The sequence below is a fragment of the Pogona vitticeps genome, chromosome 1 (assembly GCF_051106095.1).
Source record: "Pogona vitticeps strain Pit_001003342236 chromosome 1, PviZW2.1, whole genome shotgun sequence".
NCBI classification, from domain to species: domain Eukaryota; kingdom Metazoa; phylum Chordata; class Lepidosauria; order Squamata; family Agamidae; genus Pogona; species Pogona vitticeps.
Genome location: NC_135783.1, coordinates 140,563,940 through 140,636,028, shown reverse-complemented (window position 1 = coordinate 140,636,028; position 72,089 = coordinate 140,563,940). Strand labels below are relative to the sequence as shown.

General features: G+C 42.3%; 1 long non-coding RNA gene across 1 annotated transcript; it reads right to left on the bottom strand.

Moving 5' to 3' along the window:
• Positions 1 to 32,134: 32,134 nt before the first annotated feature.
• LOC144587540 (uncharacterized) lies at positions 32,135 to 62,997 on the bottom strand. Its single transcript, XR_013542680.1, has 2 exons — positions 55,961 to 62,997; positions 32,135 to 55,000 (listed from the first exon to the last, which is right to left on the bottom strand). It is a non-coding gene; the product is annotated as an uncharacterized LOC144587540 (long non-coding RNA).
• Positions 62,998 to 72,089: the final 9,092 nt, after the last annotated feature.

The following is a 72,089-nucleotide window of genomic DNA, read 5'->3' as shown; positions in this document are numbered from 1 at the left end:
ATTAATGTAAAGAAAACACTAGGTTCTGAAAACAAGACATAGTGAAAGGCATTTTCTGGAGCCCCCGTCCACTCTCTCTCTCTCTCTCTCTCTCTCTCTCTCTCTCTGTGTGTGTGTGTGTACACACATTTTATTACAATTAACTGAGAAAACATGACCTCAGCAAAGTTATCAAAGGAGAGCAATTATGGGAGTACGTGCCATATTATTTCAATTAGGTAAGTGCTCACAGTGGTTTTTGCTCAGAAACAGCACAAAAACTACTGTTCAGTCCACGATTCCCACTGTTAACGTTGATAAATTATTCCAGCCTCGCCTTTTCATTCGGCAGGTTTCTTTCTGGATCGAGGCCAGGCACAACAGACCCCAAAGATTTATAAGCACCACAGTGGAAAGGCGAAGAAGAGCTGGAGGCTTGACCTGTCATTTGTTTAAACTCGGAATGGAACAAAGGAGGGGGTAAATGCAATCCTAGCAGGCTAAATTCTAGAGTCTTTTAAAAAACAAAGAAAGAAACTCTACTCAGACAATCTCTTACTGGTGCCCGGAAAACTATTTTGAAGGATGGGGTGTTAAGAACATTTAATTCAGTCCTACTAAAAATCAGGGAACCATATTTGCCAGTAAATGAATCCGTTTACATGGCTGCCTAAGCAATAAAATCTGCCAGCTATACTGTTCTCTGTGTCCCATCACCAGGGGCAAAACATTAAGTGGAGTCACAGAAGAGGGGCTTCCTATGATAATAACCTTAGAGCTGCAGAGCTGAAAGGGAGCCTATGGATCATCTAGTCCAGCCTGTTGTCAAGGAGGCCCAGTGGAGAATCGAACTTCCAAAGCTCCACAGCCAGAGACCTTGGCCACTGAGCTATCCAGCAGGAAGACTCTTGAGAATATCATTCCTTTGGAGGTCTGATGTACATGACATTGGCCTCATTCCAGTATCAAGTTGAAGCATGGCTGTTCAACCAGGTTTTGAGACCCACTGATCATGGTTTGATTTTGGCATACCGGGTGTCGCTTTTGTTGATAGCTCTGTCTGTCTGTTTGTTTCACCAAATACTTTTCAGAAATTATTTCTTTATTATTATTATTATTCAGTCTAGTGCTTTTTAGAAATTGTGTTCATGGTGTTAAAACATTTTAAATGGTTTCAGGATTTCTACCATTTATGACTCTCTTTCTGTCTCTCTTTTCCAGCTGTGAAACAAGAAATTGAAACAAAAATCTCAAGAGTAATGAATGAATGCTTTTGTGTGCATACAGTATTTATCTCTAACATAACTTCAAGACTGTTGAAGTTAGTTCCCTAAAACGTGGCATGAATACTAAGAGGACCCTAAAGGTATTCACTCCAGGGTTACTTTATTATAAAAACGATGTGCAAATTTTAAGTGACTAACGTATGTCTGTAGCTTATTTTACCATGTTGGTGTACTAGGTGGTAGACAAGAGCTTCCTCAAGAGTGAAAGAACTCATCCAGAATAAGAGGGTATCTCAAGAGTAAGGAGTCTCTTGAAAAGCAAATATCCAAGTAAAGGTAAAGATCCCCCTTGACATTTGGTCCAATCATGTCTGACTCTAGGGTGCGGTGCTCATCCCCGCTTCCAAGCCATAGAGCCAGCGTTTTGTCCAAAGACAATTTTCCGTGGTCACATGGCCAGTGTGACTTAGACACGGAACGCTGTTACCTTCCCACCAAGGTGGTCCCTATTTATCTACTCACATTTGCATGCTTTCGAACCGCTAGGTTGGCGGGAGATGGGACAAGCGATGGGCGCTCACTCCGTCGTGTGGATTCGATCTTACGACTTCTGGTCTTCTGACCCTGCAGCACAGAGGTTTCCGCAGTTTAACCCGCAGTGCCACCATGTCCCTCTAAATATCCACACTAGAGGGTCAGCCCAGCAAAATGTTTGCATCCAAGCTGCCACTCTAGTGGAAGAACATGATCTTCTGTGAATTCAGATTCCTGGTGGCCTGGCTTATTCCTTGATTTACTTGAATTCGAGCTATGCTACCAGGTCCTCATGTACAACATTAGTTCACCTGGATTTCCAGCTTTCACTGAAGAAAGAGAACACATCTTTAGCCCCATAAACAATGAGGCAGGAACCAAAATGTGCCATCAGCCCTTTACCTCTAAGTTTAGGATGGGTAAAAGAGCTGTAGAGATGGACGATGTATGCATATGAAGGATGGATGAGTATTCAGTTTCAAGTGGCTTTCTGTAAGACTTTGTCAAACCTAACACACCTTTTCATATTCAGGATGGAAAGGATTTCAGGGCCAGACCCCTGTTGATGATTTATGTTTGTGTAAGTTAAATTGCACAACTCACCACAGCGAAATGTCCAGAACTATTGTACACTGTCTGCATTTGAAGACATGCACTCAATTATGCAACAGACATGAACCTAATAATGTCACCGGCATCACACTGGTTAACAATCATTCATGACTGTGAGTTACACAATTTGACTTATGCAAGCATGAATCATCAGCAAGATTCTGGCTGGTGTGTTAAAAAAAAAATCAGATGCGGGAGAAAGTGAAAGATTTGTCTGCCCAGGCCTTGAGATTTGAATGCTTAACTCAGAATTCTCTGTGTTTGTTTCTGCAATGATCCTTTGAACAAGCTGGTCAACAGTTTCTGGGCTTGCACTTAACAAGCATCCAGTACCTCCCTATTGCAAATACAAGCTTTGTTCTTTCTCATATAAAAATCTCATTTTCTCTTACAGCAAGCTAGAGATCTCACTCTCGTTTCTTAGAATCTTGGAATGATAAAGCTGGAAGTGACCCTGAGGATCGTGAAGTCCAGCTCCTGTCAAGGAGGCCCGGTGGGGGAATCAAACTCCCAACCTCTGGCTCCAGAGCCAGAGACCTAAACCACTGAGCTGTCCAGCAGTTCTCACAGAACCAGGTGAGTGGGCCATATTGTGGCCTAAACGTCTGGGTTTGAACCCCCGTGTTCAAACATAACTGTGCTGATTCAGGATGGCCACCTGTCTCCACCCCCACCCCCTTTTAATAGCTACATAGAGGCAGAAGCAATTTTATTTTTCCCACACTAGGAATAGGCATACTTATTCAATTTAGCTGGAACAGATGGGGGAAAAACTTTGCTTCAACTAGGTTTTGAAGAATACATGAAAATTTGGAAAACTGAGGGTGGATTTTGAGATTTAAAACATGGGGGGGGAGGGCAGAATGCAGATTTTTCCAGCCTGATAGAGGGAGGGGAGTTCCAAGGCAAGTGAGTGCAAGAAACTAAGTTGGTGGGAGAAGCGAAGCAGCGAGATTGTCTGGGTGTGTTTTCCCTTCTTATCTTGTCTAAATCTACCTTTACATTGCTACTCTCACTCATTTCTTCATCATCCTTCCTTTGAGGTCACCTGTGCCCTTCTCCAGGGCAGAGAGAACCAAACTCACCTCACTTCTCGGTAACAGCAGTCTATGTTTATCTAATCCCAAAGTAGCTGGTCCTGTTTGATATCCCACATCTGCATTCATGCAGGCGAGCTCTATGCATGGGCATCGGTACATTCATGAAGCCTTGCTCATACCAAGTGAAGGAAGGCACGGATAGGAGAGAAGCATTTCTGCTGTGAGCAGCACAAAAGTAGAGAGCATGAGCAGAACCGATGGGATTCTTCCATAAGTCATGTTTAGCTCAACAATGTAGGAGGAGTCACTCTTGTTTTTAAGTATGAGGATTGCTACAATGCATGGATTTTGAACCGTCTAGAAGGGTAAAAAAATAGAGTAGCCATTTAGCAGTCCTACATGAAAGGTAAGGAAGGAGGAGCTATTCTGTGGTTATTGCTAACTCGCTTCATAGCCCTGTTGTCATCATGGACTGAAATAAATCCAGTAGTCATTTGGCACTAGAGTCGGCCCATTGACTCAGAGGGAATTTGGTGAGTCAACTCCACTGCATCTTCTGTCAGTTCAGTGGGCCTACTCTAGTGGCAACTTACTGTTGGGTTTCAGCCTTTATATATCTAGAATGTTGGGTCAATAAACAGAAGCCACAGCTAATTAGTCAGAGGCACCACAGTAGATGTGTTACAGTAGCAGCAGCTGGCAGAGGGGGTAGAGATGAGAGAAAAATCAGTATGTGTTTGGGTGAGGGAATTCCCAGATAAATTAAAGATTATATATTTGAGGAATGTATCTGTGATTAAATTACCAGAAACCTAGGTATTCTAAGAAACAAATCTGTGGTAAGGTTTAGGTACTTCATGGTAACAATAACAAGCGATATCGAAGCTCCTGTGGAATAATCATGTTTTATCCCAAATGTCTAAATTTTTTTTCCCTTGACCTCCCTTAAAGGTGTCCCTGAAGGGGTCGTGAGCAACAGCAGAAACCCAGGGGCAGCAAGCAGGTAAAACCTTTCCAAAATCTTATTTATGTCAAATTTCTCAGCCCCCTCTCTTTGGAGGAGCAGGGGCTTACTTGTTCCCCTGAAGATCCAAGTTTCTCTTTAGAAGGTAATCCAAATGTGGTGAATGGAACAATTTGCCATCAAGAGGAATCCAGAATGGTAATGTCTGCCGGCTGACACCCGAAGTAGCATGGCTTCGCTTGTTGATTATCTTTGAAAGAATGCAATTGGAAGGCGGGGAAAAGGAAAGGAAAGGAGAAAAAAAAGAATTGGATAGGAAATTGGTGCTATAATAGAGACATGATCTTACAATTAAAGATATTTACCAGAGAAATGTGAACCCCATTATATTTTGGCTTAGGCTGTGCAAGGAAGAACTGTTTTACATCATCCAAGACAAAAAACAGGTCTATAGGTAAGCTTTAAGAATAATAAACATCCTGCATTCAAAGGGAAAAAAAGCCTGTCAAATGAAGGAATATTGATTTTGGAACAAGGAATATTATGTCAAACAACATTAGTTTAATTGGGCTGAATTTAGTTTAAGTATTAAAAGCATTTATATACAAACAGCCAATGGAAATTAACTACAGCTGAGTCCCGTGGTTCTCTGGGATACAGCTGAGGCAAGTTCTTACGAGTTCTCGTAGGATTCCTAATAGAGCAGTCTGGGTTCTATTCCCATAGCATGACTCAATAGAAAAGCAATATGCTTTCTCTCAGAGAAGAAGGAATTTTTAAGCCATGTTTTGACTTTTCAAAATACACAAAAGTTTTACTTTCTGTTGAAGAATTCATAACCAAAAGGGGAGGAAACGGGGGGTAATGCTAGTACCAGCAGCTCAGCACAGGGCCTTTGTTCAGGTGGCTGCTGAAAAGGGCTGAGCAGGAAGGGTGCACATGTTCACGATGAAGTTGAGGGACCAGCTCCTGTTTCCAATGTTTCTCAGTCCACCACATCACAGGGAACAGGCTCATGCAGAGAAGAGAAGGCCCACCTTGCTGTTAAACAGGCTCAGGCGGCTGCCTCAGGCAGCAGACCCTGGGTGTCATGAAAGGGTGGCAAGTTGTGAGCTATTCGCTTTGTTATTAGTGTATTTATACTGCCAGGGACATGCTTGTGTGATCTATCTGCCTCATGTGACAATATAGCTTGGCTGTTTTTGAGCATAATACACTGTGACTTATGTGAGCAATGTGGGTGCTGCTTGCTGCTCTACACCAGGTAGCAAAATATCTTACACCAGCCCTGTAAACAAGGCATGTAAGATATGAAGCGTCCACTTTGGTAAATATGATTTCTGTATCTGGGTTGTACCACTTCACCAGATCACAGGTGGGACCTCCATGGGACTGAATAATCCTATGTAGCACTGTAAATTAAAATAAAAAACATAATCCCTACGTAAGGGAAAATACTGTATCAAAGAAGAACATTCTGGACCAATGTCCTCCCTCACATGCAGTTTTTGCTAAGCATAGAGATTTGCCCCATGCTGGTAATCTGAATGGAACAGAGGCTACTTTACCACCATAGTTTTGAGTATTTGGAGCTGGTACAGACCCAATGAGCTAGTGAAATTTAAATTCTATAATCTTGCTCCTGGAGAAGGCGGTACGCCAAAATGTGTCTAGCATTTTAACATCAGAAAAAAGACTGTTGCCATTTTCTACATCTTCTTGAGACCTACTTTCCCATTCTGATTTCTGACTCTTTATTTGTGGGCCTATTGCTAAGTGGTGGGATGTGGTGGCACTATGGGTTAAACCGCAGAAGCCTCTGTGCTGCAAGGTCAGAAGACCAGCAGTCGTAAGATTGAATCCACATGATGGAGTGAGCGCCCGTCGCTTTTCCCAGCTCCTGCCAACTTAGCAGTTCAAAAGCATGTAAATGCGAGTAGATAAATAGGTACCACCTCAGTGGGAAGGTAACAGCGTTCTGTGTCTAAGTCGCACTGGCCACATGACTGTGGAAACTGTCTTCAGGCAAACGCTGGCTCTATGACTTGGAAACAGGGATGAGTACCATGCCCTAGAGTGGTACACAACTGTACTAAATGTCAAGGGGAACGTTTACCTTATTGCTAAGCAGGATCCGTCCCTCTCCCTAAGAATAAACACACTGAACATGCAACTGGAAGTAAAAAAGGACACAACTTTATTGATTATAGGTGCAGTTCCCCTGGACAAGCATTGGGGTTGGATTCCGTTCCATAGGGAGACCCGAGCACCACCCGAGGTAGCCGTTGTCTTCCCAGAACTTTCTGGGCAATGGTGCAGGAATGGCAGGTTGTTGTAGGAGACCAGACAGGCAAATGCCACTCTGTGGATCCCTGCCACCCAGGGGCAAGGCCAGGCTCCTGACTCCCCAAGCTAGGGCGCTCCTTGTCCCACTCCTGGGCCCCTCCAGAGGTTTCACATCAACCACAACTGGCAGGTCCTTTCCGGCTGTCTGTTATCCCCCCAGATCCACCCTGATACTCAAAAGTCCTGACAGGGAACAAAAGAGAGACAAACAAACAGTTGCAAAAGCACAACTCTGCTGTAAGGAAACCCATCTTGTACCCTCATTCACAGGAACCTATGCCAAGCCTGAAGGGTGGGAGGGGAACATCGTTCAGTATGATCTGAGGCACCAGCCAGCGTTACCCCTGCTTAAATACTGAGCCAGCAGCCAGTCCTGCCCACTGCTTGCACGTGCTTATCAAGGGCTGCCAGCACAATCCCGGTCTGTTGCCTTGTTCCCAGGCTCCTCTGCAGCACAACCGTTCAGGTGCCACCCTTTTGAAGCTGTGGAGGGGGCAAAGTAGGCCAGGTTGCCATGGTGACCACAACACAAGCCCCAGGTAAGTCTGGGTCTGTCTTGACCGGCAAACAGAGGGCTTTGCTTATGTTACACAACAGGAGTTCAGCTGTTGTGTAGTTTCAAGTTAATATATCTGTTTCAGAAAATAATAAGCCATTATAACAACTATCCTATAATGTCTTTTTGTTCAGCTAATGATTCTGCTGTTCAGCTGAGTACTAAAAAGAATACTGGTATCTGCCATACCCAGTGAGATCACACTGCCTTCCAGGGTGGATATCTCTCCCAGTAACTGAAGATTCATTTAATTGTCCAAGCATTTTCCTGATACCTCAGCCTTAGGAATTATCACCAGTGATTTTAATAAAGGTTTTTTTCCCTCGATCATTGCTTTTATTATTTTATCAATAGAGATTTTTGCATTTGTTTGGTTTTTATCATTGCAAGCTGCTTTCGGATTCTTATTATAAAACTGGAATACAATGACCAAAGCCTAGTAGGCTAAAGCAGTGGTCCCCAACCTTGGGCCTCCAGATATTCTTGGACTACAACTCCCAGAAGCCTTCACCACCACCTCTGCTGGCCAGGATTTCTGGGAGTTGAAGTCCAAGAACATCTGGAGGCCCAAGGTTGGGGACCATTGGACTAGAGTACTTGCACTGAATCCCATTGACTCTGCCAAAACCAGACTCTCTCCCTTCTGGCTGCAGCCCTCATACATTCTACAAACCCTTCTCCCATGTGGGAGGGAGCAGACTCTCTGGAACATTTTGGGGCGGCACCAGAGTAGGCTTCGGCAGAAAGGGCAGCCCCAATTCCAGTAGCACTGGCTGCTAAAGAATGCTGTTGGATCTTGGCCGGTTTAAAAATAGGCAAGTAAATGAAACATCGACTGATATACGGCCCGGTCCTTTTGGGGGGGGGAGGGGGAGGAAGGGCCCTTGGTAGACCAAATCCATGATCCAAGGTGGTTCCTTTTGCTCAGCATTGGGCAACTCTGTTGCAGAGAACAGACTGTGTCAAGTTGCCAGAAAAACAGCCTTTGCATTGTGAAATTTAATTCATGTCCATGAACACCCATAATCTGACAGTCTGAAGAAGGCAAAGCAGTGCCGCGTCTGGAGTTTCTCTGTCTTTCCCAGGTTTTCTCCAACAATACTTGGCTTCAGTACAGCACGCTACAAAGCTCCTGAATCTCCTCCCTAGATAGATCTGTCTTGTCTCCCAGGGTAAGAGAAGCTTATTTCTGGCTTGCTATCAAGCTCCCTACAACATCCTCTTACTGCACAACAACACCGAAGGAAGGAATGCATTCTTTTGCTTTGATTTCCAGAGAGAATAATAACTCTTGCTATTCCCCCCCCCCCCCCCGCGTATTAGGTGACAGACAACTCACAGGCAATCACCCGTCATTTCATGGTGACCTTTTTTTCACCCTCTCTTTCCTTCACCCTTCCACTAATATTCTAGCCTTACCAGGTCTGGGTAATTATTCTGTCTACTAGAGTAGACAGATTTGTTGTTTTTAAACAAATACCCTCTGTAGCTTAAGCTTAAATTAAAAAAAAAAACCCTGATCTTCAGGATTGTATGGTGCTACTCATGGGAACAGAGAAAGGTATCCTTTGCTGAATTTGGCTATTGGCATATCTGGGTTTAATGCACAGGTTTTCCAGGTTTTCAGAATTGAAAGATATTTTGCATATGGTGCTAGACTGCCTTGGAGTTGAGCTTAAATGTTTCTGAAAATGTCTTGCTAATAAGGTATAGCCAAAATGTTTTTTCAGTAGCGAGGCATGTTTACTCTTCCGGGCGGGGGGGGTGTCAGTGGGAGGCCACATGGCATAATTTTTCCAGCCAATGTATGTCTATGTGTTGTATTCATACATACCACAAATGCCATTCTTTGAAACCCGGTTCTCTGAATTCTTCCTTGCCCACATGCAAATGATTGCATGGAATCTATGGAAAATGTCATGTAAATCTAAACAGAAGTTCTATATGTTTAGGCTTCGGGCCTGTTCTGCACGCCATTTGGTCATTCTGTGCCAAGAGGCCTAAATTTTTCCACTGGACTGAACTAGGAAACAGCTTCTTTTGGTCAAAGGCATTTCCCAATTCTGGAACAATGAATTAGCTTGGATGCAAAAAACAAACTTCCAGTGAGATGTACGTAGGTTTTCGACTAGAATCTCATGGCTGAAAGCCAGAAAAGGATTCTCACTTTCTTTTAAAGCTGGGCGGTAGTGGGCCTTTGCTAAATATCGCAAGCCCAAATGTGGCCTTTCACATCAGCTGCAGGAAGTGACACGTGGCATATAGTGAACGCAGTGTGTCGCTGCCACTGGGTTCTCGAGCTGGTCATCAGAACTTTTGTGCAAAGACTGGACATATACAAGGAGCGTTCACACAGGATGTGTTTTCAAATACTTGACAGGGAGTCCTATAGAGAAAAGGCAGGATCTGTTCTCGATCATTCCAGAGTGCAGGACACGCAACAATGGAATCAAGTTACAGGAAGCCAGATTTAGGCTGAATATCAGGAAAAACTTCCTAACTGCTAGAGCAGTAGAGCAATGAAACCAATTAGCTTGAGAGGTGGTGAGTGCGCCAGTGCTGGAGGCATTCAAGAGAAATTTAGTCAACCATCTGCCAGATCTGCTTTGATCTGGATTCCTGCAATGGGCAGGGGGTTGGACTCAATGGCCTTAGAGGCCCCTTTCAACTCCATGATTCCATGGTTCTATGATTCTATTCACATTTCTTGGCCTGTGCAAAATGGCAGGGTAGAGCAGTCTATAAACAGGGCTACATATTTCTCGTATATGGTGGCTGGTTTATTAAATCATAAAGAACATGCTGAGACATAAATATAAGACTGAGTGATGATAACTTTTCTTGGACCATTAAAAAAAAATCAAATGAATTGCAAGCTTTTGTAGACAATCCCACTCCTAACGCACCTCTTTCTACTCAGAACACTGCCTAGATAGGTATACATTCCTTTGGTCTAATTAAAAGGACTCCCACGACCAATTACAAATATCAGTGGTAAGTGATAAGATATTTAATTCTACAGCCAGCTTTTAGAATTAGAAGCTTTGGAAAATGACACGAAGCGAGTACGGAAGGAATAGAAGGAAAGCAAGTCCAGACAGATGCTATGCCTGAGTTGCAGTTCTCATCCTGACTAGCTGTAATGCAAACTGTTTTGGTAGTTTGACGGAAGAGATGGCAGCAGTTATGGGTCAGCCAAAGACATCTCATCTCCCAGGAGAAGGAATGGAATTGCCAGCTTCTCTGCTCTTCAGCCTGATGCCAGCTAGCAGATATCATTAGTAATTTGGGGACAGTTCCTTAACACAGGTTGCATAGAGACAGAAGGTGGAAGGCAGTAAATGTTGTGTGAAGCTAAAGTCTGCTCAAGCAACAAGATTGTCCTCCTGTTTGTTCTCATCCTCCCTACAACCCCCATCCATGAATTGAGTCCAGAAGATTCTTTTAACTGTCCAAAGTAGAGATGGGGAAGGCTCACAATTTCGGCGAGTTGTCCCGCTTCGTGAGTTGTCAAAAGTTGCCCCCATGAAGTGATGAATAACAAAGTTATTCGTCGATTTGTGGGGGGTTATTTAAAAACACACACACACACACACCCTGCCCACTGCCACTGCCGCCACCCCATCGCTGTGCCACTGCCAGGCTAAGGGAATCCGGGCTGCCCTTTACAAAGATGGCAGCTGCAGCTTCCCTACCCTAAATGAAGCCGCCAGCACCATCTTTGCAAAGGGCAGCTAGTTTCCCTTTTTACACACCGTTGCTGCGGAGGTTTGATGGAGACCTCGGTAGCAACAGCAACTATTATGGTAAGGGGATGTCGTTGGGGGGGGCTAAGGCAGGGAGAGGAAGGGGGTAGACTGTGAGGGTGGGTGGCTGCCTATCGGCTCCCTCAACAGATAATCGGCGGCTGGTAGACAGAATGGTTTGGGTTTGTTTTTAAGTTACAAAGGACGGATAAAATGGGGAAATAATCGTGAAGTTATATTTGTCAGGACTTAAAATTTGACGAATATGGATCAATGAATATTTAATGAATCAGCTATTTTCAATGAAAAAAAGATCCGTTTTTATTTTCGTCCCCATCTCTAGCCCAGTGCAGAAGCAAAAAAATAGTAGTTTGAAGATATCAAATGCTCACACGTCATGTCTCTGGATCTATGAGAAATTTTTCAACACAGTCTGCCTGAATCAAAGACTTGATTGTTTTGTTGCAACTCTTGAAGGACCTGATATTATTACCTGTCTGGCTTGTATTGCTAGCAAGATATGGCACTTGTGCAGCTATGGACAGACAAAAGGTCCCCAGACATTGTTCCCTATTCATGGAAGCTATCATTAGTTCAGCTACAGCAATGTTGAGGGACCATCTAGACAATATTAGGTGTTGGCTGGAATCCTGTTGGCTATGCCATCATGAGGCTGGTGACATCATCCACCAGGCTGATGACCACAGATGTTAATCTTTAATTTAATGTTTCCTTCCCACCTCAGGTTCCAAGGTCCTCCAGGGCAGTGGTCCCCAACCGTGGGCCTCCAGATGTTCTTGGACTAAAAGTCCCAGAAGCCTTCACCACCATCTCTGCTAGCCAGGGTTTCTGGGAGTTGAAGTCCAAGAACATCTGGAGGCCCAAGGTTGGGGACCACTGCTCTAGGGAATCCTTTTCAACCTGGGGGATGGTTTAGGAGTCTTTCATACCCAAAAATCATCATTGCTGATCTCATTCCTGGTGGTGGGGCCACAGGAGGAGATTTTCAGATATTAAAGGCTCCCCCACCCTCTATCCTGAGGCTCCCAAAGATCCCTGGGGGCCTTGGAATCTGAGGTTGGGAATAAGACATTTTAAATGAAAGATTAACTTTCACAGTTGATGACATTGTCAGACTTTGCGATTGTGGAATTGGACGATAGGTTTTCGTTCTCTTATTCTCATCAGCTCCATCCCCCATGTCCAAAGATGGGGGGGATGATGGAAGCAGTCTGAAACCTCTAGGGAGCCACAGGTTAAGAATCACAGTTCCGATCCGTGCCTTGTAGAGACGATTTGATTTGATTTATATCCACCTTCTCTATCAGAACTGTAACTCAAGAGAGTTAGCTGTGGGTGAATCTATTTCTTACTCCTACCACTTCTGCATGTCTTTACCTGCAATTCCATTTCCACATTAATCTGCTTTAAACAAAAAGCAAGTCCTCTCCATGTAAAGTGATTTATAAGAAAGTAGGTTTCTTAAGAGCTGTTTCGAGAAGATATTTTAGTGCATTGTGCCTAGTTTGGCTCTTAAGCAAACCAGCAGTGATACCACTTAACAACATCAAAGAAGCAGTTTCCAGTCATCGTCCTCCAACTCCTTAGTGGAAGGAATTAGTTAAGATCGGTTCAAAGAACAATCAGGAGGAGGATGGAATTTTCAGCAGGTGCAATTTACAACATGTGGTAATCGCAAATCCAGGAACAGGGATATCCTGGTTCTAAATGACAAGAGTAATCTGAAGTGAAGGTAGATAAAGGTAGGTTTTTTCAAGAATGTGGAGGAGACGCCTGCATGGAAAACGAGTTGAGTTAATTCATCTTGACGGAGTATGACATGAACTGAACAGAACTCTGGATACTTCAAATGCAAACTAACCCCTTAATCTAAAACCCAAACAGCTCAGAGAACAGATTATGTAGGATAATTTTTGTTATCGGAAGCATGTATAGCTATTATTAAAGGCATCACTTTTAATGTGATTAAAAGCAGAATATACCGAAAACACTTTCGGTAACTAATAATAATAGTGAAAGTGACTGCACTGTAGTAGAAGAGTCAGTGTAGTGTACTAGTCCCAGTATGGGACTGGGACAGATTCTGATACCACCAATATATCAAAACTGATAGAGGTTGGGCTAGTTACTCTTTCTCAGTCTGCCCTACTTCACAGGGTTGGTGTAAGGATAAATTGAAGGAGAACAGCATGCATATTACTTTGAGCTCATTGGAGGAAGAGGAGCTACTAATGTAACTAATACAGTTTTAATTTTAAAATACTGTACAATTATGCACTAACGATAAGTAATCTGTGCAGCATCAAATCAATTCCAATGCATGCCAATGTTTCTCAAGGTCTTCTAAGTATAAAGTATTCAGATGTATTTTCCAAGTATCTTTTTATGGGACCAAGTTGCTTACCCAAGGCCACACAGGCTGGTTCTTTTCCCAGGACGGACAGTGTGGAGTGCATTGAACTCCCAGGGGTTCTGTCTCACTACAATCTATCCATTGTAAGCCAATACAAAACTTAATTATCTGTCACTGAGAATTCATGATTCCCATCCATTCCTTGCAATCTGGATCTGAATACAATTTTCAGGAACACATCTATTTCAAATACACGGCCTCTGTCAACATAATGTATTATGAATCAGAAAGAAATTAGGAATTTGTGTGAGGTATATATGTTAACATAAGCTAACCGTATCTCTCAAAATGATTGTGTTTGGCTTTGGTGTTGGTAAAACAGAGTTGTGTATAACTGAAATAGTGAGATCTTCTGACCACTGAAAGATGGATGGATGAAAGGACCTTTCCACCTTTGAAGCATAAGTCTTTTGGCAACAGTGAGAGCTTGCAAAAGCCATCAGAAGGAACCACCAGTTAAGTTCCAAGCTTTGGGAGCACAGGTACATACTTGGCTACAGGAATAAAGAATTTTCTAATGAAAATTAGTTTACTTTGCTAAAAAGAAAAAAGGACTCTGTTGGACATACTAATGTCATAAGCCTCAAAGAAGGCTATATCATATCTCCAACATTTAGCTGAAGTTACAGATTTCATTTCAAATAAACAAAATGCTGTCCAATATATGAACCAAGCATAACTTTAGGTCTACATTTGAGGCCCTGAAGCAATACTTAGCTTCCTTTTCAATTGAGAAGTCTAATTCTTTATTCCATTCCATTCTCACTTCATTCATATCACATTTTGTGCTTTCTAATAGAAATGTGCAAGCTAGAGTTGTTGTTCTCAAGCCATCTGAAGATGCAACTAATGTTTCCAAAGCAGCAGGGATTTTTGAGGCGTTCCAAGCTAATGGCCCATAGAAGATTTTGCAATTTTAAATGCTGCCATTCTGGTCCAGAAAGTGAAACATACATGGACTGAAATGTTGAAAAAAGGCAATCAATCAATCAATCAATCAATCAATCAATCAATCAATCAATCAATCAATCAATCAGTCAATCAGTCAATCAGTCAATCTTGATCTGGGTTTATCAGTTGGTCTAATATGTATATATATCCCACAGTAAGCCCATTTTCCCCCTTGAAAAGGTTATTTCTCAGTTCTCAGATCTGAACTACCCTATAGAATTAAGCTAGCCCATGCATGTGGGTCGAATTGTAATTAAGGAGAAATCAAATGACAGAACATTTTGTTTGCCAAGCTTCATAAATGGACAGAATTGAAAACAGTCAAATAGGTTAATTCTATAGTTCTGCAAGAAGTTTTGGTTGAATTATGGTGTGTTTGCCAAGTAGTTTGTACATGCCAACAGGTTTTATGCTCTGTGATGCAGAGTCAAATTCGGAAAACTGGCTCCACCTTTTGATATGGCCAGTTCCATCTTCATGAGTGAAAAGTGAGCCAATGAAGGCCTCCCATTTCAATTTTCTAAGTGCACCATGATTAATTTTGTGGAAATAACTTTGGAAATACAGACTGGGATTATATGAGTGACATACAACATCTGTGGTAAGACATCAATTTTAAGTGCATTTCCCTCATCCCAGATAGTGATGCCCCCTTGTCCAAATCAAAAGATATTTCAGAGAACAATGTCAACAGATTAATCTTCATAATTATGTGATAAAATGTCTTCCATTAGCACTTGTCTGCCATCATGAAACAAGATTGTACCCTCCATGCAGTGGGGCACACGCCAACTATCCTATCATGCAGGTAGTATACCCAGAGCAAGAAAGGTTCTAGTTATTACCATACATCCTTAAAAACTGACTGCTAAAAATTAACTGGCTCATTAAATTATGACTTTTTTTTAACCCAGAGCCTAACCTAACACATCAACTGGAGAAAGTTTAGACATACCATGGCAGATATCAGCTGAGAACTAAACAGATGAGCTAGATGTGCTACGGGAACAACCAAGAGACTATGTAAAACAAAGCTGAAATTAGTATATGTTTGAGCCCAGAAAAAGACAGGAGTTTAGGGCAAAACTTTGTATTTTATGTACTCAGTGCTCCCCGGAAACCAGTTGGAGAAATCCGAGATCCAAACGATATTGGAATCTCTGTCCTAAAAGGGGGAAGGGTTTGTTTTAGTTTAGTGGTTTTTCATTCTTTGTTGTAGTTGCTGTTTGTTCCGTGTTTTTTATTTTGTTTGCTTTGTAGTGCTTTTTAAAATAAATAAATAAATAAATAAATAAATAAAAATTTTAAAAAGAGAAAAAAAGAACATTTAAAACATAATAAATTAGCCATTTAAAAAAACATTAAACTATATGCTGATTAAAATACAACTGAATAATTAAAAGTATGTAAACATTAAAAACTACCTTAACTTTAAAAAGGTATTCAGGGACTCAATTATGATTTTTAAAAGTCTGCCTGAAAAGATGGGCCTTCAGCTGAGGGCAGAAGGATAGAAGAGATAGAAGGAAAGGGGCCAGTCTGGTCTCTCAAGGGAAAGCGTTCCCACAATAGGGCCATGGCTAAGATAATCTAACTTCCAATCCTCACTCAAATTGAAGCTCATATATGGGCAACCTTATATAGTGGTGCCCCGCATAGCGAGGTTAATCCGTTCCGGATTAACCTTCGCTATGGGGAAACATCGCTATACGGAACGGAAAAGCCCATTGGGCACAAAACTCATCATTTTGCGATGTTTCCCCCATCCGGCCACCATTTTCGCACCCTCAGTAAGCGAGGACAGGGCGCGAAAACACTGCGTGCGGCCATTTCGGGCGTCCGGCGGGCATTTTGGAACCGCCGAACAGCTGATTGAAAAAAATCGCTAAGCGAAAATCAGTAAGCGAAACGCTTACCGATCGTTGCTAAGCGATTTTCGCCCATTGGAACTGTCAGTATGCCTTCGCATTAGCGATCCAAAAAACGGATCGCTATGCGAATTCATCGTTATACGGTGCGCTCGTTAAGCGAGGCACCACTGTATATGTCACTAGAAGCTCCTCTATCGTTGGTATTTCTTCACTTTTCCATTTTGGAACCCAGAGTATACATTAGACAGTATTTTATTTTCTTATCAATGATTTCTGGCATGATATTCAGTAATGCTATTTCAGGTTTAAAATGTAATTTTTGTTGAATAATTTCTTTTACTATTTCCCACACCTGTGTCCAGTATATTTTCACTTTTTCGCATGTCCACCACTTATGATAATAAGTACCTGTATTTTTTTTTTTTACACTTCCAACAAACATTGCTGTTACCCTCTGATATTTTTGCCAACCTTACAGGTGTATAATGCCATCTATAAAACATTTTGAGGATATTTTCCCTAAGGTTTACTGGCTTAATCATCTTATGATACTCTTTCCACATCTTTGTCCAGTCATCAATATCAATATTAAGTCCAAAGTTATTTGCCCATTTTACGTTATCTCCTTCACCCTCTCATCCTCCAAGTCATACTCCAATAAGTGTATGTACATTTTTTTTCCAGTATATATCTGATCTCCAGCAAGATCCGGAGCCAGCGTCCCAGAGGCGGTTCATGTCGTTCTGTCAACTCCTGCGACGTCGCTGGAACCAGTCGTATTGGCTCTTGCTTTTCCATTAGACTATTTCAGAGACTTGGAGAGGGGGGATTTGCTGCTCGGGTAACAGCCTATTCTCCATATTATTTTACCCAGGCTTTGTGCTCTGGATAGGACACTCCAGCTCCTCCATACAGAGCACGTTACCATAGTCTCTCGAGACCGAAGGATGCCTAATCTAATCTAAACAGATGAATGCTAATACAAAAATGCTGCTGAAGTTTTAAACATGGATATACCAAAAGACATAATGTTCTAACATGAGATGAGTGTCTGCATACACAGAGGAAAATAATATTCATGGCTGGGGGGAAAAGTGTATTAATTATATTAACATTGTGTGACCTGTTTTTTCTAGAGGAAAGAAAATGCGATATTTAGATAAAGTACTGCAAAGACATTTGTATCAAGTTTATATTATATTTTAACTGTCATCAGAAGCCTGGCTGGGGGAGGAATTTGTTTCCACCAAGTCTGTGTTGAAACTTTGAAAGAATAAACTCTTATATCTTAATATTTATGATTCCAATAAACTACCACAATATTAAAAATGTAAGATAAAAACCTGAAAGTCAAAAGTTACAATTTGTTGTCAAGACAAAACAATTTTGAATAATAACCCACAATTGAAATCTAAGATCATTTCTCCCATTTAATAAGTGATCCCCTTGGTGATATATCCCGGATATTAAAGTCAGTTTAAGTCACTTGGGCCAGCTGTTTTAAATTGAGATACAACAACCTGCCAAATGATAGCAGAAAATACACATGAAATAACTTTGTGTTCTGATTTTCAGCTTTAGTTGACCGTCTCCAGCTGATCCTATTATGGATAATACGGAATTAATGAATAAGTGAGGCAATTTCTGCTAACAGCAAATGACAAGAAATACAGGTAATCATGCATTTACTGCAGTGTCTCTGAAACTATGTGGAACACTATGATTTATACAAGAAATAAAGTACCCTTCTTTCAATCCCTGAGGCCTGTGCACTGCCAGTGGGTAGCTGAGGTAGAAAAAAGACAGAAACAGGATATTCTTCCCTTTTTTTGGTGAGGGGGATACACTACACAGTCAGTGTTTCAAAGTGGGGATGTGTATTCTGATGAAGAAGGAATTTGTCTTTGCACAAATGTGTGTGTGTGAGAAAGGGAGAGATTGAGAGAGAGAGAGAGAGAGAGATTGTGTAGATTAGCATTTGGCTTCTGGAATGTTGTTTCTTATCTTTGTCTTTAGTTTAGTTCCCAAAACTTGATTACACTGTCCGGACTCTATATGTGTGTGACTGTGGAAAAATGTTTATATGGCCTTTGAGTGGATAGGTCACAGTCATTAGCATATTTGTGTTCTCTCTTTTTTCCGCCCTTGTAGTGGTGGTGGTACAAATAGCAGTGCCTCTTGGCCTGTGTGTCATAGGGTGCTTAGGAAGCCAGTTGGCAACTTCCTTCGGAGGTGACTAGAGCCCACACATGACAGGGTGGATGTCCCAACACAGCATGCTACACTCAGTATTTAAGGTCTACCATGATTGTGAAATCGGTGGGAGATTCTCCACCCCAGGTCACAGTTGTGGTCCTTGAAATGCAAGAGTTGCTGTCGTTTTTGTTGTTGTTCCTTTTTTGCTTTAAAAAGATCGAGTAATGGACAAATAACGTCTTGGAGTTGGACAGGGAGCTGGTCAGACTGACTCCTGAATATTACAAAACAGGTTGGCCCCAGAATAAAGATGTGTGCTCTTTATTCTGGCACACATCAGGTGAGGAGACTTCTGCTCAAACCTGATTCAAAGCCACACTCCACAAAAAGAGGCCTCTTAAAACCTTAACGGTGAAAGATGTCATGGGCTAGGATCCTCTTCATCAGACGTAGGAACCCAGGTTTAACACACATGGAGTATTTGTGTGTTTGAAATGCTAAAGCTCAGGCAAGTTATCCCTTTTAGACAGAAGTAACTCTGAATGTTTTATTATGCCCCAAAAGTAGAAGGAAAACTCACATTCTGGGTTAATCACTGCTAGAAACTGTCTCAGGGTGCAGCGCAGTCAATTCTCTGCTCACGTCCTGATTTCAGTCCTGACAGATTCAAGTAGCTGACTGAGCCTGCCTTCCTTCTGATGTCAGAAAGAAAAACGAGCTTGCTGGGGCAAAGTATTGTTTTGCATAACTATGTTGTCAACTGACCATCTAAACTAGGGGTAGATTTTTTTGGACTGCAGGTCCTACCACCTCTAGCGAGCATATCCAGTGGCAAGGGAAGACAGGAGTCACAGTCTAGCCACATCTGCAGAAATTATACATTCCTCATTGCCTTTCTAAACCCAGAAGTCATTCTCATAGGTTGGTGTGGCAACCCCAGACCTACTGGAGTATCCCACCCTGTAGTTATGCTGCCACCAACCATTCCCTGTAAGGAGTCACACAGACCAGGAATGGATTTTAATAAATAAAAGAACAAGGTTTATTGAAACAACAAACAGGGTAAATAAAAGAATCAGGTAAATAGGATACTGTAACGTGGCATAGCCCCAAACATACACATATAACAGATTGGTTCCCACAGAACACTTTAAGGTAACGCACAGACCCTGAACCTATCAGTTCTGGCTACCTAGAAAGAAACCTGAACCTATCAGGTATGTACTAACTGACAAACAGTTGTACCCAGTCTGACACACAGACTCCAACTCCTCTTCTCCACACAAGCTCCAAATATATATACAGTACAGCTCCTCCCCCCTGATGTCCCGCCTTCCACTCCCCATAGGATGGAACTTTCCCTCCAAACCCATGACAGACAGGTACCATCAGTGCTGTATGTGACACCTCCCCTCTTTATAAGTTGTTTTGCGGGGGAAAAGCTAAAGTGCTTTTCTCCAAAAAACAACCAGGATCAAAACACAAAACAGTTATACAATATCATACAATCCCATACTTACTCACTCTAGGTCAAACATATCAATTATGCATTTAAACATTAATATTTGCAATACATTAAGTTACCTTTATTAATACAAACCAAGCCTGTTCAATAAACAGGTACATTTAACTTTTGGTCACCAAAATATACATAGTCCATGGTTTCTTCGCCGTCTTCACTCGTCGGGTCTTCTTGACAAGGCGTCAGCAACACAGTTCATTGACCCTCTGACCACCTTCACTTCAAAGTCAAAATCTTGCAGGTTTAAAGCCCACCTCATAAGTTTACTATTATGGGTTTTCATTGTCTTTAACCACTGCAGTGGTGAATGGTCAGTGCACAGAACAAAATGTCTTCCCCAGATGTAAGGTTTGGCCTTCTGAATCGCGTATACTATGGCCAGGCACTCCTTTTCCACGGTTGCCAAATGTCTCTCACCTTTCTGGAGTTTCCTACTCAGGTAGGACACTGGATGCTGGTCACCATTTTCATCCTCCTGGCAAAGAACTGCTCCTACCCCGCTGTTAGACGCATCGGTGTAGATGATGAACTCCCGGTCGAAGTCGGGAGCACGCAGCACTGGATAATGGACGAGCGCCTCCTTCAACCTCTGGAACGCCTCCTCACAGTCGCTGGTCCACGGGATGCGGTCATCAGTCTTCTTCCGCGTCAGATCGGTCAGCGGAGTCGCCATCTCGCTAAACCTCGGGATGAACTTTCTGTAGTAGCCCACCAACCCAAGAAATGATTTGACTTTTTTCTTGGTGTTGGGTCTGGGCCAATCACGAACGGCTTCTATCTTGGCCTCTAGGGGTTTGATCACTCCTCCCCCTACTATGTGACCCAAGTATTTTATTTCTGGGCTACCCAGCTGACACTTGCTTGCCTTTACTGTTAGCCCTGCTGCACTTAACCTCTGCAGCACTATCTCCAGGTGTTTCAGGTGATCTTCCCAGGTATTGCTGAAGATCCCTATATCGTCAATGTAGGCCACAGTAAAGTCACTGAGCCCTGCTAAGGTCTGGTCCATCAGCCTTTGGAATGTGGCTGGTGCATTTCTGAGACCAAAACTAAGGACTCTAAACTCATATAGACCGAAAGGGCTGCAAAATGCGGTCTTTTCCTGATCCCTGGGATCAATCCTTAATTGCCAGTAACCCTTTACTAGATCCAACGATGAAATGAACCGACAACCCCCTATGGTTTCAATCAGGTTGTCTAGCCTGGGCATTGGGTAGGCATCAGGAGTGGTTACGCGGTTTAATTTCCGGTAATCTACACAAAATCTAATGCTCCCATCAGGCTTGTCCACCAGGACTATCGGAGAGGACCAAGGACTAGAAGAGGGGACGATTATGTTCTCCCTAAGCATCTCGTCCAGCTCCTTCCGCACCTTGTCCCTATAGGGTCCCGTCACTCGGTATGGGGATACTGCTTGCGGGGTTGCATCCCCTGTGTGGATCCGATGCATCACTCCCTTCACTATCCCCGGCTTATTTGAAAAAACCTTATGATATTTCGTGAGCAGCACTTTTAGTTCTTGCTGCTGGTCTTGGGTGAGTGCAGGACTGATCTTCACCTCATCTGGGTTGTATTTCACTTCCCCTCTACCCTCCCAGAAAGGTAATTCAGCTTCCTCACTCTCAGCTGCTTTTATCGCAAATAAAACCCTCTGTTCCCCTCTGTAGTAGGGTTTCAGGGCATTCACATGTACCACCCTCCGTGCTTGGTGTTCCTCCTGTTCTATAAGGTAGTTCAGGTCCGACATCTTGGAAATGACCCTGTATGGTCCTGCCCATTTGAGCTGCAGTTTGTTCTCTTTGCAGGGCCTAAGCCAAAGCACTTCCTCCCCTGGGTTAAAGTGCCTCTCCCTGGCTTTCTGGTCATACCAGGTTTTCTGTCTGACCTTCTGAGCTTGCAGGTTTTCTGCTGCTATCTCTAGGTTTCTCTTCAGGTCATTCATTAAAGTGTCTATATACGTCACAACATCTTGTGGGTCATCCTGGGTGATCTGCTCCCAATTTTGTTTGATTAAATCAAGTGGACCTCTTACTTTTCTCCCAAACAAAAGTTCAAACGGACTGAACCCGGTACTGGCTTGGGGCACTGATCGATAAGCAAACAAAAGGGATTGCAGCTTCTGGTCCCAATTGTTTGGATTCTCTGCCAAGTAAGCCCTAATCATGCGCATCAGAGTCCCATTGAACTTCTCCGTTAACCCATTACTTTCGGGGTGATAGGCAGTGGTTTCCTTGTGTTTAATTCCACAGATTTGCCATAACCGTTTCATGAGCTTTGATGTAAACGATGTGCCCAAATCTGTGATTATCTCTGAGGCAAATCCCATCCTGGACATATACCCCACCAAGGCATCTGCCACTGTGTTAGTTTCGATGTTAGTCAAGGGAATGGCTTCGGGGTACCTCGTGGCATGGTCCACAATGGTGAGAATGAACCGGTTCCCCCTCTTTGTGGCCTTGGGCAAAGGTCCCACAATATCCACTCCTATACATTTGAACGGGGTGTCAATCACAGGCAAAGGGCACAACTTCGCTTTGGTCCTGTCACGGTTATTCCCCTGCCTCTGACACACATCACGTTGTTTACAGAACTCCTTGATCTGCTTCCCTATTTCCGGCCAGTAAAAATTTTGTGTGATTCTCTGCTGTGTTTTGTTCACCCCTAAGTGCGCAGCAAACATGTCAGAGTGCCCCCTTTGTAAGATCATGGGGCGATACTTTTCTGGTACCACTAGCTGACTTCTGATCCCATCTCCCCCTTTTGAGATATTCATCAGGGTCTCTCTATATAAAATTCCCTTTTTCTCGCGAAATCTCGCTGGGGTTTCAGGTGTTAGCTGGGTGTCTGTCACCTTTTCCAAACACTTTCGGAGAGTGGCGTCTGCCTTTTGCTCTTGGCCAAATTTGCTGTCCGTGGCTAAGGTTTCTGCCACGGCTTTGGGACTACCCTCATCTGCTTCAACCTCGGGCTCTTCAGTACCCCCCTGAACTGTCCCCGTGGTAGCTTGTGAGCGTGTAATCACTAGCACCCATTTCACATGTTCAGCCAGGTCATTTCCCACGAGCACGGCTGCTGGCAGAGTCGATGAAATCGCTAGCCGCCAAACTCCCCTCCAGCCTTGAAAGCTCACAGGTACCTCAGCTACTGGCAGTGAGATCACCTGCCCCTCAATCCCTGCCACCTTCAGGCTCTCATTTGGGATTATATAATTCCCAGGAATAATATCTGGATGGCACAGGGTCACCTGGGAACAAGTATCCCTTAGCCCCCTATACTGATGGTCAAGTATTCCTACGTCCACCCCTGCGGTCTCAAACAATTGCGAATCTGTCCTCACTAGTAAGCAGCGCTTGACCTCCACAAGAGGACCATTTTCCCCAGCCTGATCAGCAGATGTAACTGGTCCAGAGTGAGTCGCCATGGCAACAGGCTCCCTCAGTGGCAAGGAGCTTTGCTCTGTCTGGACACAGAACACAGCTTTTGGCTTGGTTCCACTCAAATCATGAGGCAAATTTCCCTTTAGCTGCTTTAATTTCTCACACTCTGAGATTAGATGGCCCTTTCCTTGACAGAAATAACATTTTCTGCTGTACTTGGAGTCTTTCTCATCTGGTTTTGGTTTTCCCTCCAAAATCTGAGGTCTTGGTGGTTTCATGTCTGAGGGCTTCCCTTCAACATGGGCCCCTCCCCCTTGCTGGTTTTTCCCTGGTCCCTGAGAGTACCTGCTGTAGGTTTCTTTGGGCTTACCCACAGTTTTCCCCTCAGCACCTAAGGGCTTCCTTATTTGGTAAATAAAATCTGCGATCTCTGCCGCTTCTGTCACCGATTTAGGTTTCCTCTCCCTCACATGGAACTGTAGTTCCCCATGCAGGAATGAATAAAATTGTTCCAGCGCTATCAGGTCTTTGAGCTGCTGGAAGGTCTCTGTCCCCTCCTGAGACAGCCATTTCTCTAGCAACCTCACCAGTTGGGCCCCCACTTGGGTAAAAGTCTGCTCTGGTTTTTTTGTGATTGACCTGAATCTTTGCCTCAGCTGTTCAGCATTTATCCCATGCCGGGCAAACACCAGTTTTTTAAACTCAGCGAAGTCCTTCAGCAGTTCCACTGGCATCTCTGCATAGACTTCTGCCAGGCTGCCACTGATTAAAGATCGCATAATAGTCATCTTCTCAGTTTCCCTTACTGAGAAGTCCACAAACGCTCTTTCCACGAGGGAAAAGAACACCTCAGGGCAATCTCCCTTGTGGTACACAGGGAATTTCTTCAGGTCAGTTTTAGACAGGCTGCCTTCCCCATTCCCTGGGTTCCCCTCATTATTATTGTTATTCCCATTTCTACTTATTATTTCCAGCTTCTTCAGCTCAAACGCCATTTTTTCTAACTCCAACTGTCTCTGTTTCTCTTCCCTTTCAAACGCCATTCTTTCTCTCTCTAATCTTTCTTCTTTTTCCATTACTAATTGTTTCATCCTAAATTCATGCTGTTGGGCTAGGAGCATTTTTCTGAGTTCTGAGGTCAGTTCTCCTGTGCTCTCATCCTGCACTGAGCCAAATTCCTCCTCAGAACCTTGGTCTCCCTGTGGTTCTCTCACTTCCCCCATTTCTGCCATTTGGCTTCTAGTCAAGGGCATAATCCCCCCAGAATAGGCTGCCTTCAAAAGTCACGCCTCAGAATAAAACGACGACTTTTTTCCTTTTGCCTCAGAAACAGCCTTCTATAGACTGCTGCTGTCCCTCCAGCACCAACTTGCAACTGTTGCCAGGCAGAATCCACCCCCTCTGCTAGGCCTCTCAGCAGACAGGCTAGATCACTGTTACTTCACACAGCTTTGCCTCAGCCCTTTCCCGCCAAAACGGGTTGCCTCAGAGCTCCCTAATCTAGTCCCCCAATCTGAGTTTGCACGTTCTTCCACTAGCCTACCTCCCCGTGAGGTAAGCCTAGAAGATTACCTACGCGCCCTCAGATTTTCCCTGACTAGACCCCCCTTGCTCTGGGCACACTTGCCAAGGCTTTGCTGGACCACTGGACAACTGGACCAGTCGTATCCCACACGCTGGACACCAATCAATGTGGCAACCCCAGACCTACTGGAGTATCCCACCCTGTAGTTATGCTGCCACCAACCATTCCCTGTAAGGAGTCACACAGACCAGGAATGGATTTTAATAAATAAAAGAACAAGGTTTATTGAAACAACAAACAGGGTAAATAAAAGAATCAGGTAAATAGGATACTGTAACGTGGCATAGCCCCAAACATACACATATAACAGATTGGTTCCCACAGAACACTTTAAGGTAACGCACAGACCCTGAACCTATCAGTTCTGGCTACCTAGAAAGAAACCTGAACCTATCAGGTATGTACTAACTGACAAACAGTTGTACCCAGTCTGACATACAGACTCCAACTTCTCTTCTCCACACAAGCTCCAAATATATATACAGTACAGCTCCTCCCCCCTGATGTCCCGCCTTCCACTCCCCATAGGATGGAACTTTCCCTCCAAACCCATGACAGACAGGTACCATCAGCGCTGTATGTGACAGTTGGTCATTCTGCCTCTCTCCAACACACCATCCTTTAAGACAGTGGCCCCCAACTTTGGGCCTCCAGATGTTCTTGGACTTCAACTCCCAGAAATCCTGGCCAGCAGAGGTGGTGGTGAAGGCTTCTGGGAGCTGTAGTCCAAGAACATCTGGAGGCCCAAAGTTGGGGAACACTGCTTTAAGAGATGTCAAGGAATCTCTTTCCCTCCCTTTTTTTGGCTGACATCAGCTATTTTCATTTTGACATCATTTTCATCCTTCTAGCCCTGTATCCCTTATTGATGTTAATTACCACTGCCTTACTCATCAGCTTGAATGGAAAAGGAAAATAGCAATAAAAAAGGGTGGAGGGAGAGAGGTTTCTGTAGTGATTTAAAAGCATTTAATAAATACACACAGTGCTGGGAACGAACTTTCTCATTAAATACCAGTTAGGGGACTATATATATATATTGTTTGGAAGCTTTTTGAAAAGGAACCCCTTTCCCCCTAGTTTATATCGCAGTACGCTGATTTAAACATTTAATTCATATGCTCAGTCAGAGAATTAGATACCTAGTAGCAAGCCAAGCAACAGGAAGGTTAATCACGTAGGAAAATTCTCATAAAGAACACAAAGTTTTGAAAGGCAGTTTCCTCAAAAATGGGGAGGGAGGTCAACCAGACTTGTCTGAGACATTTTTGACAGATTGTCAGAAATGAATGGTTAATGTTTATTTTATTTTTATTTTTCCCCTCAACAGGTGAAATCCCGATTAGGGGAAAAAATAGTTGTTTTCAATAGGGCATGTTATCTTTTTTTTTAAAGATACATGATATTTTAATTACTTTTAAAATGCCATCAGAAAATAAATTCTAGGCATTCAGTTATCTATTTCTTCATAGGTAAAATATTAACGACTGGTGGGAAATTTGTTGAATCAGGGCTTTAAAAAAAAAAGACCATATAAGCAATCGCTTTTTTTCCAGTCAAAGTGAAGACTGATTCTGTCTTTCATTTCCTAGGATAACCTTGGCTGGCTGTGAAGCCTCATAAATAGAACATGAATTGTACAGCCATTCTCTGTTGTTTCCCTACCCCTACTCTCTGGGATTCATTGCTTCTAATTGTGGGAGCTACGTTATAATCTCCCATAAATAACAGCAATCAATAGTTCTGTCTTTCACAAATGTGTCCAGTTCTGCTTTGTATCCAAAGTTTGGAGAAGCTACTGCATTTAATGTGTAGGGCATGCTGGCCAGGTTATGCAGATACTATAAAGCCTGTTGGATGTTCTAGATGGAGGATCCTAGGAGCTGTAGCCACCCCCAAAGCCAGTTTTTTTTTCAAGTTCTGCTCAAATCTGTCTAGGAAGTTGGTGATAAACTGCCTCAAGGCCTGTCCATGCAGGTATATGGCTCACTATTTGGATCACTTTGGGTCTGGTTTGGTTCAAATCAAATTACAACATCCACCCATGTTTTGACTTAGAGCACTCCATCCCTTTTTAGAGCTATCCCTCTTCTTTCTGGCATGGGCTTCTGGTTTTTTGTGAGGTTTTTTGGGCACAATTCAGCATGCTCCTAATTATCCCGTCATGTAGCTCATGTGGATGGTTAATCCACACCAAAATAGAATGGTGGGTGTTGTTATCTGAGATGGCAACCCTGTGACGTATTTGGTGGGTTTGGGCATTGAAAGGGACAACAGAGAACACACACCCTCCTCGTTTTTCATCTACTATAATTTCACCAGACTGAGGACCAACGCTTGATTTGCCCATGTTAAAATCATGGTGTGTTCCCTTTGCATCATGGTTAGGGACCACAATTGATGGGCATTTTAGACCTATCTAGGAGCCTTGTGGCACAAAGGAGCCTCATAGCGCAGTGGTTAAAACTGCTGTTCTGCAGCATAGTCAGCGAAAACTATGCTCACAACCCAGGGTTCAATCCCAGGTAGCCAGCTCGAGGTTGACTCAACCTTCCATCCATCCAAGGTCAGTAAAACAAGTACCCAGCTTGCTGGGGGTGGGTGGGTAATGTGTAGCCTGCATAATTAGCTTGTGAACCAGAGAGAGTACTTTGAGCACTATGGGGCAGTATATAAGCAGCACACCTTGCTTAGCCTTACTTTGCTATCTAGCTCTATGGATCATTTTCTCATGCATTTCAGTTTTCAGGTGGTATAGCTCTCCGTCACTGATCTGGTTGTTGCCTGCTGGAGAAGGGTGGGTTTTGCCTCTCTCACTTTATGCATCAGTCTCTATCTCCCTTCCCCTTGTTGAAAAAAAAAACACCCTTCCCTCCTTTAAAATAAAAATGATAGATGAGATGCATTGGTGGCATTATGTGTCCTGTGCTAGGTAGATGCATTGCTGTTTCACTATATCACTTTATTTAACAAAAAAAATTGTTGTGACCCATTGAATGACAGCAGTGGAAAAAGGTGGGAAGAGAGCAGGAAGGAGAGTGTAGTTCATTAAAAGGGACATAATTAGAATAATCCAAAGACCTTTCTGGACCCTTCTCATTTCTAATTAATTCTGGTCTTAGCTGCTATCTCTATCTGTTTTTTCCTCTATTCCCATCCCTATATTGACCCCCAGATGGTCAATATAGAAACCAAAGACACTACATAATTGGAAGCAAGAGATGGAGAAGTTATATTCTCTCTGCCAGAACAAGACCAGGAGTGGATTGAGGTTACTGATCATGAAATGTTAATACCAGATATTGAAGTAAAGCTGAAAAAGAACTCCGAAACAATTGTAGTACTAAAGTACAATTTAAACAATATTCCCAATTAATTTAAATTCCATATAAGGAACATATTTGTATTACTAATCTCAAATGACCATGTACCAGAAGAACTGTGAGTTGAAACTGGAGGTATTATTAGGGGGAAATGTAAAAAGGCCATTCTTGTAATAAAAAGAAAAGAAAAACATGGATGCATAATGGAAGAAACACTATTAAGGACAGGCAAGGAGCAAAATGTGACAGAAACAGAGAAGCCTTCCAGTCCTTCACACAGGTGGGGACACAGGAGAAGGGCCTTCTCTGTGGCTGCGCCCAGACTGTGGAACTCCCTCCCATTGGAGGCCAAGCTGGCCCCATGTTGTTGTCCTTTTGCAAGCAGGCAAAGACCTTTCTCCTCAGGCAGGCTTTTCCTCAGTAACTAGCTACTTGTAACCAGCCCCAGTCAGCAATCTGGCTGCTGCATGTTGGACCTGTTGATGTTCCCTAACACTTTACATTGACAGCCCCACATAGAGCATATTAAAGTAATCCAGTTGAGATGTAACTAGAGCATGTGTCACTGTGGCCATATTAGAACTCTCAAGAAATGGACATAGCTGGTGGACTAGTTTTAGTTCTGCAAAGGTACTCCTGGACACTGCCGAGACCTGGGCATCCAGGTTCAGGGAAGAATCTAGGAACACCTCCAAACTGTACACCTGAAATAAAGCTACGTCAATACCTCAAATTGCCCCTTTCTGCTTAACCTTCCATCCTACATTCTGTGCTCCTCCAGAAAATCTTTTGCGTATAGGTAGCCACGGTAGTGAGAGAGGGAAATTTCCATCATGTGAGTACAAATCTACACAAGAAGAAATTAAAAACTAATTCAATGGTTAAACACAATGGTAAGTAACCTAATGTTCATCCCAGTTAAAGAAAACCCACTGAGTCAACACAAAGCCTTGTTGAAGGGGAAAAGAATGTGATCATGCCCCCATTTAGTAGCTATGCTGCCTCAGTAGGTACAGTATCTGATCACTATTTGTGTGTCATGTTTGCCACTCACCCTCTATGGGGCATGCACCGTGGAAAAAATTAAGTGCCGCTAAACTAAAAGCCAGCAGCAGGCATCAAAAAAGTAATGAACAAGGTGGCGTCTACCCTGTCCCTCAAGATAATGTGCCCTGCCCCACTCAATCCCTGCAGGAAAGACTCAAGACATCCATGACACATTCACACATATAGGAACCTCAAACTTCATGTACAGCATTAAAGAAGCAAAAGGGTTTGGGTTTCCAGTGCAAAATCAATGAGAGACTTAGACATCCATTTAAATTCAGGCACAAATCAAATCAGATAGGATACAAATTTCTCCAAACCAAAACAAGATCCATTCAGAAGCCCTGAATCGGCCTCAAAATCAGACCATGGGGCCAGTGCCAATCCTTACTGGCCTCGTTGCCCATTTTATAGAGAAACCATCTATCTTTGAAGGTATATCAAATGGCAGTTCTCCGTGTAAAAGACTTTCTAGGCCAAGTCTAGCTTGAAGTTAAACTACCTGAGGACAGAAGATCCTGGAAGTTGTCCATGAGAAGTTACTATTCGTGCAGCAAACTAAGCAGTAGATAAAGAAGGACTAAAAACTCATAGGGAGGGATGTGGTGGCGCTGTGGGCTAAACCGCAGAAGCCTGTGCTGCAGGGTCAGAAGACCAAGCAGTCGTAAGATCGAATCCCCGTGACGGAGTGAGCGTCTGTCGCTTGTCCCAGCTCCCGCCAACCTAGCAGTTCGAAAGCATGCAAATGCGAGTAGATAAATAGGGACCACCTTGGTGGGAAGGTAACAGCGTTCCGTGTCTAAGTCGCACTGGCCATGTGACCACGGAAGATTGTCTTCAGACAAAACGCTGGCTCTATGGCTTGGAAACGGGGATGAGCACTGCCCCCTAGAGTCGAACACGACTGGACAAAAATTGTCAAGGGGAACCTTTACCTTTACCTAAAAACTCATAATGTGCTTCTGCTGGATCCCACTTCTTTTCCTAGAAGCAGCAACTTACCCTTCCTCTAGCAACCCACAAATGCCCTAAAACCCTTCTCCTTTGAAGGGTGTGAAAAACCCTCTGGTGCATATTTTTGACAGTACAGGGGGCTGCGGCAGGAGAGGGAGTGATAGGATAGGATGCCCCCATTCCAACTGTGTTGATTTTCATAGTATACCGTTGAATCTTGACCATAGTCACTTTGCCACTATCTTCCCTGTTCTTTGTTGTTACGTGTCGTCAAGTCGGAACTGACTTACAGTAATCCTAATAGGGCTTTCGAAGTAAGTGAGATATTTAAGGAGTGATGTTACCAATTCCACTCCCGAAGTGAGTTTCCATGGCTGAGCAGGAATTCAGACCCTAATCTCCAGAGTCCTAATCCGTCACTCTATCCGCTACACCAGACTGGATATCACTATCTTCCCTACTGTGGTGAAATTCATTGTAATTCTATTTAAATTATGGTACCTGAATCCTGTTGCTTACATATGCTGGCATAAGTGCCATGGCCTAAATCACAGCAGCTAATTGCTGGTAGTGAAGAATTGCTGCTGCTTACGTTCACCAGGTGACTTGGCACACAATGAGGAGCACAAGTGCTTATGCCTTAACTAGTGGCAATTTGCTGCTGTGATTTATGTCATGGAATTTTCACCAGCACCTTAAGCAATAGGATTCCTGCTATTAATTGTTTCCAGTTGTGCACCCATATATATCTATTAGCATGTGGAAATTTTATGTAAGTCTGTCCTCTGTCATCCTCCTTTTTGATGAAGTTTACTCTGTTTGGTGATGTGTGTGGCCAACATAGTAGCATAAGGGAAGAGACACCTAGCTCCTCTTAATATTTTATAGGGAGAAGCAGCAGTATTTGTGTTGTGGGTGTGGGTGTTCAGTTTACAAATCTCTACATCAGTCTCAGTTTCATTGCATCTCTTCAAATTCTACCCACAATTTCTTTGCTTCCTTGTTTTGTATCATGTTAGGAGACTTCAGTTTTCTTCTTCCATGAAAATTACATACTGTAATTTGGTCCACATTTTTCTCAATGTAAGCATTTCCCTCACATTTTTCCTAGCAGGCACACCTTCACCTGTATTTTTCCCCACTGACTACTGTATGACTGTGTGCTTTGTCAGAGATATACAGTTCTGTTGTTTGTCTTCCATTTTAAAAGGAAAAACAATTTGTCACCGCACTCATTTGTTGATAATCGTTCAGGCCACAAATTGGATATATTCATTAAAAGGATCCCTCTTTCATCCTTATTTGTGATTCACATCCACTATATGCTGATTGATCGATAAGAGCAATAGAACATTTTAAGATAATTATGACATGCACCATGTAGCATCTATGTCTCACAACACAAAAGGAACCCAACTTTCGGTTATTGTCTGATGGCAGTTCCAAAGATGAGCTAAAGAACCCTTGAAATTTGCCAGGCACTCTCACATCTGCAATTATAACATTTGTTTTTCTATCCTTTATCCTATTTGGTCACTGTGGAGGCAACGCTGGGTTTCCCCACCACCACCACAGCCGTGTGGTCCACTTGCTTTCAAGTACAATGTTTACATAGATGAAATGTTTTAAGGCAAACATTCGGCTCTGCAGCAAGCTAATTTCTCTTTTAATATACACACATGAAACACAATTCAAGGCAGTGGAGCGGTGCCAGTTTACGGCAGTAGGTATTTTGGCCTACAAATCACAACAGAAAATGAGATCCATTATTTTATTACATAGTATAACCTTGGTTTATATCTAAGTGACACCTCATTTCCTTTTGGCAGCTTATTTAATTTGGCAATTGTTTACGCCGTTTCGTATATATGTTTTGCAGACCTTGCTTCAGGCCCATTCATCCTTTTGCAAAAGCAGAAAAGGACAATGCACAGCACTCCCTTTAAGATTCCCTCCTAAAGTTGCATCGGAGGTTTGAGCCTGCCACAAACCCCTTAGGATGGATTCACTCAAGAGCTTGTCTTTGTTTGGCCGAAGACTGCTTTAGTTATGGCCACTTCCTTCACCTTTTTACAGCCGGAGTGCAGCCTCCAGAAAGGAACTCTGACAATTCAGCTGTGCTTTAATAGGGTTTATGGCCGCTGTTTGTTGCCATTTAAACAGACAGCTCTGTTTGTCAGCAGGGTGGGAGGCACAGTTCGACAGACAACAAAACAAACTCACCCTAAATTCAATTATGTTTACTGTTTCGTTTTCCCATTCCATTTCAAAGCCCAATAATGCATTTCACTGCAGCACTGGCGACTGTGAATTGGATATAGTATTTCAGCTCTATTTTAGCGGGCCGTCACTGGATCCAATTTATGTTTCTGGAAGAGTATGAAACAGCCGAATGTCAGCTTTGCGGGAGAATTCCCAACAGTGCCTCATAGGTCACTGTCAAACCACCTCCTCTTATGAGCAGTTGGTTTTCCCAGAAATCTTCCCCTGGAAAACAAATTGAAGTCTTTGCTTATCACACTCCTCAGGGATTATGTTTGGGATAGATTTTTTTTAAAAAAAAAAATTGATTAGAGCTGCACTGAATGTTCACCTACAGACACTGAGGGGGAAATGAAATGAGGACAAAGGCAGTGCCTGCTTCCTCTCACCCCCCACCTCCATCCCAACATCCTCTCATACCTTCCCTTCATGTTAGTCTCTATTCACAGTTGCATCCCTTTCTAAACAGCAGTTTGATCTTTTGAAGCAAACAATCCCAGTTGGGAATTATGTAGGCCACTTGGGGATGTCACTTCAGCGTATAAGCAAGAAGAAACTGGCTATATGTCTATAGGCCTATCCACACGGGCATAGAGCTACAATATATGGATTGCTGATAACATGGTTTGGATTGCGGGGTGGGTGGGGGGAGAGACCTTATCTGCAAGCATTTCTGCTTAGAACAATCCATTCTTCCCCTACAAGAGCTACTGCACACTTTTCTGGCCCAGTGGTAAGACTTGCAGTCTTTCTGCATGCTTGTTGTTTAGCTTGGAGACAGAACCCTCCCATATCCCCTGCCATCATGGCTGCAGATGCTAAGGGAGGAGAAAGAAAGTGGCAGAAGAATGAGGGGAGGGAAGCACGGAGGAGGGAAGGGAGAAGACAGAATTAATTCACTTCCCCTGACTCTCCCTAGATGATCAGAGGATGCATTTAATTGTCAGCTGATAGGGCTACAAGGAGTAATTTGCTATTTGGAGGGGAGGAGCTTGCCAAATGGCACATCCCACCTTCCCCCCCCCCCCCCCGCCCAACCTCAAAGACACTTTCTAAACCCTATTAAAGCACACCCAAACCAGTCTGTCTGGACAGGCCGTATGTCACAAAGCCAAATCAGAGGGAAGGCAGAAAACATGTGTCTTGTTCCCTCTGTGAATGAGTGCTTGTTTTCATTTTGTCTAAGATATCTCGTGTGAAGGAAGCTTTTCACAAAATGTAATAGACACTTCCAGCAGGTTTCAAGTAACTGCTATAATTATCGGAAAAATAATTCACAAGAGATAAATGTAGGCAGGGCGAATTGCAGGTTTTTCTCTACCCATACCTCCTTCAATATATTTATATCCAGGCCACCAAGATCACTGGATTCTCAGCCTTAAAGCAAAATTAGAAGTGTTTCAGTTGCAAGAGCTTTACATGCCCTCTGTATGTAAGCATTTAACACACATAGCTTTTGTTCTTTAAATGTTTGTGAGTCTGGAAGAAAGTAGGAATTGAAACATAGTGTGCACTGAATGGGTGTTTAACCCCATAAGTTTCTCAGGAGCAGAGTAAGGTAATCATCCTGCAAAGGTTTGATTTGACACATACCTCTACTCAGACCAGAAGCCACCTCTACTTTAATCCCTTTGTTATCTCTTGCAATTCTGCTCGAATTCACTCCACCATCTTCACAAAACCACTGCCATTTAGACTGGGAAGATTTTGCTCCCAGTAGATCTAACAGCTGTTGAATTCTGTCAAGATCACGGAGGCTCAGGGAAGGTCAATGTCTCTTTTCCTATGCTGTTGTTAGTCCCAACCATTAATAGCTTATCCTTCATTTTCAATGAAGACTGTCTCCATCAGATTCAGATCCACCATCTAGGGAAAAGAAACAGTAAATGGTTATGGTAGCAGATAGTAGTACATAGTTACATGGTGGAGTAATGGAGACGACTTGCACATGAGTTTGTTTGAAGTGAGGAAGACTTGCACAGCATTGGCCTTGCTGTCTCCTCTCAGTGCCTATCATAATCCAGTGGCAAGACAAAGTCAAGATTATTGATGATGGGGCTGGGTACAATGGCTGATTGGGAGTTTCTTCTTACTCTACACGTACTACAAATGTGTTATTGATTTGGGTGGCTTTCTGTTGGAACCACAGTGGACTCTTCCACTTTGTCATCCATGCCTCATAAAGTCACCGAGGGCCAGACCGCTTACCCTCATCTGTCATGTGGTTTCCTGGAGTTTTGGCCTCAATGCGTGCTACAACTATCTGGAGCCACAGATAATAGCTGAGTGCCAGAAGAGACCAATAATGAAAAGACAGCTCACAGAGAGTCCAACAGTCCAGTCATTTGAGGCCTTTTCCCCTCACAGGCACCCCAGAGATCCTAGTCCCAACCACTATATACCCACTGAATGAGTGAGGATGTTAAGTCAAGATTTATGTAAATCTCATGAATCCAACAAGTCTACTTTAATGGGGGCAAGGAAATTGATTTGGTTGTTGTGGGTTTTTCAGGCTCTTTGGCTGTGTTCTGAAATTGATTTGCCTCATCGTGCTATAGATATATTCTGTGATTTTGTGGTAGGTACTTATTTCTTGACAGGTGAGAGAAAGGGCTCCTCTGGAATTGAATTACACAAACACACACACACAGATACACACCCACTCTTTTTGCCCTTTCTTTTTACATCACTTCTCACCTTCATCCTGTGATACAGGTAGAGGCAGGTGTCAATATATGTTACTGCTCCATTACAACTTGGCAGATCGCCACTCTGCTCTGATCAGGTTATGATGAAAGGTCTTTATTAACAGTTTTCTATTTAGGGCACTAGCTTTTAAGGCTGCTTTAAAGAAAGAAATGACAGGTGTGGTGAGCCAGCTGCTGTTATAGAGAAAAGGCCGAGCTGGGCACACAAAGAATACGGCAAATTAATTATTTACTTCTCTCTCTTTTTTACCATTGGCTCTGAGGGAGGTTTTTTAAAAACCCTTCAGTTAGAAAATTTTGTCAGGAGAAAGCAGAATATAATACATCAGATCAAACACAATGGAAAAAGCCATGATTAGAGGAGAGCTAAATATGAGACGGCATTGCCGCATATTGCACAAATATTTTGTCAAGACTTCAGTGAATTTTCTGTAAAGCTTGGCAAGTGCGGGAGGTTATTTGAAGTGATTCAGTTGTTCATATTGGGTCACAAATGGCAAGAGAAAGAAGCGTCTTTTGGCCTAATATGTAATTGTCACTACAAATTCAATCTCTGTGGCCAATTAAAAAAAGGACAAATGGAGAAAACATGTGATGTATTTACTGCCCTTCTGTCTTACAGAATGCCAAATTTAAAACATGCTGGAGGACTGGACCCGTCTATGGGAACCCTTTCCTTTCGAAAACAACAAACCATAGTGCGAAGCTCTGTGAAATCAACTCTTATCTTCTTGCAGCTCACTTTCATTCCTCAGCTTACTGAAAGTTCTCCTTCTGAGACTGGTCGTTGCCGACATAATGGCTGACATGACAGTTGTCCTCATAATTATGTTAACACATTGACAGACTGCTTGCAGTGGCACCTCATGCCTCAAGGACTTTCTCAACATGGTTACTAAGAGGCATTGAAAGATCTGCCTCCAAGCTAAATGACCAACCCTTCCTTCCAACTGTTTTGCATGTTTTGCCCCGAACATTTTGAAAATGCTTGTCTATCGTGTATACACAGAGAGGAATGTTGACAACACAAACTGAAATAATTGAAGAAGAGGAGGAGGAGGAGGTACCACCACCACCCCACTAAAGGACAGTGGCCAGAATTTTATTGGTGTTTGTGTAAAGTTAGTGTAAATTGCCTTGGCTAATTGCAGCTAATTGATGGAGGACTGGGGAACCTTCTCAGTTGCACAGTTAGGCATATGACCAGCAATATGACCAAGACATATTCCAGCACCTCACCAGTCAGTTGCAATTAGCCACAGCAAGTTTCGCAAACTGTATGAGACTATTAATAAGATCTTGGCCAACAATGGTTTTAATCTTAGCCTCAAGAGCAGGATAGCTGAAAGACTTATTTTGCCCACATGAAGCTGCCCACAGTTTGATATGGCCAGTAGAGGGTTTGTTATATGATGTCCCACCATGCCAAGCAACTAGGATGGGTAACACATACAGATAACGGGTTTCTCTGTAGCACCACTACATTTGTGAAACACCACAAAAAGGGATATTAGTCTGAGTTATACCTTTTTGAGCTTCCAGGTAGGTAGCCAAAAGTGTATTATCCTTTTTCAGTATAGAGATTACAGTGGTTTCTGTGCTTGGAATCACCGTGTGCAATGAGTTTATCATGTTGAGCAGAACTGAACATTCACCCATTTCCATTTGAGAGGATTAAATAAATGCTTGGATTCTCTTCACCCAACCTCTTCAATTATAAGAATGCTTACCTTCTTTTAAAGGTCATTCCCTGCCTTTATTTTTCATCATCAGCTAAGCAGATTACAGATGGAAATAAAAATAAAATTTGGGAGAAAATGAACTTGTAATCGGAGTTCTGACCAGGTATGTGGTGCTGAGTTAGGGTTGCCACTTTTGGCTCGGAGAGAGGGGAAGGGCTGGTTTCTCAAATGTCACAGCTACATGGAAGGCAGAGAGGGAACGATGCCTTTCGAACTGGATGTAAGCGTACCTACTGAATTTGGCCAGTCAAAATGGCCAAGAATTTTATTTGGCATATTTATTATAACAAATTTCCATCTCTTCAAGACAGTTTAGTGATGTCTTTGTAAATATGACACAGAATTTGAGATTTAAAAAACCCACAAATGTTAAGGGAAAATGAAACATAGATTCATGTATCTCTACTATTGGCTACTGTTATAGAGTCATTTGTGCTGTTCAGATCCTTTTGATTTAATTGGAGAGATTATCTCAACAAGTCAGGAATCTCATATGAAATAGGATGATGTCCCATAGGTAGACAGCTAATTTGATTTGACAATGTCTTGGAGCACAAACAAATCCAACTGAGAACATGGGTTCCCACCTAGTTAAAGACTGTGTGGGTGAATGAAATAGGGTGATTCTACAGATAAATCCAATCCGATTTATCAACCCACTTTCATTACTTGACAGAAAGAAAGTGTGAAGAAGTTGCTCTTAGTCTGAATGGAAGGTGAATTTTTTTTACTCCTCTCAAAATAATGTCCCCCAAAATCACAAGGGTGGGAGAGGGTCATGTCTTGATACATCTTCTCCTTTATGTCCCTTTTTAGTACAAGTTTCTTTAGAAATGTTTTTCCTCCAACAACGCTACCTCAAGCTTAGTCTACCTCCTCCTCATCTCCTATGCATTTTCAGTCTGATTCAATGACCTTGCTGCGCAAACAAAATTCAGCCTTGGCGCAGTTAAGATATGCTTCCTGCATTCTGAATGGTCTCGAGCTCATTGTTGACACTAAACAAATACTTAAGCTTAGGCTCTACTACCAGAAGTAAACATTTGCAATCTTCCCTTTCCCCAAAGTATGAATATATTCATGGGTGTTCAGAAGCTGGATTAGACATCCTACTGAGCAATACCTATAACTTATGCAATGCTGATCAGCTCATTGGTTTAGGTATCATCTGGCTTTAAAGGCAGAATACACAATTCCTCAGTGTGACATTTTGACAACAGCTAGACTCAATGATCCATAGGGTCCCTTCTAGTTCTGCAGTTCTAAGATGATGATGATGATTTCACTATATTTGACCAGATGAGCAGCACTGAGATAGACTCCCACCCCTGCCTTCTGTATTGTGCCATTATTCTGGCTATTACACCAGCAACTACTTCCTCGGCTACAAGTTGGTATTTATGTCACTGCTCCATTCAGATTTAACCAGGCATTTGTGCAGATACTGTATTCATTTAATACAGAACTTGGAAAAGTTCGTTTTTGAAGCACTCCTCTTGGAATTCCCCCAACCAGCATGTCTGAATTCCTTTTCCAAACTGTGCCTCATTAGTTTAATGGCAAATAGCATCACTTTTAATGGGGATTTCTCTTTAACCCCATCCTTAAAGAGATTATAACCTACCAACATTTGCCAAAATGCCTTAAACCCAAGCAACTCAATGGTGTGTGTATATTCTCAAACAAACGTTAATTGTTATATATCAACTGAAGACACAAACATGGGTGAAGGTTGGTTTATAGAAATGTTGTCTGCCGGAAGGCTAGTGCATGGTCTGTAAGAGATGGAGGTAGTGAAATCCCAGGTCCTTTGTAAACTGATCATTCCCCAGCCACTCCTCCTTGTGCTTTTAAGTGTTTTGAGCAGGATAAATTAAAACCTGAAGAAACACAGGACCATGATCTCTAGGACCTCTGCTGCAATCGCGGACTTTTGCTGATTTCAGCTAGGAAGTAACTGCTCACTTACCCCCTAATTAACACCACAAAGCTGATTCTCAGAAGATAAAGCACAGGAGGTCAGAAAGGGGATCAAGAGGAGAAGCATTTCATCAAAATAGCCCCAATTAGTCCTTTGTGTGCTTAAATAAGATATTGAGTCAGGGATAACCTCAGTTATAAAACCTCTGTCATTAGTACATGTTTCCTATTCCCTCTTTAGAGATTTGTGTGTGTGTTGATCCAGAGAAAGAAACAGTAAGAGGGAGAATGAGGCCAGAAACAGACCATTAAGGATAGCGCATAAACTGAGCTGAAGGCACATTAATGTTGTAGAGAGGTGACTGAGGCAGTTCTTCTCATATTTGTGAACTTGGACTGGGGGAGGGGGAAGAGAGAGAGAATTGTGCTGAAACTGGGAAGACACGTCACCAAACAAAGCAAGCTAATAATCGTCACAATCCTCAAAGTGAGAAAAGCTTCTGCTGTGACACTTGAGCCAATCCAAATTGTTCGGGAATTTCACATCTCCATTCGCAGGCTATCTCTAATGTCTCTTTTTGGCTTGAGAAGGAGAGGCAGATTTTTCCAGTTCTAGCTTTCGCCATACCATGTAGACACAGTTCTGTAAATATTTTAAGAGACAGAATCAGATCCCAGGCAGGGTTGAACCAAATGTCTACCTTAGGTAAAGCTATACATACTCAGCAACCTCTCAGAGTTTTACAGTACTCTGAGCATTTTAGAAAGCACCCTGACAGTACAAGCCTGCACGTCCATCCATGTAGGTCTGTGTGGGATTGTTTTCTGGGTTTTGTACCAAAAGGACTATGTCCAGACAGGGTACCCCTGGCAGTCAACAACTGGGCCCATTGATATCCACAATGAATATCAGTGTAATAAATTCCCACTTAATTTAGCCTTTGGTAGAGATCACATGTTCCAAACTAGCCCATTCTCTCCCATTCTCTCTCAAAATCTAGGGTTCCATATCTGAAGAAAATGTAGGAAGAGCCTAGAGTAATCTTGGTTGATTAGATAGGCGGGATATAAATTAAATAAATAAATAAATAAATAAATGAGCTTTCTTTGTCAATGAACAAATTTACCTGACAATTATTTTTGCCTTCTTTTACATCTGCTTCTAATTGCTTCTAGCAGGTGTGGATCTAAAAGTAACACCAGTTTGGCCAAGAAACGAACTGGCCCATCTCCAGTTTTAATGTTTTTCTGTAATAACCTGTAAATATTAAGATCTTTATTAGTGAGGGTTTTTGCATTATCCAGGTGGGATCAATAGAAATGACTAGCCATCCCTCCAGATGTTGCAGTAACAGCTCACATAATCCCTGGCCATTGGCTGTGTTGGCCAGTTTTGAGTGTGTAGCCTGCCTAATTAAGCACAACAAATGCAGGACTAGGTGATACCTTTAATCGAGTAAGAATATATATTTTAAAAATTGAGCTTTGGATGATAAATCATCTTCTTCAAAGTTGTGCATCAAGTTTTTGTGAATTCTTCCAAACTTACCCACAAGAACTTGATGCACACCCTTAAAGAAGGTGATTTATCATTGAAAGCTTTTTGTTGTTTAGTCATTAAGTCGTGTCCAACTCTTCATAACCCCATGGACCAGAGTCTGCCAGGCCCTCCTGTCTTCCACTGCCTCCTGAAGTCAGGTCAAATTCATATTGGTAGCTTTGATGACACTGTCCAACCATCTCATCCTCATCCCCTTCTCCTCTTGCCTTCACATTTTCCCAGCATCAGAGTCTTTTCCAGGGAGTCGTCTCTTCTCATCAGATGGCCAAAGTATTGGAGCCTCAGTTTCAGGATCTCTCCTTCCAATGAACACTCAGGGTTGATTTCCTTCAAAATGGATAGGTTTGTTCTCTTTGTAGTCCAGGGGACTCTCAAGAGCCTCCTCCAGCACCACAATTCAAAGGCATCAATTCTTTGGCGGCCAACCTTCTTTATGGTCCAGCTCTCACTTCCATACGTCACTGCTAGAAAAACCATAGCTTTGACTATGCAGACCTTTGTTGGCAAGGTGATGTCTCTGCTTTTTAAGATGCTCTCTAGGTTTGTCATCACTTTCCTCCCAAGAAGCAGGCATCTTTTAATTTTGGGGCTGCTGTCACCATCTGCAGTGATCATGGAGCTCAAGAAAGTAAAATCTGTCACTGCCTCCATATCTTTCCCTTCTCTTTGCCAGGAGGTGATGATCTTAGGTTTTTTTAATGTTGAACTTCAGACCATTTTTTGCGCTCTCCTCTTTCACCTTCATTACGAGGTTCTTTAATTCCTCCTCACTTTCTGCCATCACAGTGCGATCATCTGCATATTGGAGGTTGTTGATATTTCTTCCAGCAATCTTGATTCCGGTTTGGGATTCATCCAGTCCAGCCTTTCATGTGATGTATTCTGCATATAAGTTAAATACACATACAGTGGTGCCTCGCTTAATGATTTTAATTGGTTCAAAAAAAAATCGCTATGTGAAAACATTGTTAAGCGAAACACCATTTCCCATAGAGATGCATTGAAAACCGGATAATCCGTTCCAATTGGAACGGATTACCATCCTTAAGCGAAAATCCCCATAGGAAAAAACGTTAAGTGAAACCCATTGAAATGCATTGAAGCCTATTTCAATGGGGGAAAAAATTCACAAAAAATTCAAAAAGACTCAGAACAAAGCCAAATTAAATTAATGAAGGTTTTATTAGGTGCACTAATGATTCCAAGCATTTTAAACATTGTTTAAACATTTTAGAATATTTTAAAAATAGCAAAAACGGGGCTGTAAAAAAAACGTTAAGCAAAACAAGGGGACCTAAAACTGTCATCGTTAAGTGAAGCATGGTCCCGAAATCGTTAAGCAAAAATCACCCATAGGGAAAATCGTTAAGTGAAGCACAAGATTGCTCTGAAAAAGCCATCGTTAAGTGAATTTTTCGTTGTACGAAGCAATCGTTAAGCGAGGCACCACTGTATATGATCAATGCATATTGAAAGCTTACTGCTTGGTTTTTTGTTTTGTTTTGTTTTATACTCTTAATGGTTGATTAAAGATATCACCTGTTCCTGCATTTGTATTGTTTCCATGACTATGTAGCCTTTTCCTGATTTTTTTCCTCTTTAATTAATCACTGTATACCACCCAAGAAAACAGCTTTAAGTGCTTCAGGGCAGTATATAAGCAGCACACTTCTGAATGCACTTGCATTATAGTCAGGATGTCACACTAAGAGCTTGTGTAGTTTGCTGCAATCTTGCTCTCTTTTTAACCCCAAAAATTGTCCCTCAAAGAGGTAAATAAAAAATGTTAACAATTGTAACAAGAAGAGTTTTGACAAAATAAAGCTTGACAAGATGCATTTTTGGATTATTTTTACAAACCATGCATTGCAATTATTATGGGAGGCCAGGTGGGTCTTGGTTTGGATCAAAGCTACTGACTTCAAATACGTATCAGTGAGAAATCTTTCAAAATTCAAGGCTGATTCCCATCTTATCTTTCCCACCTGGTTGCTGCCGTTTCCCAAAGCAGATGTAAGACCCGCCTTGGTTATAGAACAGTTGTGGCAAAATAACGGGATAAACAAACTGGAATGGGCCCAGCACACATGGAAAGACAAGTGACAAGCATGTATGATCAATGCATATAAAATGCTCCTCAGTTACAGTATGACACGAGAACTAATTAGATGAAAGTGTTAGCCGCTCTGAAAGGTAGCGTAAGACTTGGCTGCAGTGGTTTCTGGATGGAAGCACCCGTCTTCTAGCTCAAGCCGTGTTTTGAGGCTTTAAAAATGTATCAATTCCCATTAAAAGGGCAATTGTAGAAAAAAAAAGAGCTGGGGGAAGGGCGTGTGGTTCAAATACTTTATAAATGTTTGAAGTGTTAATACCTAGAATGGTGAGACCTTACTAGTTTGGCCTGTTGGGATATTAAAAGAGTAAAGAGAGGAAATTAAAAAATGGAAAACTTAATCTGAGTATTACCATGCAGCGTGTTTGTTCAGTCAAAACCAATTTGGACAAAGCTCTGGCACCCTACCATGCCTTCGGGCAGGACTTGTGTATTGCAAGGATAAATAATTATGGAGGGGGAACTTTCTTTTTCTTTTTTTAGTTTTGGCATCTTGAGCCCTAGGATTCTGTAGCCTAATCTATGACAAAGAAATTGTTTTAGATTTCAAGCAGATCATTCAGTAAGACACTATGCCTGCATTTCTAGGTTAAGTCAGCAACAAACTGTGCAAAAATAGCCGTTCCTTTCCTTTCTAGAAAAAAAAAATTCTCTCCTGGTGGTGACACATGCATTTTTCTAAGATAACTTGCATTAAAAGCAAGTAGATGGAAAGCTAACAAGGAACAGAGCCCTGTGCAATAGGTGTGCCCAGGTTCTGAATGCTAAAGAAAGATGTCTTCTTCAATAACCTTAGACCACTGGTTCCCAGCCTTCAGTCCCCAGATGTTCTTGGATGACAACACCCAGAAATCTTGGCCAGCACGGCGAGTGGTGAAGGGTTCTGGGAGTTTTTAGTCCAAAAAGATCTGGGGACCCAAGTTTAGGAACCACTGCCTTAGAGACAACGGTATACAGATGTGAAACAACTTGTGGCCTTCCAGATGTTATTGGACTGCAAATCCCATCATCATCCATTTCGAAGCTGATCAGAGTTCTAGTCCAACAACATGTGGAGACCAGCAAGCTTCACACCCCTGGTAGAGAATGATAGGAGAGGGGGATTGGGGGCGCTCAACTCTTTGATGATCTAGTTACCTTGCATGACAGCAGATGCTCCCTACTGCTCATAACGAAAGCTGTAACAAAGCCTCATGGATCAACTGTAAGAAGGATATGGGGCCAGTCCTTTTGTCCTTCCTGAGTTTCATAAGCAGTAACATTCCTGCTGCTTATTCCCTGAAAAATCTTTCAGAACTCAGCAAAAATGCGACATTTTATTCTTAACCTGCACAACTTTCTGGATGATCATTGTAATGTTCACGTGGAGCCATTCATCAGATTCTGTAATTCAAAAGACACTGCCCTCCGCCAATGTTTTCATTTTCTTGCAAGACACACTTCTCTTTTTTGAACTGTCATTTTTTTAAAAGCAAAGAAAAACATCCTGTGAATTTCCTTGATCCCCTTGGAAGAAAGGGAGAATATATATGCAGTTCACAGAATAACTCATGAATATAAATTATGAGTTTGAAATATTTGGTCAAAACACTTTTTAACATTGTTGTGTTTAAAGACAACTAAGCAGGACTGCTTCTGCAGTTCCTTATGAGTTTTATATCACAGCCTGTCTGTAAAGATTCTAATGCTGCTGTTCTAGACCCAGCCTTAGGCTTCCCTAAGTTCAGAGAGCACACTTGCAGTCTTGTTTCACTGGGTACTGAAAGATCAGTGTGATCCAACACTTGGAAAAGTTACCTTTTTTGGAGTGCAACTCTCCGGGAGCCTAGACGCTGTGATCCAAAGAAGTAACTTTTCCAAACTGTGGTATTTAGGTACTACAAAAGCAAGAGAAATATCTTGCACCCTGATCTTTCCCATGCATCTTTCCCATGCATCTGCAGACATAAATTCAACTGATATCAGTTGGACACTCAACTAAGTGTGGGTAGGATTATTTCCGAAACAATATCGACTGTGGAGTAAATTAATTTGAGTTCTGTGGAACTTGATTCTAAGTGAGTATCCATAGGTCTCCATTGCCAAAGACATGCCACTCTTTCTTTCTTTAGATTCCTTGCTGGTAGTTCTTGCTGGCAGTTAACATGAGATGATGGTTTTAGTGGAAATGGACCCATGGCCTCTAAAACAATTACTTGACCCACTAGAGGATCCAGTCTGTTGTTGGAATACTCCCTGTTTTCATGGTGATCTGAACTGGAGTTGACTTTGTCAACCAGCACAGTATATCCAGATTATTCTTGTGTAATCTCCCAGGTGCCACTGAAACTACAATACCACCAGAGATTTGAAATCTTGGAGGTTTTATATGTCTAAGATCCCTAATAATCATCTTCATCATGTACCGTCAAGTCCATTCTGACTTATTGTGACCATGTTCAGGGATTTCTAGAGAGAGAATATTGAGGAGTGGTTTGCCCTTCCCTTCTTCTGGAGGGGTGCCCTGGGACTGTGCAGCTTGCCCAAGGCCACACAGGCTGGCTTTTTTTCTCAGGAGGCATGGTGGGGAGTCAAACTCCCAACCTCTGGCTCCACAGCCAGATCCCTATACCACTGATCTGACCCCTACACAGCATGGATAAAATATCTCCCTTGAAACGGATGTAAACCAAGAAGAAGTGCACTTGTACTACCAGGAACTTTTCAAAAAGTAGGAAATATAATTTGAAAAGAAGGAAAACAAGACAGGCTTTGAAGGGAAAGGCAAGTGGAATGAATCCCTTTCAGTAATAGACAGAATACAAACCAAGAAAAGATGAGAAGTGAATTTGTTTTGGAAATGCATTGAGTTAGATAACCTGTCAGATCAAATCATTCTTAAAATTCCATATTTCTGTGATTATAAAAGAATACAGAGGACAGCATCTTTTTAAAGGACAGCTAAATTCAGAGTGCAGATTGGATTTGTTACTTGATTTGAACCTTTCTGTTAACAAAACTCTCCACTGTCAAAAAGCTGTCAAGGGAGTTCCTGTATTCAAACAGACAGCAATTTAAACATATCAGTAACCAGGGAACCTAGGAATATTAAAACAAGGAATATTTTTAAGTCTATTTAGCTACTTGGGGGTGGTAAGTGTCTGCTCTTATTAAAATCTCACCGCTGTTTCTCCAAACTGTCAAGACTGGAAAACTGTTGACTGGTGCAGCTGAGATAACCACGGCAAACAAAATGCCGGCACTAGAGGTAATGGGCGTGTAACGATTGACACCATTGGCGGCCGTAATATCCTTGACAGTGCCACAGAAAAGTGATCAAAATGCGTGCAAAGCACCCGCTTCACCAATGCTGCTATTCCAGACTGGAAATGGTTTATATATATATTTGGGCAGCAGATTTTCAGACATGAATGCCCAGGTTTCTAATTACCCTGTTTCTCCAAAAATAAGACCTAGCCTGAAAATAAGCCCTAGTAGGATTTTTTTTCAGAATGCTCGTAATATAAGCCCTACCCCCAAAATAAACCCCAGTGAAGTGAAACTCTGCCTTCCACCATTGTGCAGCAACCAGAAGAAGATGACGTGACTGTAAAACAAAACAGCCCCTGAAAATAAGGCCTAATGCGTTTTTTTGGAGCAAACATTTATATAAGACCCTGTCTTATTTTTGGGTAAACATGCTATGTGTCTGCCAACAATGTTTGAAAAGTGACCTGCACTAAAAAATTAACAACTTTACTTTGCTTAAAACATATTAGAATGAAGCTTGAATATCAATAGGCAAAAGTGTTCCCATAGGCCTTGAGCTGAGTCATGGTTTTAGAATGAAGACCACAATCCTATAAAAACCATATTAGCAGTACTACGTCTGGTGCCCACAGGTAACTGGTAGGCCCCAGGAGGCTGGAAGAGAAAACTCCTGCTCTGATTCAGGATTGCTTGTCTTATTTTCTTACAGTCTTGTGATCCTTAAGGTGGCCAGTTAATGTCCACGGGATTGTGCTGCACATAATTATTGCTCATGTCCCTCAGTGAATTCAATGGGCTTACTCCTAGAAAAATGTGTGTTAAGATAGATGCAGCAGTAGTTAGGCTGTTAACAGCCAGCTAATCAAGGAAGGAGGTGTCTCCACGTGGTGTCTCAGGATAAGTTCATGCAACATATGTGTAAAAGAACCCTTGCAGATCAAACTGAAGACAGCAAGTGTTCATATCATAAGGCGGCCCCATGTGTCGCTCATGTCACATTGATTGCAGTCCTTTTTCACCAAAAGTGCCTATAATCACTGTATTAGTGAAATGGTCAAGCTTCTTCACATACAAGTGGACCCAAATCTGTTGTTGAAAAATCCCATTGTGTATTCTGCATAATGGAGAAACCAGGGATGGAGGACATGGGAGTCTCCCAGTGTTGTTCGACTGTGTTTTCCAGTACCTCTGAGTAGCATAGCTGGTAAAAAATAAGCACAACTGAGAATCAACAGCACACTACCTGGTATATCGACTCCATCCTGGGCAAAACCAATATGGGATTCTCCTCAACGCCAAACAAAATTGCACCTCTGCTCTGAGCAACCCAGAGGTTCTTACAGATGTTCAGTCCTGAAACAAAAGTGCAAATGCAGACCAAATCAGGGATATTTGTTTGACTCCTGGGTGACCAGGAGGTGGAGCAAATGGCCCAGAGGTACTGAAGGGGCAAAGGAACATCCCCTAACCAAGTCCTCATGATCAATTCTGCATGTGTGAGGTTGAAGATGTTAATGTCAGAAACATGCAATGCAGTTACAAGCAGGGAAAGAAGGAATTTGCTCAGTTGGTGGCAAAGGATAAGGAAAGGATGCTTGTTACCTTAGAAATGAACAAGGAAAATTCATGTTGCCTTTCTCACAGCAAAGTTGTTTATTAAATCATTTGGCTCAATGGGGTTCGGAAACCTGTTGTGATCATCCAACATCCTGTACCCTAGGAACCATGTCGCTGCAGCATGAGAAAGCTGCAGTGCCACTCATTTTAGATCCAGAGGAGGTAAAGGAAGAAGAGAGAAAGGCTGGAATGTGTTGAAATAGGACTTGAAGGTTTGTATCACAATCCTTTGTCAACAAAAATAAACCTATTTTCTCGAAGCTTACTTTCTGTACTGATGGAATGCAGAAGAGAGGATTGAGAAAGGGTGAAACACTCGGTGATGTGAAGGAAGAGCAGGGTTCACTCCAGTCAAGAAGGACCACACTCATTGCCCTTTTAAAGTGCCTCCCTCACTCCCTCAGTAGTGCAGTCAGAACGTCTTGTGCCAGCTGAATAAAGAAGAGGGAAAATAAAACACAGCTCTCAGCTCTGCAGGCTGTCCCTCCTGCTTTCTGTCCCATCTGTCCCATACAGTCTATGATATGGTCTTGCTATTTACATTTTCCCATTCGTGGGATGGGGATTTCTCATGGGGAACTGGAAGTGCACAAGTACTATCATGGATCTGGATCAGAACTGGGTTGAAGTGGCTGCAGATGAGCATAGGGTGGCGCAGGCACCAATCTGGACCCTCAACTGGGCTTGGAACTGACCCTCTGTAGATACCTCAGTCCTACTGGACCTTTATTAGATCAATTTTTAAAAAAATCAAACAGAAAACAGCTAACTTTCAGTCATAATTCATCTTCCTCAGACTGTGCACCAAGATTTGTGGGTAGTTCAGTAGATTACATATTAGACTCCCAAAGTTTCACGGCCGTTGTTCAGGCTGGGTTAGCTTCTTAACATGAGTTCAGACGCAGTCCGCAGATGGCTTGTGGAGTATATCTGTGTGATTTCAAATTTCTCCTCAAGCAGCAGATTGGAATTTATCACCCAACGCTTCAAACAAAGAGCCACCAAGCATTCTGCATCCACCTCATCCCCTATCACCTTCTTTTGAAACTCAAGTTTTCTGTTTGGTGGGGAGGCAAGGAAAAGCAGCAACGTGGCGAGTCTCTGTCAAAGAATTGGGATTAAAATTTAGTTCAATTGCCAGGAATACTCAGTTCTAGACAAATCGATAGTGTTACCTGGTGGATGTTTTCCTCAGCATGCAGAACTGCTCGGCAGGTGTTAAGAGTCCCGGGCAAACAATAGCTGAAGAGGGATATGAGGCAAGATGCTGGATAAAGGATGGACAAACTGTCCCTTCATTGATGTGTCTATCCTCAATCTCAGACTTACCTCCAGAACCAATGGAGTCATATTTCCATGTTACTTTCCAATCCACTGCTGCTTTCGTTTGTTCTCTTCGTTCTACCTGTTCAGAGATATCCCAGAGCAGGCTACCCACCGGGCTGAGCGATCTGAGACCAAATAAGTTCAGTTTTCAGAAGAGGTGAGGAAGTTGGGGAAGGCAATGCAGAATCTTGAAATAAGGTACTGAGTAAGAACCTCATGGGCAGCCATTAGGGGCTGCCTATCAGATGCTCGTCCTTGTAGTGGTCTTCTTCCCTTCCTCCAAGGGCTCAAGAGCAGTTCTGGCTAAGAATTCAAGGGGAAGGGGGAAAGTGCATAAATTTTACTGGTTTTGTAACAGACAGTGTGTGTCTCTCTGTGTGTGTGTTTGGAAGCACCATGAATTATGACCTGCCTAGATGCAAAAGCAAAGCTTCCAGCTTTAGAGTTTGCCTGATGATGACGGAACAGGAAAAATGGATGCTCTCACAAGGCAACCATTTTTTTCAGATTTTTTCCCCCCTCTGGCTTTGCTTACCATTCACTCTGGCTCTATCTATTACTGGCCTAAAATGTCTCCTGTCACGTTGCTAATTGCCCACCCATGAACTAAAGTGGACCCCTGCTCTGGAACAGGCTTAGGTTCTGGATTGGGCCCCACAACCGTTTTTATTTCAAAATAAACCTGCCCAGTTTAATCATATTTTGTACGGCACATGTACGTTGATTGTGTATATTCAACAGAGGATATATAAGGTGAGGATTGAAACATAGGCCATATACCAGTTATTTGTGCAAACTGGAATCACAGATTTCCCCACCCCTCTACTTTATAAAGAGGCAGAAAGAAAATTGTTAAGTGCCCACTTATATTGGGGACAGTCACAGGAATTGGCAATCTTTGCCTCTAGAAACCCAAGAGGAACCTAATTCACAAAAAGAAGCAATAGTTCCCCCCAAACGATGCTAAGGAAAGACCCCACATGACAGCAGTTGCCCTTCACTGTGAGACAGGAGTGGAGTAGTTTGCCTCAATATGCAAATACTGAGGACCAATTTTATTTCTCCTGAAAACCATAATGAGGTGTTAGGAAAGCTCCCTTTCTGGAGTGTTGCTTTCAAAATCCTGTACCGACTACCCCTGCTACTGAGGGGTTCTGCATGTTCTAATCTGGAAAAATTTACTTTCCCAAGCTTAACCCATGACCTATACTTGTTTGTAAGCCGCATCGAGTAGACTCTGTCTAGAGGGGCAGGGTAGAAATCAAATAATAAATAAAATAAATAAATGACAACAAAGGAATGCACCCTTCCTTTAGCTACATAACAATCACCACATGTCGTCGTGTCAGTTCTGACCGATGGTGGCCCTTTTTCATGGCTTCCCAGGTAGAGAATACTCATGAGTAGTTTACCATTTCCCTCTTCTCAGGGTGCCCTGATGTCGGAGGAATTAAATCTGCTTGCTTTCCTTCATGTGACTAGACCTTAAGGAGTCATGCTAGCCTTCTGTATGTTAAGTAGACTCATTTGGGTGAGTTGTTGTTGACTAAGGCAATGTCTCTCAAGTTTATACAAGGCCCCTGGGGGCTTTTATGGCAAAGGGTCACGAAGGGGTGCACATTTCATTGAAACAGGCCAGCCTTGGGTTACATCAGTGTTCCCGGATACGACATGTACAAAGGCAAAGTCACCCTGGAGGCACATAAAGTTGATTCCATTCGCCTCCCGGCTGGCTTCCTACACAGGGGTCTGCTCTGCTGCAGCTTGATTTGTTTGTGTTTACAGTACACGGGGCAGTGGATAAACAAAGACAGCCGAGACTCCCCTTTCCGTCTCAGCTAAAACCTTAGTTAAACATCAGAGCACAGAAGTGTGGTACGTCCTTTTATTTATTTGCGGTTCTTTTAAGTGTTGTCCGGAGACCTACATTTCATGGTTGTTTGAAAGTTTATATAACAGTGGGAAGCTGTTAAACAGCAGTTTACCTTCACTTTAAAAAAAAAAACATGAAAAGGATTTAGAGTTAGCACTTATTTTGCCGTATTATTTCAGGTACTGCTTAGCATTTCACAGTTTTAATTGTTTTTTCCCTCCTCATTTTTATAGAGATCGTTTTTCATATAAGTCAGGATGAAGAACTAACATTTACCTAGAGTTAATGGTATTTTTTAGCCGCCCCAATCCAGTATAGCTCTAGCTAAAATTGCATAAAGAAAAAAGAGTGGGGAGGAAGGGAAAATCAATTATTTTCGTTAACCTCCTTGCAGCGTTCTCAGAACTCTGTACGTTTCTCCCTTGCTTTATATACATTTCCAAAACATTTTGCCATATTTCTAGAATGTTGTGCCTTGACATGAATAATTCATGGCCGACGGCTTTGTTTTCAGAAAGTGTTTTCAATTATAGATGAAAACAAATTTTCAATCTTTGCTTGACATTTGCCTCTTTTTTTAAAAAAAAAAAATCCTGCTCCTATCTTTAAAAGTTTTGTAGTTCCAAAAACACCTCTGGAAAATGGCCAGGGAAGCAACGCTTTTTAAATATCTCATTGTCCCAGTCCTGGGCATCTCACAAAGGAAGGAGCGTAAGATTTTTTGAAAAAGGCAGCTGGCCTGGTAAAAGTTTCCATGCCATCTTTTCTATGGTTGCCTAATTAAAATCTCCCATTTTATAAGGTTTTATTTCAACCTTCCAAGATTTGGGGGGGGGGGGATAATAAAACCAAGACCTTTTTGTTGTTATCAGTGCTATAGGCTTTTCCCCGCTCTTCTGAGAATGGAATGTCTCTCTGAGCTTAAACCATTAAAAGGCATGTACGTATCCCCACCAGACTTCTGAAGCTGTAGTTCAGTGAGTCAATTTTTACACTTTAACAATTTGATAAGGAAATTTCATTCATCATTTCTTATGGGCCTCTGGCTAATGAAGAATCATTAATGACGATTAAGCAGCCTAAATACTGAGTTCCTTTCAGTACATAAATCAGTCCCTGAAACTTAACTTGTAATCCAAGTTCTGAGTGGCCTTGGTTCCTGTAAGGAAACACAATATAGAAAATATTTCTAAATATGGGAATATGAAGGTTTTTTTTTTCCAATGGGGGAAAAGTAAGTCAAAAATAAAAGCCAGCAGGATCATTAACGGAAAGACTTAAAATGTAGTTTTCATTTTCCTAGAGAAAAGCCATCAAGAGAGCAATCTTCTGTACAATTATCTGAGAATGAACCCCACTGAATCCAGTATGATTTACTTTTGAAAGAAGCATCCATAAGATTGAGCTGCAAACAGTCTTAAAAATTGTTAGCAAGACAGAAAAGCAAGCAGACCCTGAACATTCACAATTTATATCTCATTAGTTAATAGATAACTATTTATACCCAGGAAAGGAAGACCCACAGAAAGTGAGGTTTTATTTTAGGTTTTAAGACAAATCAACCAACAACTCAACGGAAGGTGTAATTTCAAGATTCTCATGCATTTACTTTTAATGTCCTTGGTAAATGACTTGAAGAAATGTTAGTAATGGCCATTAATTCATATCACAGAACATGCCCTTTATGTGACTCTGTGGAATAATGTATTTTCTGCTACATGTTCTCACAGTTACATTTCCTCTTGGGTAACAATGTAGAGTGGCTGATACTAGAAATCATGAGCCAATCCAACCCTCTCCATGTGCTTAAAATGGGAGATAAAAATGCAGTCATGTTTAAATATTGCAATAAGGAGCAGGAAAGGAACACATATAAGGTTAATAGGGAAAAATAGGGCTTACCAAACTGCTAATCAGAACTTCCAAGTTAACAATCTACAAAGTTTTCATCTGATGTAAACTAACCCTGTTCAGATTTTGTGCAATATTGTGGTTATGGTTCAAAATTGTGAAGGGAGATACAATCCATTTTGAAGGTACAAATATCACATCCTTTAAGGATAACCTCCATTCCAGGCCTTCTGAGGAAAACAACCGACTTGGCTGAGAATGCCCGTTATATTTTAACATAACACTGGGTGAGCACGCTCTTTGATAACGCTCTCTGCTTTGACCATGAAGTTACACATAAGACGTTTTCATCCCACAGGCAGATGATACAAAATCAGGAAAGCCATTTTTTGACAGGCCTGCTGTAATCAAAAGAAAAGGCAAATGTCTGATGAAGAAAGCAGCTGCACCAGTGAACCGAAGTAGACAATTTCTCGTGCAAAGAGAGAAAACTATCTCCTGCGTTTGTAAATGCTAGGACTCTGTTATGTGTAATACTGTGGACTATAATCCTGTTTGTCAGATAGTGGACAATCCATGCAAAAACAACATAACCTTTCCAGTCTGATTAGTTCATACGGAATATATCTGAAGTGTGAATCTTGGAGTTAAAAGTTTACAGAATTTCTCAGAGTAAAGAATCCTAGCTGACCAAAGAGGCGAACACTTAAAACAAAAAGGAAATTGTCTTATCTTTCTCTTTCAAGGGGGCTGCTCTCCTCCTCTACATTTTATCCCCGCCTTTTAGAAACTATCTGCTTAATCAAAAAGAAATGCCCTGACAATTCAATTTACTATTTCCATCCCTGTTTGAATTTTAAATATGTTGAAATATTACAGTGGTCTACAGCTCCCCCTTTGGATCCTTTGAAAACTTGTGGTCAACTGTGGTTCAATGTATTAATGTCCTCATAATTTAAGGTTTAGCACCAATACTGTACATCCAAGCAGTAACACGAAGTCCAGTACTGTTTGGAAAGAAATATATTTAAAAAAACCTTGGAATTTAGACAATAATTCCCCTAACTGCTGTATTTTATTCTCATGTTTAAAGTGCCAAATATGCATGGTATGTGACAGCTACTATGGAAGTTTTCTAAAAAGTTCTAAAAAGAACATTATTATCTTGTGAGATTCAAGGACTAGATTCTACAGTTCACCAGTTTTTTAAATTACAGAACTCATATCAAGTTATGGTCAACTTTGCTGCTGAATCACTAACATAGATCTAGAAGGTATAGTTTGATCATTAGACCCATACAACTCAGGGCAACAGTTTTTCCCATATGCAAATATAGATGTCTGGGTATTTAAAATTTTGTTTTGTGTCACTCTTGTTAATTTGATGAGTTATGCAGAACTAAAACCAGGAGCAGCTTATGAACTACGCATGAGAGGCACTCATTCCCAAATTTCAGGAGGTTCCCCCCATGCAGTCACAAGCAGTGCTGTGACTGAAGCAACATGGAATGTGAAACCAGACTGGTATTTGGTATTCCTAAGAAATTCATCTCACTTGGGAATATTTGAATGTACTGTCTCCTTCAAAAATATGTTAATTTACTTCTTCCCTTAAAGCAATGCTGTGAGATAGGCCAGATATGCCATGAGAAAAATGAGCCAACCTTCGATATATTCACCATTTTATAGGTTTTCGAGTAAAAGAGGAATGTCCCATGTCTCTTGCCAAGCCAAAGCTGGTCTGGGAGGGGCTCAACCCTACCTGCTTTCTTTCATTTCTGTAATCTTATTTCCTTCATCCCGAATTTTATGCATTTGTGACAGCCAGCAAATTGCAAGAATGAAGTGCACACTACTTGGCTTAAAGTTGTATGAATGCTGCCTTGTGTTTTACTTGCAAACAGTATACACGTATGCACGTTTGTTTACTCTGAAGTAAAGATCCAGTGTATTCAATGAGGCTCATTTCCTTTCCTTCTAGAAAGTATATTTCATTTTGCAATCGACTACTTAGTTTTAAAAAAAGTTTGTAACGAGATGTCTCCATAAATGCAAATTCCACATTATTTTGGAATGTTGTTTTTTAAATAGTTGTATGATAGTTGCCACTTGATAGCACACCCATTTTTAAAATACAGTTTAACAAATGGGTAAGTTAGTTGGGACCAAAATGCTTTTTATATTTTTTTAAAATAAGTCCTATAACTTATATCCATACAAGTTCCGATTCATGTTTAGTATGTTGAGAATTGCTGTGCAATTTTTTTTAACTTTAAAAACATTTGTAGATAGACTCCTGAAGCTCAGCATATGAATTTTATTCAACTATTGGTCTTTTCCAAGATGTAGTAAAGAGATGCCACATCTGCATTTTAATTCATTGATGGTGCATAATTTACAAAGATTGTACAAGTTCCTTTGGGTGGGGGTTGTTGAGGGGTGTTTCATGATTTGTTGTCTTTTCAATGGTCTTGTTTACTTCACATGCTGTCAAATGGCGCCTCCTACCTGCCCACTGGGAAAAATAAAGTAAAAAACGATCAAGAGTTTTTGCTGTAATCAAACTTTCCTAGCATTCGACTACCCTGCTTCCCCCCTTTTTCTCTCTCTTTAAGAAAAATAGCCTTTCTTTCTCAATAAGGATAAGAATGTTCTATCTTCAACAGCAACAACAAAATACAGGAACTATTACAAACCAGTGTTCCCATCCAGAAACAGGATAGAAGATTCTGTCAGTTTTATGTTCTCCCACATTTATTAAAGAAAAGTTCTTTCCATAGAATTAGGGAGAGATTTTGGTAAGTTCTTATAGAAAACAAACTGGACAAAAGAGAAGTCTCAACCAAGCTAGCACCGGCTAGATTCAGTAGGCATGGCATATGGAAAGAACAGCTTTCCCTGTCATACCATGTAGCTGTGCAAGATAAGGAGGCAGTCAGGATGAAAGCCTGTGGGGTGGGGGAAGAAGGGGCAACCTTGATTTAGCACCACAGTGATTGCAGAATGCACACAAAGAGAGAGAGAGAGAGATTGAGATTAAGGACTGTGCAACCCTCTGCCTGGAGGAGCAAATGTGTCCATTTCCGTTTTCATTGTTCATTGCAAATCATTTAGGTTGCTTTAAAAAATAATAACAGTAAACTCATAAGGTCTTGCTTTTGAATTTATGAAGAATTGCCTTTTTGGGGAAGTGCATGTCTAGAAACAAAACAAATGACATTTTCGTCCCTCCCTCATGCAGACTGATATAGTGTAGTATATAATGGATAGAGTGATTAACTAGGACTTTGGAGAACAAGGTTTGAATTCCTACTCAGCCATGGAAACTTATTGAGAAGTGTGTGGAACTGGTGAAACCACTCCTTAAATATCTTACTTACCTTGAAAGCCCTATTAGGGTAGATGGTAAGTCAGTTCCGACATGACGCACATAGGTAACTGATGCAGAGCATCTAATAAAGGGAAAGGTACTTACGGATCTTCAGCCTGCAGTCATGTGGCGTTCCTATTCACTTGGAAGAAGGTGGTGAGGAGAACCTTTGGATGAAGGTGGTAGGAAGAGATAGGAAGAGGACCCTCGTTACTCCTTACTGTAATGGAAAGATTATTCTGCGTTCATGGAGCATGTGGATGAGAGAGCACCTCCAGTGTTTTTGACAGAGGTGGGTGACCCACAGGCACAAATCAACGCATGTATGTCCTTACAGTCTTCAGCAATGACAGCGTTCATTGGAATTCTTCACACCTCGCTTGCACCTTCTCTCTACTGTCCTGGGAAATGGATTTGGTGGTGGTTGCTGAGGACTCATTGCCTTAGCTTCAAAGTAAGAATTCATTGAATTGGTTTCATCCCCTGAGCTTCCCTGCTTCATTTTCATGTCATGAGGAACGAAAAATAGAAAGAGACACAAACCCTGCCAGTGGGGTAAATCCATTTTCCAGTCCCAACTCGTGTAGATCCATTAGAATTGATGAAACGGCCCTCAAATTGCCATTTGCGTCACCAAGAGGGTTTGCTTGACCATTTTGAGCCAAATTTTGTTGCTTCTGTTGTAGAAACATGGAGGACAGATGACTGAGGGCTTTGTTAGAAGCTGTAAGGAGCACTTCTTTGCTCCCCCCCGGGTGTAAGTTTTTCAACCAAAATGGGTGTCTCTGATGATCTGGCCAACAACATCACCAAAGGTGAACTTGCCTGCTTGCAGAGTGTTTTGGGGAGGCGAGGGGAGTTTTATTCAAACTGGAACTTCTAGAATCCGGGAGCTGCCATTCAAAGAAATCTTTTCCAATATCTGTTTCCAGGGCTTTGCTCCGGAGGACATCAGCTGGCAATACCAGAGATACAGAACAGAAGCTTCAATATCTTCCTCCCTTTATATCTTCCCCCGGAGGGAGAAAGTAGAAGCTGCTGAGTAAGTGGCACTGAGAGAGGAAGAAAACCTAGTAGGGTTCAAGGGCAGACAAGAACAGGCCAGCTCCCCAACTTGGATGCATAAGCATGAGGAGAAACAAAAAGTTGGTTTGGGATGTTCTGAGTACAAGTTTTAACATTTGAAAAATGGGAGTAGAGTGAGAGTGAAGGAGATTGTGAAATACGTTAGGAGAGTTTTATTGTATGTTATGCTGTTCTTGTCAGGTGTGATGAGCTGATGGAGCTCTTTGGCTGCAAGATTCGAAGGAGTGTGAAAGAGCACGTTTGTGTTTAAAGCACCACACTGCCTTTTTTTAAAGCGGCAGTTGACTGTTTTAAAATCTGTCAGAAACCACGACTTTATATTCATGCCTACCTCTCTGGAAGAGTTTTGATGGTGGGATGCTCACCAACTATAGGTTGTATAATTAAAAACAAAAAGAACAATTAAAAAATACAAATGAAAATAGTGTGGCTCCTGAAACACAAAAAGGCACAGGAAGCGAACCTTCAAAGTGACAGTGGCATTATTAGCACGAGTAATGAACTCTGAGGCTGTCGGTGACACAAATTACCTGGACTTTGCTTAGAGTGATTGTGTCTTTGCACAGCTTTGAAATGCAAACATGTTCAAACCAGGAGGCAACAACAACATCCTGGGTTTGTGCTGAAGGTGACCTCCTAAATGACACGTGTTATTTTGGGACAGTAGGAACAGCCACCCCAGTGAGCAATCTCCTCCCTCACCCTGAAATTAACTTTAGCTTAAGTTAAAAAAAATTATTAGGACGATTATAGTTACCTTGTCTAGCAATAGATTGGCTAGTCATTTCAGTTGTGAGGTACTTCCTTTGTGTTCACAGTCCTGATTACTTGCCAGGATTACTTATTGTTTCCCCTGGACTCTCATTTCCAGCTTCATTACATTTCTCCAAATCCCACTGCCCCTTCAGCCCCCCCTTCTGTTTGTGTGAAATTGAAATTTTTGTTTTTATTTCTTCTGTGGCAATCTGTACACCTTTTCTATGTATTTTTCCCCCATAACATACAAGCTGATGATATGCATTTTGCACATATACAAATGTGTCTTTTGTATACATTTTCAGAAACAGTGTGTTTGTGTGCAATTTTCAGCTCTAGGCTTTTTCACCCTTTGACTTCTTGTTTTTATTCTTTATCCCCCCCCAAAAAAACACATGACAAGACTTGAAAATCTTCAGATTTCTGTGGAGAGTTGATTGAGTCTCAGGGGATAAAAGATTGATATTTTACTTAAGAGTTTTAATTTCACAATAATTATTTTGGTCCCAACAGAGGAGAAGAGCAAAGGCAAATAATATGTGTGTGTGTGTGTTAGGGGGAGTGTTGTCCACAACTAATTTTTTCCAGATCTTCAGATTGCATCATCACTAAAGTTGCCATTGGACTCATTCCTATGAATCCGTTTAGACTAAAGCCCTATTCAATAGTTCATAATAGGGTCAAAATAAGTGTGTGATAAGGAGGAGTGGGTGCCGCCCTTCTCCAACATTGCTCTCTGTGTATAGAAAAGGAGGAAGGCTGCTGCTCCTGCTGCTATACATAGAGGTTCTTTGTGATCAGGAGTTCTGACTTTTCAGAGTTCCAGGATGCATAGTGAGCTCCATCTGCAGCAACGTTAACACCTTAAGACAGCTTCTTTCCAGGGTATTTTGCTCTCTACATCAGGAGAACAATGGAGGAGCAGACAGGGCTAGAGCACCTCTCTTGTTCATTTAACCTGTATGTTGAATGCTTGGTCCTTATTTTCTTCTTTTCAGTTTGACTCAATATTTTTTTCCATATCTGAATTCTGACTTTGGAGGTGACTACATTGGCCACTTATCTTGCAATTCACCTTGGAAGCAGCACAGATTAATTCAAATCACATCCTGGTGATGACATGACGCTGCAGAGAAGCCTGTTGTGGAATTCTCTCTTTTGAGTGGGGAATCATCTTTTGATGTTCAATTGTTAGGGGTGGTTTACATTTGTTCCAATCAGTTTGATATAGGTTTTATCTGTCTTCTGCTCAGTTTCATCACCTGATCCAAAACAAAGAGGCATTCATGGGAGTGTCAGTTCCACTGAATCAAATGCCCTTAGTCTCCAAACTTTAGATTTCCACTCATCACTGGAACACAGTATCACTACAACAGGAGAACTAAATAAAAAGAGAGAAAGGTCAAAATTGCCAATTAGCACCTTGTTAGTGCTTGAAGGCAGCTCCTGCGGTTGGAGCTCCATGCAAACAGAACTCTTTGCCTCTGCCCTGCTAATTCCTGAAAATTATTGTCTGGACAGCTACAGCAATTCACTTGGGGAAACCAAATTTGATAAACTAGAAGCACATATCAAATCAAGCCATATTTTCCAGGCTGTGTAGTCTCAACCTCATACAGGAAGACTCACAAAGGAAAAGCAAATTAGTGGTCACCAGCTGCTGACAGAATGCTATCTTACCTCATTTTTCCACATCTACAAATGGCAAACAAGAAAGAGAAAATGGTGGACTCCACAAGAGATGGATATCATGGCCAAATCATTAACATCATCTAGCTGACGGGAATTACCTTGGTGGATTATCCTTAGACATCACAATTAAGAATCATTAATATATATTATCTTTCGCCCTTCTGTGGACTTCTCAGATAGCTGTACTACTCACAAATAATGTCACGGTTCACACTTAACGGAGCTGGTCTCACGTGTAGTATTGTATTTTACTACAATATGCACATCATGGCTGTTTTGTCTGTTTGACTCCGGGTTTAATAATCTTCATGACAATTATGCACTGTTGTTGATTATAGCTGCTTCTGTTCATTTGGAAGCATACATGGCCTGCTTGCAGTTTTGTTTGCATTGGGATGTTGGTGATCTGTATGTGCAAGTTTAGAATCATACACCAGGTTTTACACTGTTGTGATTTGATATTCCATGGTCTTTGACAGGGCTACACAGTGGCCTCAGACGTATCTTGAGTTACTGAATGAATGGGCTTGATTTAGACCATTTTGTATTAAGACTTGGACCAAAGTCAAATGACCAGATTCAGTTTTGGAGCAGTTTGGAGCAAGAACACAGAGTGCAAATCAAAGCAGATCTGGCACCAAATGATTTTGCATCTTCCTTTTTTTATTTTTTTAAAGTAAATGTTAAAGGTACCTAGTACACAAACCTCTTTATCTAGCTGCATGACATTTGGCAGGCTTCCTTCCCTCTTCATGGTCCATCATGTCTGAATTTCATGTGCAAAAACAAAAAAAAATTACATCTTGAATGAGACGTTGATGACTAGCAACTCTATGGGTTATTGAATAGTCTGGCTTGGTCAATTTATTTAATCTGGTGGGGTTCTAGTGTCCAATGGGAGACAACAGATGGCTTTACCAACAGACTCCTCAGCTTGTAAGATGGCTGCACCTGGCCTTTGAATATTCTGTTTCATGAATGTTGCAGTTCCTAGTTGTTGTAATTTAACATGCTATGACCTCTGCACCCTAGAACTGCTACTGAATTGAGAAGCCAGTTTATGGATGCCTTTTCTGTCCAAAAGATCAGGAAAACATTTCTTAAAAAAATGAGCATAAGTAACTACATTTTCATCTGTTTAATTTTGATATATTCCTCCCATTTTTTGGCAAATTTTGCACAGTGGTTTCAGTTTTTCTAGCATGCTGATGTCTCCAAATTCATTTTCCTCTTCTTTAAAAGTGTCATGTATCTTTAGCAAGGTTCCATCTCTTTCTGTTGGTTGTGCAGCACTAAATCCTTTAAGCGTCTCATATAGTTGTTAATGACTGCCTCGTTAAGATGCATCCCTATTTTGAAACTGGATGAGGAGTTTAATAGCTCTTTGTTTCATTTTCTAATCTTAAAAGCAATTGAGTCCACATTTTTTTGCAGGCAGCCTAGTTAGAGATTTAAAACCTTTTCTCCAGCAGAGGAAGGATATTAGTCCTTTTCAGGAGAAAAGTGGGGCAGAAGTATTTTAAACAAACAAAACAGAGGTGGTGGGGAGGCAGTTTCGACCTCATGATGCTCCTGATGGTGAGAAAAGAGAACAGAATCAATAAGGATTTCTCATTCGCCAGATAAAGAATGGCAGGTTATCATACAAATGATAATAATAACAGGATTTCAGCAGGTAAATTAGCATCGTAGCCAGATGGAAATCTGATGAAAGATAAATCATCAGATGTTAAACAACAGTTTAAGGAAACTGTACTAACTCCAGAACTGTTTTTATTGAGTGTGATGCCAGGTAACATAGATGGGATTTAGAGTTACCCTGTGACCTATTTAGCTACAACAGTCAGAAAATGTGATGTTAAAAATCGGATTACTGTCCTGGATTCATCCCTATCTCCCAAAAACTGGAAGAAAACAGAGTCACGAAAACAAGAGAAGTGTACTGAGAAAATATGGGAAGTGATAGAAATGGATACTTTTTCAGGCATCCTGAATGTATGTCCAAGACAGAAGGAAATTGAAAGAGGGGATGTATTTTACAATTGGTCTTCGTTTCCTGATGATGTTGGAGTAACTTAGATTTGAACTAAAACATAAATGTAAGCTGATAGTTAGAGGGTAATCAAACAGTTAAAAAAAGTAGAAAGTTGATTTTTTTTACTGAAAAATGAATAGATTGGATGTTTGTATACTTAATATGCATAGATCGGTTGATTGTATATTCTGTGCTCTCCCATCCCTTCCACTTCCTTTCCCCTTTTGTATTCCCTACCCTATTCCTAGTAGTTTAAAAATAAAATATTACAGAACAGGATTTCTCATTCCCTCTCAGCCCCACATCCCACATGCTCCCTTTGATGGGTGTTTCTGGACCAGCTCTCCTGTCACCTGTTGGAAGGAAATAATCAGGCCGTCTTTAGACAGACAAGTCACTGCTTTGAAGCTGTTTGAGTAGCAGTTTCTGCCAGCAGCTCAAACCAAGCAGGCATCAGTCGCTGGCTTTTTGAGGCTCCAAAACTGCTGTGGGGGCTCTTTCGTGATGTAAATTAACAACAGAATAAAACAGTTCAATGCATGTAGCTCTGAAGACATCAGCAAGCAAGTCCAGGTTTTTGGCAGCCTGCTGTTTGCAACTGGATGAGGAGAAGACTGGGAGAGGAGAGGTAGCAAAACAAGCCACACGTCCACCTTATATTTCACATAACCCTTATCCATACAAAGACATCTTGCGGGCATATGCCTGGGGATTATTATTGCCATTATTTGTGGCTCAGCTCCCCCAACTCTGTCAGGGCCGGTCGAACAATCAGCTGTCCCAAAGGGCTGCTTGAAAAGTAGCGAGAGATGACTGCTCATGGAATATTGACTGAAACTAATAACACTCGGATTTTGAGTGTGCTGCAGACCTGCCAAGGGACCGAGGAAGTCTGCTCTGGCAACAGGTTGGGCACCAGAAATGGTCACTGTCTTCGGAGCCTGAGGAAGTGGCATCTATTTCCCTCACATTTTGCTCCTGTGTGATCTGAAAAACAGCTCTTGACTGGCAGGATGGCGTTTTTGCAACAGGCCCATCCGGGAGACAATCTTCTTTTCTTGTCTCACTCCAAGCAGGCACTGGGAGGCATCCAGAAAATCTAAAGCTGACATGCCCCATTAGTCAGAAAAAAGATCCCACTAAAATTAGCAGCAGCTTTTCATCCTCCTAGGATTTGCGGCTTGGTCTGTCTACACAACACACACACATACACATTTCCACCCTCGCTTCCCCTCTCCTCTTGGCATCAACCCTCTTTTTTCCGGTACTTTGGGTTCCAGACCATCATAAGCCCTGCAGGTGGCTTTCGTTTCTCTGCAGCTCATATTCTTGACAGTTACTGCATTTACACTAGATTTTTAGATTCCAGCATTCATCAAAACATTGCCAGCATTAGTCAATAAAGAGAATAGATTAAATAGAAGTTTGGCTCCTGGAAGGAACATGTTGCTCTGTCTGTACGCTATCAGAAGGGCCTTAAAAAGCCAGCTACTAGGCTGTCCTTTACTATATAGCCTCCTGACCAGCCTCTGGTTTTAAGTACAGTAGTATTTGACCTAGCTTATCAGAATGGTCCCATTAACATAGGGGTTTCAAGGCATTAAACATTTAGATGTAATTTACCACTGCCATCTTCTGTGCAGTATTAATATGACTTCACCTGAGCCTCACTTTCTCCCCCTATGAGATATCCTTTATCAGGGTCACCATTTACTACTGCTGCTGTCCAGGAACTGTCTTTTCTCCGCCTTCATCACTTTCAGTTGCCTTCTGCTGAGGTGGCTGTTAAATCCTGAAGAGGCTGAGTGCACCTTGGTCTGTTTTGACTGTTTTGCTGTGGATGATCCTGCTAGGTGCCCAGATTCATAACATGGCCAAGCCTCCTGAGGGCATTGCTCTAAGCTTCCCTAACACATTGAAACCCACTTGCCTGTGTATCCAAAGAACAAGAAAAGATTCTTAATATTAAGATTGTGTCACTGGAAACCAAGGCGAAGCTCATCCATACAGTGGTGTTTCCAGTTGCTATGTATGGATGTAAAAGCTAGACAGTGAAGAAAGCTGACAAGGGAAATATTGATTCATTCAAATGTGGCATTTGCAGAGAGTTTTACAGATACCACAGACTGTGTGAAAGAAAAATAAGTGAGTTCTAGATCAGATCAAGCCCCAAACTGTCTCTACATGCAAAAAAAATGACTAAACGTGGGCTATCATACTTTGGATATATAGTGAAGAGGCCATATGTGGTGGAAAAGACAATAACTCTGAGGAAAGTTGAGGATGACAGGGGGGAAAAAAGACTGAATATGAGATGGATTGACTCCGTAACGGAAGCCATGGCCTTGAGTTTTCAGGGCTGTTCATGACAGGGCCTTTTGGACATTTCTACTTCATAAGGTTGCCATATGTCGGAAGCATAAACACGATTTCCCTCAGGATGATATAAAATATGGAAATGTGGGCTTCCATGGAGAAGAGACAGTCAAAACAAAGGGGGTGGGAGAGAGGAGGGAGAGAAGTGGACTTGGGACATTTGTTCCTTTTGTACGTCAACTCCCAGAATTTGGCGGGAATTTCCCAGGCAGAATCTTGTGAGATGCAATCTAAAAACAGTAAAGAGGAGCTTTTCTTACCTGCCCTCTGTTGCCTTATCTTTTCCTTTCAAGAAGAATTAAGCTGCCTTTGGTGGCAGCTGGGAGTAGAGCAAGGGACCATGGGGATCTCGAGGGAGCATGGGACATTTCTTGAGAGGCACCTGCTTGTAGAGCCCAACAGGTGATACGGGACGACCTGTTCAGGCTATTGGTGCCATTCATGCAAAATGTGGCCAGTAACTCTTTTCTCTGAGAGGTCCATCATATGCACATGTAGAGCAAATTATTTAGCCATCGAGGATATGGAACTGGTTCTCGGAAAGTAACTCGCAAAACATCAGAACAATTGCAGCAGGAATTCTGAGGAAATCTGTAACATTTGGAAATGAGTGTTGTCAATTAGAACCAGTAACTCTGCCACCAAGACCACCATAATCTCGATCTCTCCCTCTATGTGTGTGTGTGTAATCACATATATATATGTATATATATGTGTGTGTGTATGTACACACACACACACACACACACACAGAGTGGTGCCTTGCATAACGAGCGCCCCATTTAACTACAAATCCGCATAGCGATTTCCCCCCCATAGGCCCCATTTTCCCCCAGCTGACTGGCGGGGGCTTCGGAAGGACCACGTGGGAGGGCTCCCCCCATGGTCCTTCTCAAGCGCCCGCCGGTCAGCTGGCCGAAAAAGCCGGCGGGCAGCCAGCTCGCTCCTCCCGGGGTGGCGGAGGCGGCGGGGGAACGGAATGGGCCCTGGCGCGGCCGGGCGCCTGGCTCCCCTTCTCCCGCTCCACCTCCTCTTCTTCCTCTGAGGAGAAGGCGGCGGGCGCTCAGCCCAGGGCCAGTGGCGAGTGGCGCTTCGGCTGGCTCGCTCCTCCCGGGGCGGCGGAGGCGGCGGGAGAAGGGAAAGGGCCGGGCGCCTGGCTCCCCGACTCCCCCTTCACCTCCTCCTCTTCCTCCAAAGGCCAGCCGCCAGCCAGCTTATCTTCCCAGGGCGGCGGAGGGGGAAGGGGGAAGGGAACAAGCCCTGGCACGGCCGGGCGCCTGGCTCCCCGACTCCCCCTTCACCTCCTCCTCTTCCTCCGGAGGCTCCTTCCGAAGCGCCCGCCGTCCAGCTGAGGGGAAATGCCAGCTGATTGGTGGTTCCAAAATGGCCGCCCGCTGTTTTCTGGACGGATTCCTCGCTTACCGAGGTGGCGAAAATGGCGGCCCCTATGGAGGATCCTCGCTGAACTGTGAGTTTTTGCCCCATAGGAACGGTGAGTTTTTGCCCCATAGGAACACATTAAACAGGGTTTAATGCGTTTCTATGGGGTTTTTCTTTCCGTTTAGCGATGTTTCCGGATAGCGACGTTAATCCTGGAATGGATTAACGTCACTATGCGGTGCACCACTGTGTGTATACACACACACACACACACACACACACACACACACACGTGTGTGTGTGTGTACATATAGATATTTGCTTCAGAAACGAAAGAAGACAGTAGAGAATTGTGCAAATTATAGAGGCTCAAGGGAGAGGATGAGCTTTGTGCCCCACACTGAGCTGGAGGCGAGGAGTCTTGTAGAGATCTAAAATTCTTTGTAGAGGCATCTAGTCATGTTGAGGCAATGTAAAATCAACAAAAACAAGGAAATTAGCAAGTGTCCCTTCTATCCTTGTCCCAGAGACATTGGCCAAATGGCAAAAGCCTCTTTCAAAAAAGTCTAGGGAAGGAAAAGAAATTTGGAAACTTCAAGCTTTCTCAATGAAAAGACCCATTTCACACACCACAGATCTTGTTGTGAGGCAACGCGCACCTTGCCTTAAAAATGTACTCATTCGCAAAGCCTGTGGTAGGTTTCCTTTCCACAAAATATGTGTACATTTTAAACATGTGAATGGTTAAAAACATAGAGTTGAAAAAACAGAGAGAAACACAATTTATTCAATATGGAAAATGTGCAAAAATGTGCACATGAGGGAAAACATATATATGAATGTGTATTCTATAGGAAATGCACAGGAAACTGTACAGATATTCCATGTGGAAACAGAAAACAAAACCTCACAGTTCGATAAAGAAAAAGCATGGGGCACAAAGCATGATGGAATCAATATAGAAAGTTCTTCACATCTCTTTTTTTTTTTTTTTAAAAAGGCTCATCCTCTGAAATGGTTCCATTCAAATTATCTATAGATCTCCAGCTAGCTGAGCAAGTACGATGAAAATATAAAGGAACAATTCTGTTCAGATTGTTGAAAGATGATCCAAAGGCTGCTAAATGATGTTGACCCTTGGAAATTGCAATTCCAAACCATTGAGACCAAGAGTTGTGGTAGCCTATCAGCAACAAACGGGTCCAATTAAATAGACATAAATAGATGGTAATCTTTGCGCTGTGGAAAAAGATTTTGCTCTGTCATAGTACGACTCGCTTTCCAACAGCAGCTCAGCAGCACCATTTCAGATTTTCTCTCGTGCTTCTTCCTTCCGTGAGCTCAAAGGCGTTTTGTGTCTATTGTAAGTCATCCTGAAGACCACAAATGTGGCTGACAGGGCATGCTTCCATACAGTAGGCCACAGGATCCTGAGAGTCCTGTAGACCAGTTGTGGACATATTTCAGATACTTGCAATCTGCTTTATTTTATTTTATTTTTAAAATGGAAGATCGCGCTACCGAACACAGCCAAGTGCGAAAGACGTAGCATTAAAATGTAAAAACTCTGGGAATCCAGTAGTGTTTTTCAAATTACTTTGAGATCTAACGTATAGCCCAAGCGAAGTTCGGGACATTCCTGCTGTAGCCTGCCCATCTTCCTTTGAGCTGGAACCTCCGCTTCTTCATCTTCCCCTTTGAGCAGGTAATGCTGGATCTAAAGACTGGTGTTATGACTTGAGGGAGGGTGGAGCATCTGACCGGGCCTTTGTGCCGCTTTTAAAAAAATCAACTTAAAAACAAATGCTGTCCCAGTCACTTGCTATGGAAACCTATCATTATCAATGGAAATTTCTGTAACTATTCCTAAAAAAATAGGTTCCTATAACTACTGATGGGAATCCTTTGGAATCAACAGTGGAACTTCTTTGGAAATATGGAACAACTGGGCTAATAAATAAATAAAGGTTTTACACTGTTCTTTGCCAGCGGGAATAGCAGTTCCAGCCCAGTAATTTGAGTAATTCTAGCCAAGCTAGAATGTCTGAGAAAGCTAGAAAAGCATGGCTGAGCTATGGCCTAATCTCAGGAGACCTTTGGCCAGAAACCTTTCTCTCTGCCTGACCCACCTCACAGGGTTATTGTGAGATTAAAGCGGGGAGTAAGAGAGCCATGTACATCACCAAGAGTTCACTAGAGGAAAGGCAGAATAAAAAATATAGCTAATAGAAGCAATGTTTCCACAGCAGCAGCAGCAGCAGCAGCAGCAGCAGCAGCAGCAGCAGCAGCAGCAGCAGCAACAACAACAACAACAACAACAACAACAACAACAACAACAACAACAACAACTCTGTCCTAACCTAGAAGTCCCATCAACTAGCTCCTGCAAATCCTAGGTCCTCTACTGCATTGGATTTATTTCTGCCTAGACACATGCATGACAGTTAATGTAAGCCCATTAAGGACAGCAATTGAAAGCCACAAAGATGCTGTTGATGTGAGTCCACCAAACTGAATGTCATATTTAGCTCATGTTTTGAAACAGCCACATTTCAAACGTGAGCAGGTTACTCACAAGCTATTATAACCTCTACTTTTGTTTGAAGACTCTGTTCTGTATTGGGCACAAGAGTTCTATGGGGCATTTAATGTTATTGGGCCAGATGCATTTGAATGGGAAGATGTCAACCTTTAATCGTGGGTATTCTGTACAGAAACCCTTGCCGTATTAATTTGTTATTATCTTGGCTTTTAGAGAGGATAATTTACAGTCGTGTGTTTGGCAGAAGCCAAGTACATGTTCCTATGCACAGTAGGGAGGAGCTGTGGAGTGGAGAAAGAAGACATGGGAACAGCCATCCCCAAAATAAACACATTCCAGTTTTCAAATCCAGCTCTGTATGATCAGCCATCCAGTGATGAGTACAGAAAGACAGAGCACTCTCTGTCCATCCTACAGCTGGTTGATGTCTGAAATGACAGCACATGAATAATAACATATGCTTCTACCATGTCAGGTCAGTGAGAAATGAATTGATCCTCCCACCCACATTAAAAAAAACTTTGAAAAGTCATGGGTTTTTAAAAGAAATTTGCACACCAAGAGTATGGTATAGTCAACAAAGTTCTGACAACTCTGCAGTGATGATTGTTCATGCTCCTCTCTAGTGGTCACCATAAGACGATCTGAACTTCTTTATTGTCATTTGCCTATGTACAGTATATTCTCTGAGTTCTGTGTCAGGGAGAACGTTTGAACTGGAAGCAGCGGAGAATATGGCCCAAACCCTGTTGCTTTGCACAGAAAATCACACTAGAGTAGGTTCATTGGATCAATGGGGAGTTGGTGAGTCACCTCCTCCAAATTCCATCAAGAAAATAAATATAACAACTCTTCCATAATACTAGATGTCAACACAATTTGTATCAAATCAATTGATGCTAAATTCTGCAAATTGAAAAAGAAGTACTTCTTTACATAACACATAAGCAACTTATGAAACTTCCCATAGCTCATTAGTAGACCACATGTTTTGTGGGGCCAATCTCTGACATCTCCAAAAGGGACTGGGAAAGACAAAGGTCTTGGGAAACCCCTCCTGACCAGTGTAAGACTTGAAGATTAAGCTTGAGGTGGCCCACCAGATGATGTTGGGCTATAACTCCCATCAGCCTTAATCAACAGAGCCAATGGTGAGGGATGCTGGGTGTTGCAGTCCAACACTGCTGGAGGCCAGGTGTTCTCCAACCGTCATGTAGTGCATGCTGTTCTAGATCAGTGATTCCCAACCTTGGATAACCCAAGTGTTCTTAGACTGCAGTTCCCAGAGACTCCAGCCAGCACTTCTGGGAATTGCAGCCCAATTGTAGTCCTGGGTTACTCAAGGTGGTTGAGAGGGTGGTGGCAGATCAGCTCCAGGCACTCTTGGATGAAACCAATGTCCTGGACCCATTCCAGTCGGGCTTCAGGCCACGCTATGGTACAGAGACAGCACTGGTTGCACTGATGGATGACCTGCTGAGAGAGGCCGATGGGGGCAATATGTCCTTGTTGGTCCTCCTTGACACCTCGGCGGCCTTTGATACCGTCGACCACGGTATCCTCCTGGGGAGGCTCTCTGAGTTGGGAATTGGTGGCCTGGCACTTGCCTGGCTCTGTTCCTTCTTGGAGGACCGACCCCAGAGAGTTCAGCTTGGGGAGAGTGCCTCGGCCCCGTGGAGCCTCAATTGTGGGGTTCCACAGGGGTCGATCATCTCTCCAATGCTGTTTAACATCTATATGAGGCCGCTAGCTGGGGTCATTAGGGGGCATGGGGCATTGTGTCATCAGTATGCTGATGACACGCAGCTCTACATCTCCTTTTCATCTACCTCAGTGGATGCCATACTGTCCCTTCAGCGCTGCCTGGAGACCGTATTAGAATGGATGCAGTCGAATGGGTTAAGGCTGAACCCGGACAAGACGGAAGTCTTGAGGGTGGGTGGTCCTTCCACCAGTGGTATAGGCAACTCCCTTTCTTTTGGGGGGACGACCCTTGCCGCAAAGAGGGAGGTCCGCAGCTTGGGGGTACATCTGGACTCGGCACTTACCATGGAAACCCAGGTGGCGTCCGTGGTCCACTCCGCCTATTTCCATCTATGGCGGATTGCCCAGCTGCGACCCTATCTTGATGAGGGGGCCCTTGCTACTCTAGTCCATGCGCTCGTAATCTCAAGATTAGACCATTGTAACGCACTCTACGTGGGGCTACCTTTGAGGCTGACGCAGAAACTTCACATGGTCCAGAATGCGGCAGCCAGGTTTCTTAGTGGGGTGAGAAAACACCAGCATATCTGCCCCACTCTGGCTGCTTTGCACTGGTTGCCCGTCCATTTCCACGTTGATTTCAAAGTGTTAATGATTACATATAAAGCCCTAAACAGTTTTGGACCTCAATATTTGGCAGATCATCTTCTCCCACCCAGATCTACTTGAATCAACCAACATAGCCAGCAGGGACGGCTGAGGGGTCTGACGCCGAGGGAAACCCGGAAGGAAAAAACAGGAAATTGGGCCTTCTCGGCGGTGGCCCCTCGGCTGTAGAACACCCTCCCTACCGAAATTCGGCTGGCACCCTCGCTGGGTATTTTCAAAAGCCAGCTGAAAACTTGGCTATTCAAGCAGGCCTTCCCTCCAATCAATTAAGTTATTCTTATTTCTTATTTCTCTTCTTTTTATTTTTGCCATCTTGAGACTGCTTACTTTAAATTAATTGTTAAACTTGTAAAATTACGATACTATGTTTTATCTATATTAAACTGCGTATATTTTAAATTGTTTTTATCTTGTATGTTGTGAGCCTCCCAGAGTAGACTATGTCTAGATGGGTGGCATATAAATGCAATCAATCAATCAATCAATCAATCAATCAATCAATCAATCAATCAATCAATCAATCAATCAATCAATCAATCAATAAGGTTGGGAACCACCGTTTTAGATGAACAAATGGAACCACTTTCCTCCATAAAGTGAAGACTTCTGCTATCTTTAATGGTTAGTGTATACAGTACAGTATACTGAAATTAACAGAGCTTTTCCATCTAGAAATGTATACCATGGAGTATCATACGTTCAGATCTACCACAGGGGAAAGTTTTCAATCATGCCTATATTTGTGGATTTCCAAAAAGCATCCAGTGGCACTAGCATGTTAACTAAATTACTTTTCACCTGAGCCCATGGCATTTCTTCTGTTTTTACTCTTATCATGAACACAGATTTACACAAGCCACTTCTTCTCAGGCACAAATATAGTATGGGCATTGTTCAAAGAAGGTAGTTTTTTGGATTATGTCTTCCAGAATCCGCTAGGCGGCATAACCAAAAAAAACCCTTCCAAGCTCTGATGTAGGGACAAGCAATTCGAATACACATTACACCAGGGTAAGAGGCATCCTTACCTCTTCAAGTGTTGTTGGACCTTAATTTCTGTAATTATAGACTACGCACCATGCTGGTTGGGAATGAAGGGAATCTACAGACACCTAAAGCAGGGGTTCCCAACCTTGGGTAGCCCAGATGTTCTTGGACTACAACTCCCAGAAACCCTGGCCAGCACAACTAGTGGTGAAGAGTTCTGGGCGTTTTAGTCCAAAAGGACCCAAGGCTGGGAACTGCTAAATGAGAGGCTGGCCGCTCCTGCGTTAGAGTATTGTTCTAACAGGAATTACATATGACATTCTAAAGAGTGTGTAAATACTCAAAATCTTATTGTGATGCTACAGATCCGAGAGGCAAGGCTACATTTCAGGTGACTGGAATCCACTATTGGTTGCGCAAATGTTGAGGAAAATGGATTTTTGTATATAACCACACATTCAATCAGGGGGAAAAGCAGTCTGAGTATCCCCCTAATATGATATTTCCTCCTACAAGAACTGCAAATGAAAATGTCCAGATTTTCTGTCTGGCTGAGACCGTCTCCATTACTGACAGGCCTCACCTGGCACAATTCTCTACTCTCACTCTCAAGCGATTAGTCCTTGTTCAGCCACCTCCCCCAAATTAATCTCATTCAGGCTGATATCTCTCATTGGTATTTTGTTCCATTTTCAGCTCAAAATAATCTTGGACATTTTTGTTTTGTTTTTGCTGGACAAGCACCATTTTCTCACTTGATTCATTATCAGCCTGCAGCCCTAATTAATGTTCCTCTCAAAGATAGAAACTTGTCCTTCTGAGGAATTTCTCTCCATTTCTAAATTATCTTTATTACCTCACATTTCCAAGCATCTCCTCACCCTTGCCCCCTGCCATCCTTCCATCATTACAGCTCCTCAGAGAATCAGGGCTGTTTCAATGTTTCTAGCACCTTCTTCAGAGAACTGAAAGAATTCCACCGATTTCAGTAGACTTTGGATCAGAGA